Source organism: Ictidomys tridecemlineatus, unplaced genomic scaffold, assembly GCF_052094955.1.
Source record: "Ictidomys tridecemlineatus isolate mIctTri1 unplaced genomic scaffold, mIctTri1.hap1 Scaffold_52, whole genome shotgun sequence".
Taxonomy (NCBI): Eukaryota; Metazoa; Chordata; class Mammalia; order Rodentia; family Sciuridae; genus Ictidomys; species Ictidomys tridecemlineatus.
Window position 1 is genome coordinate 1,770,857 of NW_027523416.1, and position 72,089 is coordinate 1,842,945.

The window sequence follows — 72,089 nt, forward strand, 5'->3', positions numbered from 1 at the left end:
CATTTCTGCCATGTTCACTGGTATAGCCTCAGGATCTTTTGCTCTGGGTGACAGAGTAGTTGCTCAATGACAAGGGAATAATGGATGAACAGACTGACAACTGCAGAAGATAATAATGACTCTGAAAACAGAAAGGGGTTGGGCTCTGTGAGTTATTTGAAGAAGTAGAAGTTTGGTTTTCTCTCTAAGGAGTTTACAGACCAACATCAGGGTGACAGCTGATAATCAGACTACTGATTATAAAGCAGAGGAGGACCCTGTCCCCTCTTGTCTTTTGGAATCAATGACCAGCATTCATTTGCCTGTGGCTATTGTACCTTGTGATAACTGCCTTTTGTGTTGAGACTGCAAGAATGTTTTTATCCACTAAAATGGACTTGGATTTGTGGAAAAAGAGAATTCCTCCTTTAATCTTCTTTTTATAGCTTTTTAAAGATTTATGGATGTAGTTATTGAAGGGAAAAAGAAAAATCGTGTTTCTTTCTCCTGCTTACTAGCTTGTGAAACTAAGAAGGAAATGATTGTTTCATTCAGTTTGAATCATATTTATTGAATGGCCAAAGGATGTAAATGGCCTTTGTAAAAGATGAAGGATAACCCAGATGGAAAGGATGATTATTAAGAAAAGAGGTACTTGTGACATAATGTAAAAGCCTTTCTCACTCCTGTTTTTCCCTGTAACAATTGATTTTATTTTTGTTTTAGACCTAGAGGTTTTGACTCCGTGGTATCCTCTACTGAGAAACTCAGTCACCCAACCACAAGCAGACCAAAAGCTACAGGGAGGCGGCCCCCATCCCAGTCGCTCACATCTGTAAGTGTTTCCTCCTCAGGTCTCCTTGCTTCTCTACAGCTGAAAAGCAGGAAACATTAGAGATTCTTGCCAAGGACTCTTCTGCAAATGGCTGATTGGAGACACCCGAGGAAAGGGAGGCCATGGGATACACTTCCAACTAAATGTGATTTAAAAGTCTTCTTGAATCAAGCAATATTTCTATTTGTTCTTTGTGTTTCTGCCAGCAAAGTGGCACACCCTCTTCTCTCCCACCTTCCCTCTCTTTCCTTCTAGACTGATTCTTGCTTGAACCTGAAATGAAATTGGTAAGAAAAATGTCATGTTTTATGGTGGGAAAAGGGAAATGAGACTGATGTGGTTCATAAACAAGACAAAAGATTTACTAAATAAAGACCTGCGGCTATACAATGCTAGGCAATAGCCTTTGTCTCCCAAAGCTCTGTCATCTTCACCCTTCCATGGAATAGCATGTGGACCTTCAGAAAATTGTTTTTAGACTTATGAGGCAGCTGGTTATGTAGAAGACACCAATCAGAATACACAGAAATTTTTTTGTTTTAGTCATTTGGAATAAACTCTCATTGCAAACCTGTTACTTAGACCAGATTTTTAAGAACATGATTTATAAAGAGAGTAAACTTGTAATCCTTCCCCTAAAACAAAAAACTATTAACCTCTTACTATATATCCTTATTTTTTTAAATTTCTATTTTGTATATATAAAATTATTTCTTCAAAAATGGAGATTATGGGCTGGAGATGTGGCTCAAGCGGTAGCGCGCTCGCCTGGCATGCGTGCGGCCCGGGTTCGATCCTCAGCACCACATACCAACAAAGATGTTGTGTCCGCTGAGAACTAAAAATAAATATTAAAAAAAAATTCTAAAAAAAATGGAGATTATATAGTATATATTGTTTTGGACCTTGCTTTCCCCACCTTAAATTGCACACCTTTCTCCCCAATCATTGCCCCTTCTTCCAGAACAGCACATTTAATGGCTGCCTACTCTTCTAATGTGTGAGTATATGACAGTTAAACCAGTGTACTATTACTGGATGTGTATGTTGTTTCCGGTTCTGTGGAATAATCTTGGTGCTGCTCCCAAATTATTCATTAGGCACAAATTTTGTGAAATTGGGTCAAAAGGAAATGCATAGTTTGCTTTTGCCATAGTTTGTAAATTTCCCCTCCACAAAGATTTAAAATACCTTCCGTAAGCAGTATGTGTGTGTGTGTGTGTGTGTGTGTGTGTGTGTGTGTGTTCGTTCAATCTGTCATCTGTCTATCTATCTGTCTGTCTGTCTAATCTATCTCTAATTATCACATTGCCTTGTTCTTGCAGCTCTAAGGTCTTATAACCTCCACCTAGATACACCAAGGAATTAACCTTTCGTAGGTTTCCCAGGATACTTTCTCTTCTCACCTCATCACTAATCCCTCATAAACTGTCACCATTTAGAAGAAAAAGAATGCCACTTCCTTTGAGCCTCTTCTCTCATATCTATCGAGTCTGTAAGTGTGGTTTAAATCGTCCTATTTGTCCTCTTTGTATGAAACAAACCTAACTTTGCATTGACACCTTTTTGAGAGAAAGACTTGAAAAAGCGGCTTCCTTTTTCACTGTTCTATAGAGTTCTGTGGCAATGCCGCCTTCTCCTTTCTTCCTTTCCTTCTCTCTCTTCACACCCCACCTCAACATGCACATACACACAGTCTATTTCATTGCTTCTTAGCATCTTTCCATTTCAATTTCTCAGTCTTCTCTCTTCCACCTTCTCTATAAATCCTTCATCATTTTTATTTTCTTTCCAATTTCTCTCCAACTTTTCAAGGTCTAGAGAGCCCTGTGGCTTCCAGAATTAAATAACAGATTTTAATTACCATCCTCACCTCAGTTCATGCATTCTCTGCCTGGGAGTTGTGTGTACTTTTGGGACAAAGTTAAGGCATCTCATCCCTCCCACTTTTGAACTATACAGTTGTTCATTCATGCAACAGATGTTTATAGACATCTATCCCATGTGGACCAGATACTGTGCCAGGTACCAAGGATCTAACTGGGAATGAGAACTACACAGCTACTACCTTCAGAAAGCTTATAGCACAGTGACTCAAAGCTTGACATTTTATAGGGAGTGATTCTGCTTATGGACTTATGACAACAGAATACATTTGTGCTTTAATGAATTATAGTGACCATGTTCTCTTCCCTTCATTCCCATCTGCCCCCATTTGGATGTATACATTGAATTCCTATTTACTCTTCTTACAGTTAGCCCTTGTGGGTTTTCCATAGCAAAATGGAATCTGTGGATAGGGACATATTGCTAAAATGCCACTAGGGGAATGATTGAGGAAATGTGCCTGTCATGATTCCCCAGCCTGTGGCCATTCATCCTAATTAAAGCTATTTACATTTATAGGATTCAAAGAGCAAGGTTTGATTGGCAGCTTGTGCAATACAGGTTATATAGGAAGAAACAGGCTTTTTGAATAAAAATCTCAAAATTAAAGGATCCAGGCATTGTGTGGTAGTTAAGCAGTTAAGCCTAGATTAATAAGAAAGCTTGGTTGGGGGTGTTATTTTAGGTAATTGGATTTTCAGATTAAATGAAGATTAACAAGTAAGATCTCTTAAAGCACAAACTTTGCTTAAAAATTCCCTAAAATATATTAAGTTTCTGCCTTAGTAAGTAAACAGAAGAAAACAAACAATATTTACAGGCATAATTTTTCTATAATGACTTTAAATGGTGATTCTGAAAAGGAATTTTTTTACCACAGGGATAGAAGGCAGAGGGATAAGGCTGAATATGAGCTCACCCCAAGATATCTCTGGAAGATTCTTTATTTTAAAAAATTCCTTTCTATGGGAATTTTTATTTTCATTTGCTTTGTTCTAAAATGGACTAATTCTAGCTCAAGAATCATTTCTAACTAAGTGAATTCTGGTGAATTGGCCCCCATTCATCTGCTTTTTGATCTTCACAGTGATCCTCACAATGAGGCAGAAAGGGCAGGGGATGTCGTCTCATATTTTACCCAAAGATGCTCCATTCTGTAAACATACTTTAGTAAATACAGACTTCAAAATGGATAACAACTGGTGACAGTAATGAGGGCAAAGATTTAGCTGCAGCTACCAAAGAAGAAATGGGCTTGTTGTGCTAGCAGGCAGGGCTGTGCTCAAGGCCTGCAGAAACTCTGCTCACCGGATGTGTTAGTCAGTTTTTCATCACTGTGACAAACCCAATAAGAACAACTTAGAGGAGGGAAACTTCATTTTGGCTCATGGTTTTAGAGGTTTAGTCCATGGTGGACCGGCTTCATTGTTCTAGGCCCAAGGTGAAGAAGAGCATCATGGTGGAAAAGCAGCAGAAGAAAGTTCATCTCATGGTAGAAAGGAAGTAGAGGGACTATAGGGAGATGCACCCTTGCAGAGCATGCCCCAGTAACCTGCCTCCTCCAGTCACAGCCCATCTGCCTACAGTTAACCACCCAGTCAGTATCTTCAAACTAGGATAGACTGATTAGGTCATAGCTCTCATGATCTAATCTTTTTTTTAACCTCTGAATCTTCCTGTATTAACAAAGGAGCTTTTGGGAGACACCTTCAAACCATAACTCAGGACCACAGGCCTGGCGGTCCCTTGCCTTTAGAAATGGTCTCCTCTCAGATAAGTCTTTTAGGGCACTTCAGTGTAGTACATTTAGTGAACCTGATAAAGGGTTGAGGAAAAGGATAAGAAAAGATGGAGGAGAGAAGCATGAGAGGCAGCCTTCTGTTGACTGTGGGTTCTTCCCCACCAGGCTGAGATCCTTGTGAGGGCAGGGATTGTGTATGCCATGTCACCATTAAGTCTACAGTATCTAGCTCTGTGCTGGACACACAGTAGCAAATGTTTGGAGAAAGGAGGGAGCAGGAAAAGATGGACAATGGCTGCTTGTGTGGATGAAGTGATTGATTGGCATTGGGGTAGAGATCCTGGCTTAGGAAATCTTGTTTCTTGGTCTCAGACCTGCCAATAATCAGCTCTTATTATCTCTTGTACACAGATATTAGCACTCTCTGCCTCACAGGGTTTTAGTGGGGAGACAGAGAAAATAGAAGTGTCAAATGCTTTGAAAAGCATACAGCATCATATTAACAAAAGCTGTCAGTTAAGGTATGATTCTGACAAAAGCATTTTCTTTTGGCTTTATCCAGTCCTCCCTTTCAAGCCCCGATATCTTTGACTCCCCAAGTCCCGAAGAAGATAAAGAGGAACACATTTCGCTTGTGCACAGAGGAGTAGACGTGTCAAAGAAGACTTCAAAGACTGTTACCATATCCCAAGTGAGTGACCAGCCAGGGTGAGGTGTCCCTGCCCTTTCATGCATGCACTAACGATGGGTTATAAACCAAAGCAGGATAAACAGACAGTTGCAGGTTTTGTCATTCTTTAGTAACAGTGATTACTATAGTCATCAAAGTCTCTGAGGCATGTTGCACAAAGTGTCCCAACTGGGCAGAATCAGTGAGCTCAAATTCAGCGATTTATTTACTACATTTTCTCTTGTAGCAGAACCCCTTTTCAAATTGTCATACACACACAATCACAAATGCCCTTACAACCAAAACAACTTTAAAAGCCTTCATGTTTCTAGAGAGACTACAGTAAATATTAAATGTTGTGTTCTTCTTCTTACAGATCTTATCTTTTACGTTCAGAGCTGGCCAAAAATTATAATTAGAAGTTCATATAGGGTCTCTTTTTTTTTGTACCAGGGATTGAATTTAGGGGCACTTGACTACTGAACCACAACCCCAACCCTATTTTGTATTTTATTTAGAGACAAGGTCTCACTGAGTTGCTTAGTGCCTCACTTAGTTTCTAAGTCTGGTTTTGAACTTGTGATCCTTCTGTCTCGGCCTCTCAAGCCACTGGGATTACAGGCGTGCACCATTGTACCCAGCCATAATATGGCCTCTTAAAGCTGATTTGATTCATGTTCTAGAATACATTTATAATCTAAAATATTTTAATGCATTGCATGCCCAGGGATCCCAGGGATTAGTAAGGACAGTAAATTATTTGTGAGAAATAAAGAAGATGACATAGCTAGGCACAGTGGTATGTGCCTGTAGTATTAGGATCTTGGGAAGCTATGACAGGAAGATCACTTAAGCCTCAGAGTTGGAGGCCAGCATGGGCAACATAGCAAGACCTCGACTCAAAAAAAGAGGGATAGCTGAGGGTGTAACTCAGTGGTAGAGCATCTGCCTAGAATACACAAGGCTCAGGGTTCCATCCCCAGAATCACACACACAAAAAGACATTGTTAGCTACTCCATTCAACTTTTGAAGAGTAAGCACCCTATACAATCTCTGTTCTGCCTATGAATATAAACCAAGATTTAAAAATTCCTTTTTCTGTTACTTTAAAAAAAACAGTCATTTGGGATTATTTTCTCAGAACATTAGCAATCTCTTACTGTCTAAAAGTAGAGAACTAGTCTTTTGAAGCAGGAAATAGCCCAAGAAGTCAAAGATTATGTGAGATTTTTCTTCTCATGGATTTTTTCGGGGGGGGGTGGGGGGGAGTACAGGGATTGAACCTAGAGGCACTTAACCACTTTTCATAGATTTAAGAATTTACATGTATTTTTTTCCTTAAAATCTGTTACAGTAAGCAAAACATGATCCTATAAGACAGATCAATTTTAACTATCCACAAAACCAAAGCATTCTTTCTTTATAAAGAATTCTATGTACTAAAATTGGATTTAGAGCTCACCACCATCACCAACCCCCCTTTTTTTTTTTTTCTGGTTTTCTCTGACATCCCTGGGGTGTCTTTACAGTGACATCTAGTGGTGGATAATGGCTTTTTGTGTTTCTGATTTGCAATTCTATTCCATTAGCCTATTTCACTTCCCTGGAGTTGTCAGGTTGCATTTTTCAATGCTTCTAGAAATTCCACTTGAACTAATTTTATCAGGGAGTGTGGTGATCTATACTCTGTGAGAGCTTTAAAAACACTTGTTAGTTGAAATGGGCCATGAGAGCCAGTCATACAGGAAATGCCAAAAGAAGCATTGATTCAAGAATATCTGAAGTCAATGGGCATTGGTAGGTCGTGAGAAGTACGAAAGGATGCAAGATGGGAAATGGGAGAAGGCATGAGCCCAAGAATAGGTAGTTAACAAAAAAATAATAATAGGACAGCACAAATCTTCAGACTTGAATCCCAGTTCTGCCAGTGATTAGCTGTGAGACTTGGGGAATTACCCATCCAGCTCTCTAAACCTCAGTTTCCTGCTTGGTGAAATGCTTGTGCCAGTTAATCCCTGTTTAAATTGTAGAGCTGACGTCCGGCATGTGATTAGCACTCCATAAATGTCAGTTCCTCTTCCCTCGTACTATTACTCCTACTAACAACAAAGCACGGGCTGGCGGATCACTCTGCCTGGCAGCAGAGAGCGCTTTTCCTCAATGGTAACTTGGCAGAGAAAAGGCGAGCAGGGAGGCTGGGAATGATGGCCCATCTGCTTTGGCTCACTCTTTCCAGTCTCTGCCTCTAGCACAGCCTGAATCCAGACTCTACATCCTCACTGCTATGCCAGCCAAGCCCCTTCTTGGCACATGCCCTGGGGTGGCCGGCTGGGTGCCTGCTGTTGGAGGGAGTCCCATGGCTATGGTGCCAAGCTTCACCAGCAGCCTCAGCTTCCGCTCTATCACTTACCAACATCCTATCCCTTTACTTTGCTTCCTCCCCACCTGCCTACCAACTCACTTCCCTTTGCCAGTGTCTTCACCCTGGACCTTCCAGGTGCCTCTCTCCTCTCCTCACCTTCCCAAGACTGTACCAGGTCCTGTGCCCTCCTGGCTTTCTCAGGACACTTTTCCATCAGGCTTCCCCCACCTCTCTCCTCCATGTTCAGCCTGACCCTCCATTGACTCTTCCCCCCAGATATCACGCGGCTCATAGTCTTAGCCATATCTGAAAACAGGCAAAACCTTTCCTTTAACATGTCTCCTCCTGAGGCTTCTGAACAAGTTTATGCCCTCCTCCCTCCACCCTATCTTCCTTTTTCAAACACATTTCCGAGAAGAATCCTCAATTTGCTGGCCAGAACTTCTTGCCTCCCGTTCAGAAGCTAATCTCCTTCATTGTGCTACTGTCTCCCTTGCACTACCAAATGGGCTCTCCTGTTTTCCTCTCAGCACTCTTTATGCACTGTTCAATCATTTTTTCCCCTTCCAGAAACTTCTCCGGGGGATTTCCATCATCCAGGTCCCTCTACTGATCTTGCTTCATCCCCTCTCTTGCTACTCTTCACAGTTGTCAAGGGTTCTCTCTCCCTTCTCTCCTTGCCTGTTCACCTTGGGCATTCCCTAGGTTTCACCATTGGGCCTCTTCTCTTCTAACTCTGTCTTATCTGTCCCCATGGCTTCTACTCCCTTTACCCCAACTCAGTCTTTTAGTTGCTGGCTGTGTCTACCAGACCCATCCCCTTGTGTCCATCCCTCACTCAGGCTCCTAAAATTCGATGTGTCTAAAAGAGAAATAATTATCTGGGCTTTCTACGGGCTCTTCCTTCTATGAAAGATACAACCTTGATACCTGGTTCTTCCCTCCCCACGTGTGGCCCTTGATCCATACTTCCTCTTTTACCCTCTGGGCTGTATCTCATCTCCCTGGTCAAGGGGCATATCCTCTGTGAGGACTGGGACTCCATCAGCCTCTCCTACTACCCACCCCAACACCAGGTGCTTTGTTAGATGTGCTTGACTTTACCACATCTGTCTATTCTTTTTGGCTACTATCCAGGTCAGACCTTTACTATTCCTGGTTTCCATTGTGTGAGTCTCCCAGCAGTTTTCTCCAGCTCCTGCCATCCCTCGGGCCCTTCTGTGTCCACAGCAATCTTTAGCAGGCTCCAGTCATTTTCTCCCTTTCAGCCAGCACCTTCTCCCTCCCCAGCTTTGTTCTCTCTCCCTAGCTCTCTCCTGCACCCTGTGACCTACTAAGCATGAATGCATTTTGCTTTCTTGTGTGTAGACAAGAAAGGCTTTTTCTAGGACCTTCTCTCCTCCTACATCTTCGTTCTCCAACCATCTCTTCTTTCTTCTGCCCCCTCCAATATGGGGCTGTCAGCTGCTCCTTCCTGCTGCTTTCCTTCTGGGATGGTTGCCCCTTAAATGAATTTATGGACCTCTCTGTGCTTCCTCTTTCTTGTGCAGTCTTCCCCCTCATCTGCAGTGTACTGATTTGTTTGTCTGTCTGCACTCCACTGGTTTCTCAGGCAAATGTCTTCCTCACTTTCAAAGTTTGTGGAACCTGGAAAGCAATTGGGTATCTCTATATTGTATATGAAACCAGTAAGAAATTATCTATCCATAGAGAAGACCATCTTCCCCCACTCAGGTTGGGGACAGGCCTGCACCAAATCAGCCCTTAGTGGCTTCTGGATGAAGGAATAAACAAGTGAAGTATGCAGAAGGAAGTGGGAACAGGGATGTTGAAGGAAGGTCTCACTCACCAGAACAAGGAGATGCAGTTCACAAATCCCTTTCTTTGAAACCTCTTCACCTTCCCTCATCACAGGTGTCTGACAACAAGGCATCCCTGCCGCCCAAGCCAGGGACCATGGCAGCAGGCGGCGGCGGACCAGCCTCTCTGTCCTCGGTGGCATCCTCCCCACTGTCGTCCTCTTTGGGAACAGCTGGACACAGAGCCAACTCCCCATCTCTGTTCAGCACAGAAGGAAAACCAAAGATGGAGCCTGTAGCCAGCAGCCAGGCGGCTGTGGAGGAGCTAAGGACACAGGTCCGCAAGCTAAGGAGCATCATTGAGACCATGAAGGACCAGCAGAAGTGAGTGCCCAGAGACCCTTTGCACATGGCTTCTAGATGGCCCTCCACTAGGCCAGGACCTGGGTCTGAAAGTCTGGGTCCTATCCTGCCCCAAAGAGTGAGCCAGATCTCCCCCTGATGATGGCAGCAGTGGTTGGAGTGTGTGTGAACCCCAAGAGGCTTAATTTATACTTAAGTTATGCTGTGTGTTTTTATGTTCAGTCTACTGTGTGTAGGCAGGGCATAGGCTGGCCATGGGGTATACAGAATGAGTTTGTGGCAAGGACTGATACCCTTAGCAGGTTCCTAAAAAGAAAATTCTTGAAATCCCCTATAAAATACAGTATTTCTGTGTTAGTCAGCTTTCTATCACTGTGACAAAATACCTGAGAAAATCAGCCTTAACACAGGAAAGGCTTGGGGCTGAAGTGTGGCTCAGTGTTAGAGCACTTGCCTAGCATGTGTGAGGCACTAGGTTCGATTCTTAGCCTGCATATAAATAAATGAGTAAAAATAAAGGTCCATCAATATCTAACAAAAATATTTTAAAAAGTAAAATTAAAAGAAAGAGGAAAGAATTATTTTAGCTCATAGTTTCAAAGGTTTCAGTTCATGGTTGTTTGATCCCATTGCCTTCAGGCCTGTGGCAAGGAAGTACATGATGACATTATGTGATGGAAGAAACTGCTCACCTCATGGCATCCAGGAAGCAAAAGAAAAGAGTTGGCCAGGGTCCCAGTATCTCCTTCAAGGGCATACCCCCAATGACCTAACTTCCTTCCATTAGACCCCACCTCCAAAAGATTCCACCCCCTCCCAGTAGTACCACAGGCTGGTAACCAAGCCTTTAACTCATGGGCCTTTGGGAAACATTCAAGATGCAAACTATAGCAGTACATATACCACTTATTAAATAAGCCCAACAGCCAGATTTTCCTCTAGCATCAGAAAAATTGCAACTTCTTCACTTAGCTGCCAGATGAATTAGTTTGCCTGTATGAGGAACCATGACATATGAGGATATAGGGAATATTAAACCTGAGACTTCTCACTTAGCAAGATGTTTTTACTATGAGATGGAGGGGACTTTCTCCGTGTGTGCCTACACAGACTCTCTTGCCACATCTCTCATCCTCAGGGAGAACTTGGATGGGGAGAGAGACCTGTGAGCAAAAAAAGTGTCATATATCAGTATCACCCAGGATGCTGTTTGCAATGACAAAGCTGGTAGAAGGATTAGATATAGGGGCACTTATCTGAGGCAACTGAGGCTCAGAAGAGATCAGTTTGCTCTTTCTTGAGGGAACTGGGGCAGGCATCTCAAGGAAGCATTTCCAAGTAGGATTTTAAAAAATGATCCAGGATTGCCAAGAGCATAGCACTCTAGCAGAGGGAACAGCTGACTCGTGAGTATGCATTGCAGCCTAGTGGGTCAGCCCAATGTGTCCCCTGGTGCCTGGCTACCTTGTGATCAGGAAATGCATGGGCAAATGTGGCCAGACACCTGAAATCACACCCTTCGGAGGGAGTCTGGGGCTGGCAAAAGCCCTCACTTTGAGCAATGTGACTTTAAGTAGGTTCTGTTCCACTTAGGTTGGGTAATGTCAGTTGAAATTGGGGCCTTTTGGACTAACTTCCTGCCCAGTGGAGACTCATCCAATAAATATCAAGAACTGGCAGGTTGGTACTTAAGAGAGTCTCCTAAGACCAGCCAGGCTGTCCCTAACTCCGTAAAGTCCCCAGCTCCTATCTGGCTCTGGAGGTTACAGGTTTGGGTACCCAAAGCCCCATTAATGTCCAGACAATGTGTGTCCCTTGCCTAGAAATGACCCAATGGCCCCAAGACATCCCAGAGCATTGGTTGTCAGACTTTCCTGTATCCGAGGTTTTGGCCCATTGTACCCTCTGAGAGATGCCTGGGAGCTACTATGTACATGGCTGAAATGCTTTGCAGTCTGTGAATAGCCACCTCTCCCCATCCCCAAATGTGCTCTGTGTTCAGAGGCAAGCTCACCTTCCATACTCTTCCCTGGCTTTTCTTCATCAACTCCCCATCTTCCTTTTTCCTTCTAGACCCACTTTTATTAATTTAAGGCTGAGCCATTTTCTTTGGACCAATTTCTCCAGCTAACTTCCCCTACCCAGACTTAGCTTTGCCTGACATGGTCTTCCTAAGATTGGGCCATTCATTTAGGATCTCACCTTCTACTTCTTTCCTAAGCCCTAGGTGGTTCCCACTGAGATATGGATACATAATGTGTACTTGAATAAGTACAGCAGTGAGTCACAACTGGTTAATGTCAGATAATGTGTTACAGCCGTGCTGGGGTACTGTTCCAAGTACAGTGACCATTGTGATATTTACCTGAAATGAGCAGATGCAGTATCACTGTTACTGTGCTGTTTTCAACCCAGCTCATGGAAATGTACATATAAAATTAAGTGTTTGATATCTTAAAAAGGACATAGCTCTCAGACCAGTGTTTGGATGGTTGCAGTATCCCATGTATAGAGCCATGACTTTGCAAGATGATTGGTTTTGTTCTACTTCATTGTTTAAGGTTGGAAAAGGTATAGGCCATGTATCCTACTCAGGTCTGCTTTCTTTCCAACATGCTTGCCACATTGTTTATTCAGTTATTTCACCTCCAAGTTTTTGAATCTTACTATTTGTAGGATTTTGTAAAACTTGGTGAAAACATACTAGTTACTTTTTATTCATTTAAAACTCTGTAGAAAATGAAGGAAGTAGAGATGGAGTGGTATTTTGTAATTATATTTGAAGACCAGTATTCTGTTACAAAGGAATAATTAGAGGGAAGAGGACAGAATATGAGCCTGGATACCTGGAGTCTGTTTTTTGGGCAAGTCAGGCTAGGCACTCTGGGCCTCAGTTTCCCCATCTTCTCCTTTTGGGAGAAGGTTGGACTAAGGAATCTCAAAGATCATTTCTAGACCTACCGTTGGAAGGCTGTATATTTTGGTGGCCCCAAAATAATGTCAAGCCTTTCTGTCTGAAACAAATCTTAAGCAATAATAATGCAAAGAAAATCTGTTTGGTCCACATTTTCTTTGTAAAAGGAACAAATGGATTTAATGATAATAAGATGTTTCTTGTCTCTTATTGGGCTTTTGTTTAATTCCATTGCCGTCTGCTTTTCAAACGAGAGATTAAGCAGTTACTGTCAGAGTTGGATGAAGAGAAGAAAATCCGGCTTCGGTTGCAGGTGGGTCCATCAGGGCCTTATTTTTAAAATAAATGATTGTTACTTTTCTGCAGATTTAGAGGCACTTTTTGTGACAATCTTCTTAGAATTGTATAGTCTTACTACCCAACCTTCCCTGGATTCCATAGGTCTTGGGGAAGGGAAACATCAGTAAACATACCCCCAGTGAGGCTTCTCATGTGGAATTTATCTTAAATGTCTCCTCTCTGAAAAACTCCCTCTGGTTTCCAGAAGACTTCATCATAGTACCTACCAGAGGACATGGAGCTGGGGAGGCCCCGTTGCCATCTGGCTTCCATCATACAGTCACTGGGACTTCAGAGACAGTAGCTGTCCATACTTGGCACTTCCTCTTCATCTCTTTACTTCTCTCTGGTGGTCACATCAGTCCTGCCAGGGTATCTGAGCTCTGTCCCTCTCTAGCCTCTGATTCAACTATGCCATGACCAAATGGTGGAGAGTATGTGGGCATGCCAGTTGACCAAAGGTCAATGCTCAACTTTCATCTAGTTGTTGCCCTTAGTGATGAAGACACATGCTATTCAAAGAAAGGATAGGTAAACTCACCATGACTTTGGAGGTGCTTACACATACCCCCTTGGGCCAATCACAGCTGTCTTCTGACACCGTAAGATGGTCCAGTGTGTCAGGAAACTGGAATCCTTGCTGCTTTTGACAAACTTTGGATCCAAGTAGCCTAAGAATTAAAACATCTACTTTGTTCCTAGTGCATTGTGCCTGTGTACCTGTTATTAAGGCTTATGTCATTTCTAGCACTGTCATTGATTCTTCATTCAGATATCATTTCACCTTTGAAATTTTCAGGTTGATTATTTTCTTTCCACTGAGCAGGTTGATTGTCTTCAACTTTTATGAAAGCAGCCAATTCATTATAATTTTGTTTGATTCTTTTTTCCTTTTATAGATGGAAGTGAATGACATAAAGAAAGCTCTTCAATCAAAATGAATACTTGATAACTGAGATGTCTCATTATTCATCCTGAGTCCAAGACTCAAATTTTCTGCCCCAGCCAAAATAATCTTGTGCCAAAAGATTAAAGGTTTGCCTCAACATGTCCCTGTTTGAAAGATTAGCACAAAAGTCTTGATAGCACAACACAAATTCCATCCAAGAGGAGAATCTTCCCCATGGTGTAGTCCTGGGTCTGGCACTGGTTGTGACTTAGAGCAAATTGTGCTACAGGCTTTTCTACCTTGAGATCTCATGCGAAACAAAAACTCAGGCAGTTTAGTCCATAGTGGTACTATTTTGATGATATTTTCCATTAATAAAATGTAACTTCAGATTATTCGTTTACAAGCTTTATAATTTTATGAGTTTTTAATCATGTTTTGTCACTGATGCCCCTAGTGTTTGTACTACACCTAGTCAGAAGCGAGTGTCTTATTCTTTGGCTTCAGGTGAAAGCTGCCTCGCTTTGTGTTCCCCTTTAGGATTCTATTACATATGCAATTTTAGATCCAACCCATCCCTTCCCCTGCCAGCAGACCCCGCCACCCTAAGAGAAATTTTAGCTTATATATGATGGTATATTTACAAAAAAAAAAAAAAGAGAGAAGAGAGAGAGAGAGAGAGAGAGAGAGAGAGAGAGAGAGAGAGAGAGAGAGAGAGAGAGAGAAAATCTGGTATTTGCTGCAATGATCTGTGCCTTCTTTTTACCACCCTCTTGATTGGAGCTTTTGTGATGCAGCTACCATGATTCAAAAAAAAGAAAAAAAAAGTAAGAAAGAAAGAAAAATCTGCCACTTATCTAAGTCCACTAGAGGCCACTGTCTTCACAGCTTCTCTCACCCTAGCCAAAGGTCCTAAGAGGAGATAGCTGAGAAGTTGGGCTCTGTGGTACCAGCTGTGACTTTTTCAGTTCCTCCTACTTTTAGGTTGTTCATGAAACTAGAAATGTCATCCCTGCTTGATTTTTCATCAGCCAAGTTAAACCCCTGCTTCCTGTCCTTTGCACCTTTTGCGTGAACAGAATATGCATTATTAAAGCAAAAATAAATAAAAGTAAAATGCAAATGAAAACAAGGGGGGGAAAGTTGTATTATTTCCTGCACTGGGTTATCTGTGTGTGTTATTGTTTAAACTGTATTCACATAATGTCATTTGCCTTGCTCACTTGTAACCCCTTCCTCAAGTCCAAGAGAATGGGAGGGAGGGTCTTGTTGAAGTATAGCCATTGGATCTTTCTTGCATTTATGGAATTGCTTTTTCCTTCCTAAGGAAAGTGATGTTTGCTTATCTGCTTTATCTTTGTAGCACATGAACAGTTCAGCCTTAGAATATGTAACTGTTTTACATCCTTAGCTGAAAATAAGGGGCATACTGTATTGCACGATTGTTCAGGGGTAGAGATGGAGGATGTGGTCCCTTAATGGCCCCCAAAGATGTTTGATGTGTTTCTAAGCAGCTGCTTTGCCTAATTCGAGTTTTATAGTGAAACTACGAAACATTAACAGATTTTACATAGCTGTGATAAATGCAAATTGATAACAGTGAAGGAATGATGCAAAAACTCACATTATTCATCATTGGAAGTATAACACATAAATATCTCTTCCTTTCTCTTTCTCTCTCCCTTCCCTTGCCTTGCTCTTGCCTGGATACTCATCCATTCTGATTGAGGCCATTACTTTCCTCTCAGTATTTACAAAGCCCCAATGCCCTGGTCTTCCTGAGCGGGAAGGGACACAGTTAAGGAAAGGGAGTGTGTAAAGAAAGAAACTTCACACCCTTTATTCCCATGTCTGGATATATTGCCTTTTTAGCAGTCTTGGTCTCAGTGTGCTCGCAGCCAGAAGCATCAAGTTTCTCATGGCAGCGTAAAACATTCCTGTACCCCTTGACTGTTCTAAGCTTTTCTGCATTAAACTTGAAGCCTTCAGAGATTCCCCACCACCTAATATAAGAAAGAGGATTGGGTTCTTCAATGTTTGAATTTTTCATTTACTCAAGAAAATCCCTGATGATATAGTTTTATATAATGTGTATACAGAATAGGAATGTTAGTAATTAAATTGAGATGTTGGGGCACCCTCATGGGGCACTAGCAACTTGGAATGTAGAGAGCTGATGTATTCTCCTCACAGAGGCCATTGGCTTCCTTTGGATAAAGAGAGGGAGAAGCGATTGTAGAAAGAGAAGTTGGCATATCCAGCTTCATTACTGCCCCTTGGGCTAACGAGCAAGAGGATTCTGCATCATGGAACTGGATGAGCCACTGCCCACACAGCCACCATCTTTACTCTTGGCAAAATGGACCCATCAAGAATATTGAAAAGCTTGAAAGTATCACTTTTGAAAAAAAAAAAAATTCTTTTGCATTCAGCATGGACTCAACCAAGCATCTATGGAGATTATTTTTTTGCTTAATTTTCTAAAGTTGTATTTAGAAAAGTCTTAAGTATTGTGCTTTGTAAAAGAAGATGATTAAAATGAAATTTCGTGAAAATATTTTTGTTCAAAGCTGTCATGGCCCAAGAGGAATGGTTTCTTGGAACATAAACCCTTTTTCTCCATTTTACACAATTTGATTAATCTTATAGAAATGTCCTTAGAAGACATGAAATAACCCATTAAAATCTGTGCCTATGAATTCCATTTTTTAAATTGTTCAATTTTACATTCCTATCTAAGCAGAAAATGCTAGTTAGGTTTTCATTCTTTTTTAGTGTAAAAAATCATTAAATTATCATTATTCAAATAATTGTGTAAAGCCACTTTTATTCATGTAAGGCCCTCTAGGGAGCACACACAAGTACATGATTCATTTTCTGCCATAAGGACATCCTGTATCTATCATCACATGTGTATCTCTGGTTAGTAATGGCAAGGTTTATTTCTTTTCATAAGCAGCTCCTTGATGGGAAAACTGCAGGGTGTATAATTTATTGTTCAGAGTTGCCATGGTCTGTATAAAAATAATCCTCAGGTGTCACAGAGGCTTTTTATTGTAACCTGGGGTCATTATGGTCCTAACCCCCACACACACACCAAGATTAAGGTTTGTTCCTCTAGTTGTTTCTTTCACAGATTAATATTAAGATGTTTCAGCACCAAGAGGGCTTGGTGAAAAGCATTTCCCTTTGATTTTGTACAAATGAGAAACAGAACAAAGAGACACATGCATGGGTGATGGATGTTCAGCATGGTTGATTTTAGCATCCAACAGAGGGAAAGCTAGGTTCTTAGGACCAGGGCTGGGAACTGAGCTGCTATTCCCAAACTTGGTTTGTTAAGGGCTAAGGCAGAGAAAACCCTCCCATCCATAAATAAATGTCAGTGGCAAAAGGACTGAAAGGGGGATCAAGTCTCTTAAAGGGATGAACCTTGCCTGTTTCCTTGTTCCGTCCTTAGGGTCACTGAGGCTTGGTTCCCAACCCATGCAGCTTAGGTGACTCCTGAAGCCAACAAGAACCCATGCAGAGCATGCAGGTTTCCCAGAGGGGGGTTTATTTCATGCCTTTTCACTCTTTTACAAAGCGAAGTGGTCACAGAGGCAGCCCCTTCATGCAAACAGCAGTATGTATTTATCATGTTCATGAATTTGGAATTCAAAGTAAAATGTGCTGTTCCTTTTTTCTTGTTAGAGCAATAGGTGATGACTTATTTCAACCAAATAATAGAACAAGGTGATCTAGTAGGTCATAGATAAGAGTTTTCTGAGGAGGAAAAAAAGAAAAGCTAAATTCCTGATGAACTAGTTTCATGGTGCCATTTCTTTAAAGGGTAATATAATAAGTTTAATTAACTTATAGAATAACCTTCATCTATGTCCCTAGTTCTCCAGAAAATTAAATTTTATTAGCAAGCTTTGAGCTCTGTGATAGAATGGTGCCTTGAAAGTGCAAATTTTGTTTATATTTTCATAAGTTTTAAGGGGTTTGCAAACCAATTCTTTTGGTACTGAGGATGAACTCAGGGGTGCTTTACCCATTGAGCTACATCCCCAGCCTTAATACTTTTTATTTTGAAACAGGGTCTCATTAAGCTGCTCAGGGCATCACTAAGTTGCTGAGGATGGTTTTGAACTTGTGATCCTCCTGCCTCATCCTCTTGAGCCACTGGGATTACAAACAAAAACCATGAAGAAATAATAACATTTCTAGGATTATTTCCCCCAAAGAAAAACAGTTGTCTTAAGAAATGGGAATAATTCTTTTTAAGCTTCATGATTATTTCTTAGACTCAATTGGAGAACCAATAATTTAGCTGGGGCTGAAGCTCTGCCATTGAATACTGAAAGGAGACAGATGAATAGGTATTTTAGATACTTGTATGAAAGGGCCACCCATCCCCCTGCCTGAGTCCTGGGAGGGGGACTTGGAAAATGTTATTGTTTTTTCTCAATCAGGGTGATCTCCTTGGAGGAAGTGAATCTGAAATGAGAAGGACCTGGATTGAAAGAGGGAGCCATATCAAAGGGAGCTTCAGGCCTGGAGGGAGATTTTATCTACTCTCATAGCAATATATCTAGTGTTGAGAATATGGGATAGGATGATAAGACAAAACAGAGTGACAACTTTCATGTCAATAGCAGACACCTCACATTGCTGAGGATGGGCCTATTAACAAGAGCCTTACCAATGAATCTCTCATCTTTTAAAAACATCTAGTTGACCAGAGTGATGTATACAGAAAGTTCAAATGTAGAACACAGTCACTTGTTCAATTTTTTTCTGATTGTGAAGCTACTATTATATTGTGCCCAAAGTACAAAACAGAAAATATAAAGAGAAGGCAGGAATGATCCCAATCTCAGTCAGAAACTGCCTTTAACTGTTTGGGTCTCTAATAATCAAGGTCATTCGGTATATATAGTTTTATTTTTATTCGTGATATTAGCTTCTCATTGTCCTTTTTCAGTAATAAGATTTCTGATGGCTATATAGTATTCCACCTATAGATATGTCAGATGATATTAAGCCAATCTTTGATCAAGCATGTATAGAGTTCTTTTTTTTAGGTATAGAGTTCTTATGATGTGCCAAATGCATGATAGGTACTAAATGCTTCATAGCAAGGTAGGCTTGCTCTCCGAGCTCAGAGCCAAGAAGGGAGAAGTAGTTGAGTAGTTGAGTAAACAGGCAAGTCTTTGTAAATGAAAACATGATCACAGAGAATTTTTTTAAGGCTTTGGAATCAGAGGGGGGAGGTGCCCAGTGGAGCCATGAGGGTGGAAAGGTTCAGGAAGGAAGAAAGGGCATTTTTCAATAATTTTGATTTTTATTTTCTTTTATAAGTAAATCTGCCATTAACATCTTTGGGCATGAATCTTTTTGCTCACATTTCTGGTTTGTCCTTAAGATAATTCCTAGAAGTGGGTCATAAGTATGCCCAATTATAAACATGGTTTAATGCACATCAGTATACAAAAGTGAGTAACCACCCATCTTTCTTTAAAGTTTGCCTTAAGCCTCAGGGAGTGTCAGGTGTGGATCTCTTCCTTCTGGCTGGTTACTGGTGAAATGTCACCTCCTTAGAAAGGATTTTCCTAACACCTTAAATAAAAGCAACTTGAGCAGCAATCCAGCACAATTCTCCCCATATCAATACTTTGTTTCATACTGAAACCAGAGTTTTGAGATGAGACTAGATTCATAGCTTTGCCAATTTTCTTCTGGGGTCTTGTCTCCCAAATTTGAAGAATAAAATCCATGGACAATAACAGAAGGGAAGAGTAAAGTGAGTAGGATTTACTTAAAGAAGAGCAGGAGGGGACTGGTAGCAGAAAAACCCTTTTTGGTGTGCTGGTTTAGGGGCTATATTGTTTTGGGAAGAGCTTGGAGCAAAATCTATGTTAAACAGTCATTGAAAAAGTTTCAAGATTCAATTGTGTCCTTTAGCCTGAGGTTTACTCCTTCCTGTAATTCCCTTCTGGGTTCTTCCCCCTCCCATCTGGGACAAAGGAGTTGGCAGGAGTTTTCCCACAGGTGAGCCTCAAGATCTTTTACATTTGAAATAGGCCTTGAAGATGCTCATTAACATTTCTACTGCTTAGGCTCACAGTGTAGTTTCTGCATTTGAAGAAAACCTCAATCTGGACCCAGCACTTCTTATTGCTGACCATTCACTATTCTTTTTTAATTTATTTTAGTTTTTTAAAGAGAATTTTAATATTTATTTTTTAGTTCTCAGCGAACACAACATCTTTGTTTGTATGTGGTGCTGAGGATCGAACCCCAGCCACACGCATGCCAGGCGAGCGTGCTACCGCCTGAGCCACATCCCCAGCCCCCATTCACTATTCTTATTCAATACTTAATATACATTCAATCTGTTTTCTGTCTCTCCTCTTTGAATGAAACACAATGAGGATAGTGACTTCACTGCTGTATCCCCAACACCTAAGACATTGACAGACAATAACCACTAGATAGATATTTGACTGAATAGATGAATTGATAATTATGACTGATGCCAAATGGAATTCATTCTATAAATTTGAGCAGCCCAGTTTTATTTTTACTAAAACTAGCACACAACTAGAACATTAGGGAAGATCTATGACAAAAGGAACAGACTTGAAGAGAAGCTTCAGAGGCACTGCACTTGTACTGGAGTCTCAGCCAATACCTGGACCCTAAGGAGAATGCTTTTGGCATCAACATAGTTCTAGAAAACAAGCTCCCAAGGTCTGTATATCATTGTCTTGAAGATGGTCATCTAGTATTGGGAAACTGTGGCTACCTCTGTGTTAAAACAAAGCTTTATTTTCTTTTAGATTTATTCTGGAATAAATTTCTTTGTTGACACTTGACCCTTCTCTTGATGTCAGATGAAAACCTAATTACTACTTCTCAGGGCTGACCATCTGTCCTCAAAGTGATGAATAAATGAAACATATCCCTGAGTCCTGTGCCTCCAAGACAAGCCACTGGGAAGTAGTTCTTGCCAGTGTGATTCCTGGAAGAACAGCATTAGTATTGAATGAGGATAGAATAGATAGTAGAATGATCAGGCTGTCAGGATAATGGGCGTCATTCAACCACTACAGGAAGCTAACTGATAAAGGGATTAATGGGCATCATTAAGGCCTTCTTCAAATATAAAAAAAAATGATGCTCACCTGTGGAAACAACTCCTTTGTTCCAGAGCCTTGGTGCTATTTTCAATGTCTGTTCTGAATAGATTTTGACCAATGGTTTTTGTACTTTTTCAATGCCTATTTTACATCATTTTGTTGTTGTTGTTGTTTGTACCAGGGATTGAACTCAGGGGCACTCAACCACTGAGCCACATCTCCAGCCCTAGTTTGTATTTTATTTAGAGGTGGGGTCTTACTGAGTTGCTTAGTGCCTTGCAGTTCCTGAGGTTGGCTTTGAACTCACAATTCCCCGGTCTCAGCCTCCCAAGCCATTCAGATTACAGGTGTGCACTACTGCACCTGGCTCTGGCTCTATTTTTTATTTTGAGACAGGGTCTTGCTAAGTTGCTTAGGGGCTTGCTAAATTGCTGAGGCTGTCTTAGAACTCACGATCCTTCTGCCTCAGCCTCCCGACCCACTGGGATTACAGGCATGCACCACCATGCCCAGCTATTTTAGGTAGATTTTTACCAATGATTTTGGTATTTTTTTCAATGCCTGTTTTACATAGATTTAGATTGATGTTCATATCCAAAACCTATATAAACCCCTAAGCACACCAAAACAGTATCCTGCTTCCAGGTCCCCTCCCACATTGCCAGGGTTCTATCTTTTCTCATTAAATAAATCCTACTCTATTTGCTTTTCTGTTCTGTGATTGCCCATGGATTTCATTCTTCAAGATTGCAAGACAGGAACACAGAAGGAAATTGACACAGAGTCACTGTGTTTGCTGTGACACTAAGAGCTGTGTATCAGGAAAAATCCAACTTTACAGGCTGCAACCCTCAGGCTGCTGACCCTGGTAGGTATCTCCTGCTGTGTGTAGCTCCTAACACTAGAGCAGGCTATTTCAGCTGCAGAGATCTGAAGTTAGAACAAACTCTATCCACTAACAGAAGCAGAGAATCTGGCCTCATCTTAAAACTCTGATTTCAGTATCACCATGGAGAACTTGGTAGAAGTGAAATTTCTTGGGCCTTCCCCTAGAATTACTAAATTAGAAACTCTGAAAAGGAATCCAGCCACCTGTATTTTAACAAGTCCTCTTGGTGATTCTGATGCCCACTCAAATTTGAAGATCATTACCATGCAGGTATCAATTCCCAGTGAGTTTTGTGTAGAGTAATGCACAGCTACTTTTCCGATGTTTGGCAAGGTACGCTATCCAGGACTAGGCCAGCATCTATTAGGTTGAAATTTTGGAAACTGACATTATTTTTGTAGGTTCAATGTGGTTGAATAGGTTTCAGCTCCAAGATGTGAAGAGCTGCAAGAAATACCTTCCCTAAAACACTTCCCACTTTTTTCTTGCCTAAAACAAGAAAAAGTCTAGACAGATTGGAAATGAACAGAGAACTGAGGGGTTTTTAAAATTTTTTATTTGTTCTTTTTAGTTATACATGACAGTAAAATGTATTTTGACATACATACATGGAGTATATCATGTATTCATATATGAACATAGGAAAGTTGTATCTGATTTATTTTACTGTCTTTCCTATTCCCATCCCCCCTCTCTTCCCTTCATCCCCCTTTGTCTAATCAAATGAACCTCTATTCTTCCCCTCCTCGCTTATTGTATGTTAGTATCCTCATATCAGAACATTTGGCCTTTGCTTTTTGGGGACTGACTTATTTCACTTGGCATGATTGTCTCCAGTTCCATGCATTTACCAGCAAATGCCACAATTTCATTCTTCTTTATGGCTGAGTAATATTCCATTGTGTATATATACCACTTTTTTTTTCCCTTCATCTGTTGAAGGGCATTTAGGTTGGGTCCATAATTTACCTATTGTGAATTAAGTTGCTCTAAAAATTGATGTGGCTGTGTCGCTGTAGTATGCTGATTTTAAGACCTTTGGGTATATGCTAAGGAGTAGGATAACTGTGTCAAATGTGTTTCCATTTCAAGTTTTGTGAGGAATCTCCATACTGCTTTGCAGAGTGGTTGTACCAATTTGCATTCTCACCAGAAATGTATCAGTGTACCTTTTCCCCACCTCCTCACCAACATTTATTGTTACTTGTATTTTTGATAATTGATAATTGCCATTCTGACTGGAATGAGATGAAATCTCAGTGTAGTTTTGATTTGCATTTCTCTAATTGCTAGAGATGTTGAATGTTTTTCCATATATTTGTTGCTCAATCATATCTCTTCTTCTGTGAAGTGTCTGTTCAGTCCCTTTGCCCATTTATTGATTGAGGTGTTTTTGGTTTTTGGTTTTTTGAGTTCTTTAGATATCCTGGAGATTAATGCTATATCTGAGGTAGAGATCTGAGTTTGCAGAGCAAGTGGTCATTCCAAAATCTGGAGAGAGAAAGTCACTTCCTGGGAGACATAGGACCTGAGCATTTGCTTACAGAGGCCCAAGCCACCAGATGTCATAGAAATGGGTAGGAAGACTAAGCTAGAAAATGGGACAAATTGCTAGAGGCAAAACATGGGCTGATCTGAGAGTATGATGCTCCTAGGGACAGCAATTGGGAGGGAGGAAGTTCTGTTCCTTTGCAGACTTTTTTCCTCCTGGAGCCCCAGCTGGTTCTCATAGGAAGAATTTGGGGGAAATCCTGAGAAATCCCATGGCACTGGCTCAGGAGTCACTGAGAAATCTCAGACCCTTCCCCCTTAACAAGCAAAAGGCTTATTCTGCAAGGGAAAGACAGAGTCTGAGGCACTAGTGAAATACCATTGTAGTTAGGCCCAGGGAATTCACCCTCCTTACCTTCCCCTGCGGCCCTCTTGCACAGAGAGAAAGAGAGAGAGAGAGAGAGAGAGAGAGAGAGAGAGAGAGAGAGAGAGAGAGAGAGAAATTGAAAGTTCAGGGAGAATAGCTTTAAGCCTAGGGGCTTGGGCTGGGGCTCAGTGGCAGAGCGCTTGACTAGCATGTGTGAGGCACTGGGTTCCATCCTCAGCACCATGTATACATAAATAAATAATAAAGGTACATCAACAACTAAAAAATATTTTTTTAAAAGAAGAGCTTTAAGCCTACAGACTGAAAACACTGGTAGATATTCACTGCACTAGAGGAAGGGGATTGGGGCATCTATCCATGGAAGACAGACAGAAACATTTGTGATGGTTATACCCCTGAGATACAAACCCACTGTGTACTCTAAAAACTGAAGCTTAGAATACCAGAGAACCTGTCCCTACCACCCATGTCCCACCAGCATGCTAACAACCCTCTAGGAACAACAGGAGGGAGAACTACAAGGTACTCCATGGGGAGCAGCACAAAGGGAAGCCCCAAAACTGAGAGGGGGCACAAAAAAGGAAAATCATTGGAAATTTATGAGGATGTCCACAGGAAAACAAGCATAAGCACAGCCCAACTGTTGGCTAGATGAACATCAAGTCCCACACTAAGGGCTTATTTATCTCAATATCTGCTGCACTATATAAAATGTCCCATTTGGGAGGCATGCCAAAATGTAAGAAAACATAAGAAAAAAGCAGTTTGAAGAGACAAAGCAATTATCAGAATAAAACTTAGAAATGGCGTAACTATTAGAAGTATCAGAGGGAATTTAAAATAATTGTGATTACTATGTTAAAGGATCTGGGGGAGGAGACATCATGCAAGATCACATAGGCAATTTAGTAGAGCTGGAAATGGAAAGAATCAAATGGCTAGAAATCAAAAGCAGTAACAGACATGAAAAATATCTTTGGTGGGCTCATCAGTAGACCTGAATATTTATATTGAATAAATAGCAAAACTGATAAAGACAAAAAGAAAGCAGGCACAAATCACCAAATCAAGAATAAAATGGTATATCACTATAGATCCTACAGCCATTAAAAAGATAATAGTTTTACAAAACTATTAACAAATTACAAAAGATTAGCAGAGTGAGAGGAGTAGGGCGAGGAAGAGAGGAAGGAAGTACTGAGACTGAATTAGAGCAAATTATATTCCATGCTTTTATGGTTATGTCAAAATCTATTCTGATGTAATATATAACTAAAAAGAATCGATAAAAATTTTAAAAACAATAAATATGAACTTTATGATAATAAATTGAATATCTTCTAAGAAATGGTTCAATTTCTTTAAAACTCCAAACTACTAAAATTGAACTGATAATCTGTGTAGTTTTCAATGTTTTTTAGAAAAAAAAAATGAGTTTGTAATTAAAAGACCTTGAAAAAGAAATCTCCAGGTCCAAATGGTCACACTGAAGAATTCCACCAAATATTTGAAGAAGTAACACCATTTTACACAATCCCGTCTAGAAAGTTGAAGAGGACAAACTATTTCCCAAGCCATTTTATGAAGTTAATACTACTTGATACCCAAACAAGGCAAAGACAATACAAAAAAAAAAATGAAAACTTTAGATCAATATTTCTCATGAACTTAGATGCAAAAAGCCTTAATGAAATATTAGCAAATCAAACTCAGCAATATATATAAAGAATTATACAATACAACCAAGTGGGATTTATTCCAAGTATGCAAAATTGGTTCAATATTTGAAAATCAAAATAATCTACCAAGTCAATAGGCTAAAGAGGAAAAGTCATATGATCCTATCAATTAATACATAAAATATTTGAAAAAAAAATCCTGTGAGAAATGAAATCCCAGTGGTCCCTTTTCAGAATATAGTATTTAGCTTTAAATGTAAAGTGACTTGGGATGTAATAAAGGCAACTCGAGGGGAGAGCAGGATGAAAAGCTGCAAACAGCTAACACCAGAGTGTAAAAATCAAAGCTCTTTGACAAACAGGAAGTGAGAAGAAACCCCCACCCCACCTGACCAACAGAGATAAACTGTGTACCTTCCAAAAGGCATTCAATCCAAGGGCACTTCCTGCCACAAGAGACCAAAGGTATATTACTTTAAATAATCCAACTAATAACTACTTCAAATAATCCAGTAATCCAATTACTTTAATAATAAAACCTAGATGAAGTTCAGGAACATTGTGCACCCCATGTACTCAATGAGGAACCAAGGGAGGGATCTTGTACTCTAGTTGAATAAAACACTGGTTTGACTCAATCTGTTTGACCCTGACCACCAAGCACCTGATCTTGCAAGACTATCATTAAAGTAAAGCCTTGCTTTTTGCTATCTTTGTGTCTCTTAGTCCATTCTTTCGGCTTGGACAGGTGAGTACGATTCTTACATCTGATTTTCAGGCACAATAAGAACTCCCAGAAAACTAGGAGTAGAGGGAAACTTCCTAGCCTTGACAAATAACATAGACAAAAACTTATGGCTAACATATTCAGGATGAAGGACCTGAATTTTTTCCCTCCTAAGACTGGGAACAAGACAAGGATCTTCTACTCTCACTACTCTTTTTCAACATAGTACTGCAAATTCTAGCTACAGTAAAAAGGCAAGAAAAAGAAATAAAAGGCATATAAATTGAAAAGAGGAAAATAAAACTGTCCCTATTTGCAGATTGCATGATTGTCTACATACAAAATTCCAATAAAAATAATCCTCCTGAGCTAAAAGTAAGCTAAGCAAGATTGTGTAATATAAATTCAATACACAAAAAGTTGCAGTTCTACATATTAACAATGAACAAGTGGAGCCTGAAATTAAACACTATACCATTTAAAAATCACTCTAAAGAAAATTAAATACTTGGATATAAACTGGGCACGGTGGTGCATACCTGTAATCCCAGGTATGGGAAAGCTGAGGCAAGAGGATCACAGGTTCAAAGCCAACTTCAGCACCTTAGAGAGGCCCTAAAGTCTTAGTGAGACCCTGTCTCAAAATAAAATATAAAAAAAATAAAGGGCTGGGGATGTATCTCCGTGGTTAAGCACCCCGGTGTTCAATCCCTGGTACCATAAAAAAAAAAGAAGGAAAAAAAGAAATACTTGGATATAAATATAACAAAACACCTACCAGATCTGTATGCTGAAAATTAGAAAATTGTAATGGTAGAAATCAACTAAGACTAAATACATTAAGATGCATACTATGTTTATAGTTTGGGAGATTCAACCTAATTAAGATGTTAATTCTCTCCAAATTGAAAATATTCATGCCCTAGGGCAAGGCAATGAGTTCTTTAGTTTGGAACTCAAAGGACAATCCATGAATAGAAAAACTGATAATGGGACCACATCAAGATTAAAAACTTGCTCTGTGAAAAACACCTTTTTCACATCAGAGGATGAAAAGACAAGCTACAGTCTTAAGGAAAATATATGAAAACCACATGTTCATCAAAGTGTTACCATTTAGGGGTGTTGGGTTTGTTGTCTCTTCTCAGCAAAGAATTAAGAACAAGACACAGAGATAGCAAGCAAGCAGGTTTATTGCAAAAGCAACAACAGTAACTTCTCCCAAAAGAAGGAGCCCCAGAGCTGGGAGTCTGGTGGAGGAGTTTTGGCTTGTTCTTTTTTATGATCTCTGGAATTTCCTCCTTTCCTTATCTCCTCCCCTGTCCATACTCTCCTCACTATTATTTACTGGTGCCCCCTGTGTCCACGGATCTATTTTAGTTTTTCTATTGGATTCCCACACACACTTAGGGGCATGAGTTTGCAAGTGTCTGTCTAATAGGGTCCCTTTCTTGTGTCCATGAACACTTTGATCAACCAGGAAGTTGACCTCATTAGAAGACCTTTTCCATGCTACTTTGGTGTGGCTCTGCACCCAACCTCCTCACTTGCCATCTTGCCCTGGATGTCTCCACCCTTCTACATCTCCCTCAAAAGGGCTAGTAGTATCTAGAAGAGATTAAAAAAAAAATCCAAGCTTTCCCACAATCTGTACATATTTGAATATCACATACTCTGGAAAGACATACCAAGTAGATTGATAGCAGTGGTTCCACTTTTGCTATAAAACACAGGTTTTATGTGTGTGTGTGTGTGCACGCACACACCTTTGTTTTGGTACCAGGGATTGAACCCAGGTGTGCTTTACCACTGTACCACATCCCCAGCCTATTTTTTTATTTGTATTGATTTGTTATACATGATAGCAGAATGCAATTCATTTCATATTATACATATAGAGCACAATTTTTCATGACACTGATTGTACACAGAATATTTTCACACCATTCATGTCTTATACATGTGTTTTTTTTTTAAAGAAAGAGAGAGAGAATTTTTTTAATATTTATTTTTTAGTTTTCGGCAGACACAACATCTTTGTTTGTATGTGGTGCTGAGGATCGAACCTGGGCCACAAGCATGCCAGGCGAGCGCGCTACCGCTTGAGCCACATCCCCAGCCCTTATACATGTGTTTAGGGTAATGATGTCTAACTCATTCTACCATCATTCCTACCCCCTTGTCCCCTCCCTTCCCCCTCCTCCATTTGCCCTATCTAAAGTTCCTCCATTCCTCCCATGTTCCCCTCCCACAATCGCCATTATGTGTCTGCATCCTCATATCAAAGAAAATATTCGGCTTTTGTTTTTTTGGAATTGGCTTGCTTCACTTAGCATTATATTCCCCAACTTCATCCATTTACCTGCAAATGCCATGATTTTATTCTCTTTTTATGCTCAGTAATATCCCATTGTGTATATATGACACATTTTTTAATCCATTCATCCACTGAAGGACATCTAGGTTGGCTCCACAGTTTAGCTATTGTGAATTGTGCTGCTATAAACATTGATGTGGCTGTATCCCAATAGTATGCTGTTTTTAGGTCCTTTGGGTATAAACCCAGGAGTGGGATAGCTGGGTCAAATGGTGGTTCCATTCCAAGTTTTTCAAGGAATCTCCATACTGCTTTCCAGATTGGGTGCACCAATGTGAAGTCCCACCAGGAATGTATGAGTGTGCCTTTCCCCCCACATCCTCACCAACACTTAATAAATTATTGTTTGTATTCTTAATTAGTGCCATTCTAACTGGAGTGAGATGAAATCTTAGTTTTGATTTGCACTTCTCTAATTATTAGAGATGTTGAATACTTTTTCATATATTTGTTGATTGATTATATATCCTCTTCTGAGAAGTGTCTGTTCAGTTCCTTGACTCATTTATTGATTGGGTCTTTTTTTTTTGGTGTTAAGGTTTTTGAGTACTTTATAGATATCCTAGAGATTAGTCTTTATCTGATGTGTGTGTGGTAAAGATTTGCTCTCATTCTGTAGGCTCTCTATTCATCTTACTAAGTTTTTCTTTTGCTAAGAAGAAGCTTTTTAGTTTGAATCCATCCCATTTATTGATTCTTGGTTTTAATTCTTACGCTACAGGAGTTTCATTAAGAAACTTGGGGCCTAAACCGACATGATAGAGATTTTCCCAGCCCAGGCAATGGCTTTTTTTTTTTTTAGAGAGAGAGAGAGAGAGAGAGAGAGGAGAGAGAGAGAGAATTTTAATAATTATTATTTACTTATTGGCGGACACAACATCTTTGTTGGTATGTGGTGCTGAGGATCGAACCCGGGCTGCACGCATGCCAGGCAAGCACACTATCGCTTGAGCCACATCCCCAGCCCTTCCTAGTGTATTTTTATTTTTTATTTTGAGACAGGGTCTTGCTGAGAAAATTGCTTAGGGCCTCACTAAGTTGCTGAGGCTGGTTTTGCATTTGGGATCCTCCTGTCTCAGCCTCCCCAGCTGCTGGGATTACAGGCATGTGTATGGCAGGCTGATTATATTCTTATGACAACTCCAAAAGTTGGCTTCACAACTTCATCACCTTAGAGACTTTTTTGCCTATAGTGATTAAATATCCATTTGCATTCCTTCTCTTCTCTTCTCTCTCTCTCTCTCTCTCTCTCTCTCTCTCTCTCTGGTACCAAGGATTGAACATAGGAGTGCTTAACCACTGAGCTACATCCCCATCCCTTTTTAATATTTTAGAGACAGGATCTTGCTGAGTTGCTTGGGGCCTTGCTAAGTTGCTGAGGCTGACTTTAAAATCAGGATCCTCCTGCCTCAACCTCCTGAGCTGCTGGGATTACAGGTGTACACCATTGCATCCAGCTCCATTTGCATTTCCAAGAAATGCCCTCCCACTATTTCACAGCTCTCCTAATAGAGCTATATCAATTCTTTTGTGTACAAATCAATGGTATTTCCATAGAATAGTTTCCATATGGATTATCCCCCATGTTAACTTATTAAAACAGATATAAGAGAGGCATTTAAAAAAACATGATGAGGGCTGGGGTTGTAGTTCAGTGGTAGAGCGCTTGCCTAGCATGGGTAAGGCACTGTGTTCAATCCTCAGCACAATATAAAAATAAACAAAATAAAGGTATTGTGTCTGTGTCCATCTACAACCAAAAAAAAAATCTATTTAAAAAAAAGTGACTTATCACTACACACTTATCAGAATGGCTTTTTTTTAAAAAGGTGACAACACCAGATGCTACTGAAGATGCAGAAAAACTAGATCATGCATATATGGGTGGGAATGTAAAATAGAATAGGCTGTCTAAAAAATAACTTGGCAATTTCATAAAAATGGAACAAATATCTTATCATCCAGAATTTGCACTTCTGGATATTTATCTCAGAGAAATGAAAACTCGTTATTACACAAGAAGGTGTTCATGAATGTTGATAGCAACTTATTTCATAATAACACCAAACTGGAAACAGCCCAGATATGGATAAAGAAACGGTGGTTTATCCATTCAGTGGAATGAACTGCTGACACATGCAACAATTTGGGTAAAACCCAAGAGAATCATGCTGAGTTGAAACAGAATCCCCAAAATGTTGCATACTGTGTGATTCTATTTACATAACATTTTTAAAATGACAACATTATAGAAACAGAGAGCAAATTAGTGGTTTCCAGCAGTTAGGGATAGGAGGTAAGGAGAAAATTGGTCCTGGGTCTCAAAAGTCAACAGGAGGGATCCTGTAGTGATAGAGCTGTTTTTATCTCTTGGTCATATCAATGTCAATATCCTGGTTGTGATAATGTACTGTATTTGGGGGTGGGGAAGGTATGGGATTGAACTGAGGGGCACTGGACCACTAAGCCACATCTACAGGCCTATTTTGTATTTTATTTACAGACAGGGTCTCACTGAGTTGCTTAGCACCTCGCTTTTGCTGAGGCTGGCTTTGAATTGGCCATCCTCCTGCTTCAGCCTCCCAAGCCATAGAGATTATAGGCATGTGCCACGGCACCCAGACTAATGCATTGTATTTTAATAAGATGTTACCATTGGGGTTTTGAAACTGGGCCAAGGGTACTCTAGATCTCTCTATATGATTTATTTCAACCACATATGAATCTACAATCATCTGAAAAAAAAGTTTAATTTAAAAAACAGCAATAGTGACAAACAGTGAATCTTCTTTAAGAGAATTATCAGAGTGGAGAGTGGCCTGAAAGTTATCCCAGAGTGATGATTGAAGGGTCTGGGAGGTGGGGTATTACCTGGAGAAGAGAACTCCTAAGGATAGTATGTATACAGCTGCTATGCAGAAGAGGATTAAATAAGAATCCATGGTAAGAAGGTACAAAGAGAAGATTTTATCCACATATCTGGAAGAACATTCTATGACACCTCTCAGCATTAGGGTAAAGAGGTTTCCAGGACATGTCCTTAGAAGGGGCAAGGTAAGAGTTAGAAAGGAATAATTGTTGGACTAAACAGAAAAGGATAATTCAGCATTTTGCAATTTTCTCCTCAGAGGAACTAGGGGAATTGGAAGGACATTCGGGAAGGTGCTAGGACCTGCTTCAGGTGTGCAAATTACTGCAGACAATGAGAAGGTGGACTGTGTGTGCCCACTTAGGGGAAGGCGCTTGTTAGCTGGGTAAATGCTGGGTTCTTTACCCAGCAGGGTTTGTATTTAGAGGAAAATATTATTCAAGCCAGAATTCATAACTCCTGCATGTCTCACTCAATCAGCAGGACCCCAGAGAGAGCTGAGAGGAATTCAGGAAGATTGCCTTGAGGATAACAGCAAGACACTGGCAAGTGATTTTCAAATGGGCAACTTTGCCCTTTGAAAGGCTGTGCCAGTCACTGGAGTAATTTCAGATGAACAGGCACATTAGGAAAATTACTACTATTATGCATTACAAGGTTACAAAGAACGCATGTGTCCTTTTATAACATCACATGAAAAAAGTCTTAGAGGTGTTGTGAGTTTTCCCAACTTTGGTGGATGTGTTCTCACAGATTTCCTTCAAGCCTATTTCCCATAATGATGCTGCTGAAGTTCCTGATTTCTACTAGGGCTGGTTGTAAGGCAGGATTTCTTCAAGGATTTGTACAGGAACTTTCTGCTTTCTTTTAGGGGTGGCTAGTGGGCTATATTATTACTGAAATGTGAAGATAATCTGAAGTGTTGCAAGTTAAATCCCATCCTGCCTGTGTCAAAATTGCATGTGATGTGATGCAAAGAACATCAGCAACAAAGTGCAAAGACAATCTACAGAATGGGAGAAACTTTGCCAATCACATATCAGATAAGGGACTCATGTCCAAAATATGTAGGGAACTCTGACCACTCCGTAATCATAAAACAAATACATAGTTAAAAAGTGGCCAAAGGTGTTGGGGTTGTGGCTCAGCGGTAGAGTGGTCACCTCGCACGTATGCAGCCTTGGGTTCGATCCTCAGCACCACATAAAAATAGATAAATAAAATGAAGGTATTATGTCCAACTACAACTAAAAAATAAATATTAAAAATAAATCTTTTGGCCAAAGGATTGCTCCCAAGAAGTTATACAAATGGCAAATAAACATATGACAATAGGCTCCCCATGGTTAGCCATCAGGGAAATGCAGATTCAAAGCACAATGCTATACCTCTTCACACCCACTAGGATGGTTGTAATAAAAAGGATAGACAATAAGTAGCAGTGAGGATGCAGAAAGAATCCTCCTATACTGCTGGTGGGAACATCAAATGGTACAGTCACTTTGAAAAACAGTGACAGTTTCTCCAAAGGTTAAACATAGATTTATCATGTGACCCAGAAATCCCACTCTTAGGTATATACCTGAGAAAAACCTATATCCACACCCTGTACAAGTTTATTTACATGAAATGTCCAGAAGAGGCGAATCTATAGAGACAAAGTAAATTGTGGTTGCCTAGGGCTGCGTTTGTTTGGGTTGGGAGGTAGAGACTAATTTCTAATGAGTACTTTTTTTTTGATGGGGATTAAAATGTTCTAATATTGTGGTGATGGCTGAACAGTTCTATGAATATACTAAAAAAACATTAAATCACACACTCTTCATGAATGAATTGTATGGTATGTGAATTGTATGTCAATAAATCTGTTACTAGAGAAGAAAACACTCAAAAAACCCTGTGACAATGTCTAGTGCATTCTATGATTTAAATACAATTTAACCATTGCGACTAAAATGGTGGGTTGGATGTAGTGAAGACCCTTTGGGGTTTACAGCATTCCATAGAATCTATTTTCAACAAACAAGGTTTGTTGCTGGTGCCTCCTAGTGCTTTGTCAAGGTCACAGTGAAAGTCAGGACAAACTAGACTCTAGGACCGGGCTCAGGAAGGCCATGCGTTTGGCAACTGAGGATAAAAGGAAGCATCTGCTCTCACCAATGCTGAGTTCAAACTACATCTGTATTTAGTTTGGAATTGAATATTAACGTCAAATCTGTGCTTTGAAAGAGTCTTTACCCTACTTGAAAGCTTCAACTTGTTTAAGAAAAAAGTAATCGGGGCTCCTAATAGTGGTCAGACTAGAGGGATGGAAAAAAAGAAAAGAAAAGAAAAAAAGGCTTGAAATTCCTGGCTCCGCAACTCCAGGAGCTGCCCAGGGGAGGCGGCAGGGGGCGCCCTCCTTGTTCCTGCCCCGTCGCCCGTCCCAGCCGCCCCCTCCGCTTGCCCTGACGTCCCCAGCCCCCGCCTCTTTCTCGCGGGCCTTCAAAGGGCGCTCAGGGCAGCTGGGCTGGAGCTTCAGTCCGCCTCTGAGGGGCCTTTGGCGTCACCTGGCCGCCGCTAGGCCACCTGTTGCTCTCTGGGTCCGCGTCCCAGGAGCAGGTGCCGGGACTGCACGGACGCTGCAACTTGTGGCCCCCAGCGGACTCCCAGCCGCCAGCCACTGGCTCTGAGGAGGTATCCGGGAAGGGCACGCCGGCAGTCACATGGAGAGCGGCAACGGGACGCCCCTGGCTGGGGCACTCGGGGCGGCGGCCGAATCCCCCCAGTGCCAGTTGCCGCCTGGAGGGGAGGACGCGACGGGGCTGGCTGAGCCCGACCGAGCCGCGGAGGACGCTGCAGCTGGCAGCTGCGGCGGGAGCGGGGGCGGGCCACCGCGGGCTCTGCGGGCAATATACATGCGCAGCGAGAGCTCCCAAGGCGGCGCCGTCGGCGGCCCTGAGGCCGGGGCGCTGCAGTGCCTACTTCCGGCCTGCGAGGCTGAGGGCGCCCACCTCACCTCCGTGCCCTTCGGGGAGCTAGACTTCGGGGAGACGGCGGTGCTCGATGCCTTCTACGATGCAGGTGAGGGCGGGTGCCCCCTTTGTCCCCAACCCACTCCAGCTTTCCTTATCCTCCCAGAAGCCATGGCACTCCCTCCCTGGGTCGCTACGCTTAGTTCTCCTCCCCGCTCCCCATACTCCCTGAATTTTGGACCACTAAGGTAGTGTCGTGCCCTTTTAAACATAAGAAAATAGAGGCCACTGGCATTTAGACCCTTTTTCCTTCAGTCTTTTAAAATATCCCATAACCCAAGAAGCAGCCAGTAACCCAGATGATGCTGAACATACACACACACACACACACACACACACACACACACACACACAGCAGCCACAACCCCAGTTCTCCAACTTTTCTCACTCCTGGCATGCCCCATACTGGCATGGGTCCCAGTTGCAGGATTCACATTAGAACCACCTGGGGAGCTGTTAAAACTCTCCATGCCCACCCCAGGCCAGTGACAACAGGGCACGGAAGCCTCAGGGGTGCTTAATGCTTGCTTCCCAGTGATTTCACCTCGCAGCCAAGAGCTGGAATCGGTGTCTTACAAGTGGTGTGGTTTTGCCTCTTAGAAATACTCCAGTATTCTTTTGCACATTTTAATTCCTGGCGCCAACACACACTGATGGTGGGGTGTATTCTACCACAGTGCACAAGCATTCAGGGCTTCAAGGTCTCCATTGCTGGAGTGGCATACTAGGTCTCTAGGTAAGTGTGCCTTGTCAATTCAGCCTTCAAATCAGTACGTCAAGTTGGAAGAAATTTCTCCAGGTGTGCAATGAATTGTTTTTTTCTTTTAATTTTTTTAAGTTGTAAATGAACACAATATTTTTATTTTGTTTATTTTTTTATTTTTTTAATTTATTTTTTAGTTTTCCGTGGACACAGTGTCTTTATTTTATTTTTATGTGGTGCTGAGAATCGAAACCAGCGCCCCGCACATGCCATGCGAGCAGCTTGAGCCACATCCCTACCCCTATTTTGTTTATTTTTATGCGGTGCTGAGGATGGAACCCAGTGCCTCACATGTGCTAGGCAAGCATTCTACCACTGAGCTACAGCCCCGGACCCTGAATTGTTTTTTTTATGGTGCAACTTTGGTGACAAGCTTTTGGCATTTGAGTGACATTTATAAGCATTAGATGTGAGATAGTAATTACCTGGGAATCCTTGTCTTCCCCTGATCAAAACAGAGTAACAGTGTCTACCTTAAACCTAAAATCATATGAGAAGATCAGTGGGGGATTGCCCTTAAATCCTGGGCTTGCAGTCCTGTCATAGTATTTAATTGTATGTGTTTCTGTGTGGTGTTGGGGATGGAACCCAGGGCTTCATGCATGGTAGGCAAGCACTCCACCACTGAGCTACACCCTCAGCCCAGATAATTCTCTTTTTACTGGTGGCAGCATGGATGTGGTTCTTCTGCAGAGCAAATCCTCCCCAACTGTAAGGGGTTGGGGTGTCAGGCTTGTTTAAACAAGTGGCAGCTGGACCCATTGAGAAAACACTCGTGACATTTTTGACTGTACTGAGTATACCTTTCAGCACCTCATCTTTTTGAGAAGTTGTTCAGGAGGCCATTCACTAGAACCACTTGGTTTTCTCCACTTCTGTTCATTCTGCTCCAAGGTTAAAGCTTGAACAGACCCTTCTCTGAATGTCCCTTTTGCCATTAGGCACAACTCTGTCCTCCTGCCTGCTGGTGTCAACTCTGAAAAATTTACTTTTGTGGGACTCTGTGTGTGTGGACACATGCATGTGTACCAGGTCTTCACCTGCTAATAGTGTCCCTTCTAACAGGTTCGGTGTGAAGGCTCAGATATCAAATCTCAGGCTTTCAATTCCAGAGCTACTGAACAAGCACATCAGCTTTGCTTGCTTGTGGTCTAGAGTGCCTTGAATTTTTGATTACATCATGTATCTCTTTTTGGTTAACCTTGTCCTGGTCTTGAATAAATTACTTCTCAATACCTTGTTATAATCAAAATTATTTTTAAAAATATTTTTTTGTAGTTGTAGATGGACAGAATGCCTTTATTTATTTATTTTTATGTGGTGCTAAGGATCAAACCCAGTGCCTCACACATGCTAGGCAAGTGCTTTGCCACTGAGCTACAGCCCCAACCCCAAATTATTTTCATAGTTTTGAAAAAGGATACGTAGTAACTGTGATGAGTGCGTTTATGAATTAAATAGATGATCTCCCCACACCCATACCCACTCCTGGCTTTTTTTTTTTAAAGCATTCTCCTTTTTTTAACCTTTATTTTATTTATTTATTTTTTAAGAGAGAGAATTTTTTTTTAAGAGAGGAGAGAGAGAATTTTTTTTAATATTTATTTTTTAGTTTTCGGTGGACACAACATCTTTATTTTATTTTTATGTGGTGCTGAGGATCGAACCCAGCACCCTGCGCATGCCAGGTGAGCACTCTACTGCTTGAGCCACATCCCCAGCCCCTATTTATTTTTATGTGGTGCTGAGGATTGAGCCCAGTGTCTCGCATGTGCTAGGCAAGCGCTCTACCACTAAGCCACAACCCCAGCCCCATTCCTGGCTTCTTGATCTCTATCCTCACAGCTTTTTTTTTTTTTTAAATATTTGTTTTTTAGTTGTAGTTGGGCACAATACCTTTATTTTATTTATTTATTTTTATGTGATGCAGCACATAAAATGGAGTGACAGTGTCTACCTTAAACCTAAAAGCATATGAGAAGATAAGTGGGGGCTTGCCCTCAAATTCCGGGCATGCAGTCCTGTCATAGTAGTTTAATTGTGTGTGTTTCTACATGGGGTTGGGGATGGAACAGTCGAACCCAGGACCTTGCACGTGCTAGGCAAGCACTCCACCACTGAGCCACAACCCTAGCTCCATCCTCACAGCTTTTTGATATTTCCACCAAAAAGATATAAATCTGCCACTTTGGCTGTTGTATAAAATCCTTAAACTGGGGTTTTAGCATTTGGGTTGCTTCTACCTAGAGGTTCCAGTTTGGTAACCTCTAGCCATATGTGGCTCTTTACATTTAAATTAGTTGAAATGCAATAAAATAGAATAGTTCTTTATTAGACTAGTCCCATTTTAAGTGTTTCATAGGCATAGGTGGTTACTGTGTGGAACAGCAAAGAGGTAATGTATTCCTCGTTGCCAAGGTACCCTTAGAAAATGTTTTTCTAGAAAAAGGAGGGGAGGGCAACTATTGAGCCATCCCAGGTGTGTTTTGAAGGGTCATAGAAGTGACACTTAAGCACTTCTTATCTCCTGTTCTCATAGCAAGTCAAGGCTGAGTTTGATTGTATCTTTCCATCTCTTTGTTCTGTCATATGTGGTTCAGTCTGGGATTGATTGAATGAGCTAAAGAACGTCACAGGCACCTAAGCAAGAACAAGTGGACACTGTTGGGGAAGAAAACTACCCAGCACCTTTTAAAAATTGTGGCAGTATGTGTGTGTGTGTGTGTGTGTGTGTGTGTGTGTGTGTGTATAAATATATAACAAAATTTACCAATTTAACTGTTTTTAAAGTGTGTGTTTCAGTGGCACACTTAAAATGTTATGCAATCTTACTATTTTAAGACTTTATTTTTCAGCCAGGCTTGGTGGTGCACGCCTGTAATCCCAGCAGCTCAGAATGCTGAGGCAGGAGGATTGTGAGTTCAAAACCAGCCTTAGCAATTCAGTGAGGCCCTAAGCAACTTAGCAAGACCCTGTCTCAAATATTTGATAATATTTAGATAAATAAATAAAATAAATAAATAAATAAATAAATTAGATGAATAAATAAAAGGGCTGGGATGTGGCTCAGTGGTTAAACATCCCTGGGTTCAATCCCTGGTACCAAAAAAAAAAAAAAAAAGAAAGAAAAAAGAAAAGAAAAAAGAAACAAAACAAAACAAAGAAGGAACACTCTGAGGCTCACAGTAAAATTGAGAGGAAAGTACAGAAATTTCCCATGGCCTCCTGCATTGCTCTGCTACCCACAATGAGCTCCTCCACTCTCAGCATCCTCCAACACAGTAGTACACGTACACTGACAGGTCATTATCACTCCAAGTCTTTAGATTATACTCTTGGTGTTGTATGTTCTGTATGTTTGGACAAATGTGTAAACATATGTATATGCCATTATCATATCATGGAGAGTATGAGAAAATCCTCTTATGCATATTGAACAATTTGGGTTTTATCATCTCAGATTGAAACTCTGTACCCATTAAATAATAACTCCCTATTATTCAGTTTCCCCCAACCCCTAGTAACCACTATTTTACTTTGTTTTTATGAATTTTTGCCTGCTTTAGATACTGCATATAAGTGGAATCATAGAATATTTGTTATTTTGTGACTGACTTATCTCACTTAACATAATGTCTTCAGGGTTCCCCCATATTTCAGTTTATAGAAATTTTTTTTTAAAGAGAGGGGGAGATAGAGAGAGAGAGAAATTTTTTTTTAATATTTATTTTTTAGTTTTCGGCGGACACAACATCTTTGTATGTGGTGCTGAGGATCGAACCCAGGCCGCACGCATGCCAGGCGAGCGTGCTACTGCTTGAGCCACATCTCCAGCCCCAGTTTGTAGAATTGTTCTTAGAATTTAGTTCTTTTTTTGAGCTGGGGTTGTAGCTCAGTGGTAGAGCGCTCGCCTAGCATGCGTGGGGCCCTGGGTTAGATCCTCAGCACCACATAAAAATAAAATAAAGGTATTGTGTCCAACTACAACTAAAACAAAATATTTTAAAAAAGAATTTAGTTCCTTTTTAAGGCTAAATAATAATGTCACTGTATATATACACATTGTTTATCCATCAATGAGCATTTGGGTTGCTTCTACCTTTGATTATTGTGGATAATGCTGCTTTGAATATGGGTTGTACATTTATCTGTTTGAATCCCTAGTTTGGTTTCTTTTGGTTATATACTCACAAGTGGAGTTGCTAGGGCATATGATAATTCTGTTTAATTTTTTTGAGGAGCATCCCATTTACTTTTAGCAGAGCTGGTGGCCATCTCTTTGTGTCCTTAGCTCCTAGAAAGATCATATTTGATTGGATTAATCTAGCATCTATCATCCATTGCAAAAAGGAGTCCTGAAAACTGTAAAACCTGTCGATTCAAGTGTCAATTGCCTGGTTATTTCCAGTATTACAGAACAAAGGATGTCCCTCTTTTCCTAAGACAAACTGCTTCAGGATATGCCTTTGGTTTGCCTATCTTGTCATTTTACTAGAATCCCTAGTTATGACCTCAGCTCGTGCAGTGTGTTTGGTCTGTATTTTCCAGAGCAGCCTTCAATGCTTGTGAACATAAGACTGAGACATCCTGCAGTGAGGAACCCTATGTGATTTGGTTTCATACTTTCCAGCCATTTTGACCATGGAGACTAGTTCCCCTGGATGCTATAATTGAATATATTTATTATAGTAGCACATGTTGAAATGAGCTCTGAACTGGTAGAATTCAATTTATTATCTCCTGGGAGTCCACCAAGTTATTGATGTAGCTTTACTCTCCAGTTAGTTTGGTGGTTAATGTCCAATCTAAGTGAGGGCCTCCACACTAATTGGAAGCCTCCTTAAGTTAGCTATTAACTGCTCAAATGACAAGAACAGCCTTGTCCATAACTGCCTGAGGCACAAGTAATCTTCCATACCTATTGGGTCTGACTTTGCCTCACTCCTTTCCTCTTGGAACCTCATTTATTTAAAAATTATTATTATTATTTTTAGTACTGGAGATGTAACCCAGGGGTGCTTTACTGCTGAGCTACATCCCCAGTCCTTTGTTTTATTTTATTATTTAAAAAAAAATTTTGAGACACGGTCTCACTAAGTTGCTTAGGGCCTTGCTGAATTTCTGAGGTTGGCCTCAAACTTGCAGTCCTCCTGCTTCATCCTCCGAGTCATTGGGATTATAGGCATGTACCACTGTGCCCAGCAGAACCTCATTATAAATGCCACTTTCTTGACCCCAGGGACTTGCTTCTGATTTTTTTCTTCAATTATGCTTACAGTGATTTTTGTTGTTATTTGTTGGTACAGGAGATTGAACCCAGGGGCACTTAACCACTGAACCACATCCTCAGCCCTTTTTATTCTTCATTTTGAGACAGGGTCTCACTAACTTGCTTAGGACCTTGCTAAGTTGCTGAGGCTGGCTTTGAACTTGTGATCCTCCTGCCTCAGCCTCCCAGGCCACTAGGATTACAGGTGTGTACCACAGTGCCTGACTTTACAGTGATTTTTTAAAAAGTTGTGAAGTATTACTGTTTATAATGTAATGCTTGCATTTTTTAAACATAGATAAAAACCAAGACTAGGACTTTAATCTGCACATTAATCATTTGACTTTCCTCTATGCTGATACCCCCCCCCCCTTTTTTTGATTCTGGCTGGCTTGTATAGAATCAGGGGATAAAAATTGTGGTGGACACATTCTATGGTCATGTATATCTATCTAAAAAGAATAAATTAAAAAAAGAAATTGTGGAGAGAGCTGGGTGGCTGCCACTTATTTGTGCTGCTAAAGTGACCATTACATTCCTTACCTAGGGAGATGTACCACTACTTCTGACCAATGGAATGTAAGTAGAAGTGGTGTTTGTCACTTTTTGGCCAAAGTGTTGCTGCATGTAGTAGGCCTCCCCAAATTCTCCCATCCTTTTTCATGGTCTGCATGGTGACCTTGGAAGCTTCATGTAGAAGACAGTGGTGGCACAAGATGGAAGGTGCTTAAATCCTTGGGTCACCTTTTGAAGGACAGCAGTTGCAACAGGAACATCCATTTTGGATTTTACATAAACAAGAGAGAAACTTTTTGTCTGTCAGTGTACTAAAACATAGATTATTTGTTATAGTGATAAGGTTGTGAAAATCCAGCCTAACTGCTAGAAAATTGTCTGCCAAGACATACTTTGTCAAGAGAGAGCCATGGATCATCTCATGTCACGGATCCTTACTGTTGTAGTAGTGCCTCCATATGGGCTAAGAAAATACAAATGATATGCTTGAGGCATTAGGTTAATAACAGCCATGTGAGGGGAGGCATTTTATTTCCTTTCACAGTTTCATCAGTTTTGGAGGCTGGGTAAAAATTTCTTTTTTTATATTAAATGATTCTGTAGTGACTGTTGGTTTTTAATCCAATAATGATATTGGCTTTCTATAAAAATAGACATGTTGCCAGGCACGGTGGTGCACACCAGCTCAGGAAGCTGAGGCAGGAGGATGATAAGCTCAAAGCCAACTTCAGCAATTTAGTAAGGTCCTAAGCAACTTAGTGAGACCCTGTCTCAAAATAAGAAGAACAAAAAGGTCTGGGGATGTGGCTCAGTGGTTGAGTGTCCCTGGGTTCAATGCTTAGGACCAAAAAGAAAAAAAAAAGAAAGAAAAAGAAAACCCAGGAGTTAGTCTTGACTCTATCATTGCTCATTGCTAAATCTGGTTTATTATTTCCAAACTGATTCTCAAATCTGCCCATTTCCCTTTGTGCCCTACTACCATCATCTGTCATCTAGGTTACTACCAACAGCTTTTTAACTGGTCTCTCAAAGCTGGGCTAGTCTTTTTGGGGATGGGAGGTGGGATACCAGGGATTGAACTCAGGGGGACTTAACCACTGAGCAACATCCCCAGCCCTTTTTATACTTGGAGACAGGGTCTCACTGAGTTGCTTAGGGCCTCGCTAAATTGTTGAAGCTGGCTTTGAACTCACGATCTTCCTGCCTCAGCCTCTGAGCAGCTGGGATTACAGGTGTGCACCACCACACCTGGATCCTAGCCCTTTTAAAAAAATTTGAGATAGGGTCTCGCTAAGTTCCTTAGGCTGGTTTTGAACTTGCAAACCTCCTGCCTCAGTTTCCTAAGTGGCTGGGATTACAGGCATGTGCCACAGCACCCAGCCCTGGGCCAGTCTTGGTATATTCAAATCCATGTTGTCTGCCTAGAAGCCACTGTAGCTAAGCCCCCCTCCTTTACCCTGCAGTCTTCCTCTGGCCAGTAGCTATTCAGCATTCACAGTTGAGTTCTTCAGGAAACCTTCTCAGACTCCTCTACTCCTCCCTGCTAGCTTTTGCATGCTGAGGGGTTCTTTCCTAGCAGATAAGACAATTGCAATTAAATGATTACTGATTTAATGATTGATCTTCTGCCAGAGAGCAAACTCTTCAATGTAACAGATGCAGTTTTCTTGATCCTGGGACTTTCTATCCTTTTTTTTTTTTAAAAGAGAGTGAGAGAGAGAGAGAGAGAGAGAGGAGAGAATTTTAATATTTATTTATTTTCTTAGTTCTCGGCGGACACAACATCTCTTTTTGTTGGTATGTGGTTCTGCTGAGGATCGAACCCGGGCCGCACACATGCTAGGTGAGCGCGCTACGGCTTGAGCCACATCCCCAGCCCCCCCCTTTTTTTTTTTTGTACCAGGGATTGAACCCTGAGGTGCTTAACCACTGAACCACATTCCCAGCCCTTTTTATATTTTATTTTTGAAACAGGGTCTTGCTTAGTTGCTTAGGGCCTTACTAAGTTGCTGAGGCTGGTGTTGAACTTGGGATCCTCCACTCTTAACCTCCAGGGTGGCTAGGATTATAGGCATGTCACCATACTTTGCTTATCCTTCGGCTTTTAGTGGATTCAGATGACACTTGATTTCTCCTTTTGAGATGAAGCCAAACTTATTGGATGCCCTTAAAAGAAATTCAGAATAGAGTTTCTGTTGGTAACCTTGTTGAAAATGGTGGCCAGGACATAGGCATTCTGCACTTATGCCTTTATTAAGAAATAAAGTATGTCGTAATGCTGTTTCTGAGTCTGAACCTTCCTCAGTAGTACATGTCTGATAGAAGAGACTAACAGAACTTACTGGACACACCGGAATGAAACACTGGCTTCATGTGTATGCTGCACATGCTGGTTCTTTATCTTTTTGTCCACATTTTTTATACTGTGTTATTTTCTATGATATGATTATGGTTTTACTTTAAACAAATATAATGGGAATTATAACTCAGAAGCTTTCTTGCTCTCTTCCTCCCTGCTTCAAAAAGTGACCTGGTACACAGCAATAATTTCACTCCCAGGGACCAGGCTGCAAGATCCCCTATCCAGACCTCAGAGCTATGTTCTGCCAGACCTGAGTACTGGCTGGACCACAGGGGTCGGGAGGGGTGGGGGGTGCTTCCTTTCCATGCCACTGCTACTCCCACATTAAGCTGGGAACTTTCCTCAACTTTTAGTCACATGGGCCAACTTTGATGAAAGAAGCATTTTACTTGCAGCATTTAGTTGATTCATTGCCGATCACCTTGAGCACATTTTAGAACTGACATTTGTGGGCTGGCCCGCTACTTTATTAGCTATTATTTGTTACTAGGGCAAAAAATGTTTTCTTTTCAGTGGTCAGCTGGCATAGTTTTGGAATATAAGCCATAAGCTTTTTAAATTATTATTTAAAAGCCTTCTACATATCAGGTTTGGAGATGGGTGGTATTCAACTCTTAGTCAAATAATAGCTGGCATAGGACTGAACTTCTACAGAGTAGCCTGGAAAAATTCATGTTTCTCAATACTTTGTGCAGATTTTGAGCTATTGGGTGTGGCAGAACTTGGCAGGAATGCCTGATTGTTGTTGGGGTTTGGTTGTTGATGGTTGTGAGTTGGGGGGTGGTTGCACAGCAGAATGGAGTGGTGGGCCTTGGAAGGAAGCAGCGCTCATTTGGAAATCAGGGTCTGCAGGAGGGCAGCCCAGGGGCCAGGCAGAATTGAAGGGGAGGGAAAGAGAAGGTGGTGAGAAGTAGGAGCATTTGATGTAGATAAGTTTTTCCCTCTTAAATGTTTTATTTATTATGGAAAATTTCAAGCATGTATATTACCCAGCTTCAGCAATTATTAACATTCTGTTATTCTTTTCTCTTCCTCTACCCATTCACCACCCCTACTTGACTATTATACTTAAGTGTTTTAATGCAAAATGTATATACATTGAAATACACATCTCATCTGACTTTGAAAAATGATTAACCATTTGTAACCCAAACCCCATAACAATACAGAACATTTCTATCTTCCCAGAAAGTTCCCTCATGTCCCCTCTGATGCATTCCTTCCTTTACCCCCATTGTTGTTGACCTCAAGAAATGATTCATCTATCACTATAGATTAGATCAGCCTTTTCTAGAGTTTATATAACTAGATTCACACAGTGTGTATTCACAAAGTGTGCCTGGCTTTATTTGCTCAGTATAATGTTTTTGAGATTCATCCATATTACCGCAGGTATCATAGTTTGAGTTTTTTAAAATGTGAAGTACTATTCCATTGTAATAATATACCACAATGGTTTCAGCATTCTCCTATTTGATGGACATTGGGGTTGCTTCTAGTTTGGAGCTAATACAAATAAAACTGCTAGGAACATTTATGTGTAGGTCTTTTTGTGGACTAATATTTTTTATTTCTCTTGAGTAAATACCTAGGAGTAGAATGGCTAGATCAAAGTATAGGTATATATAGGAAACTCTGTCCCTTTGTCTAAAGTGGTTGTACCATTTTATATTCCTAGCACACATGTGTGACAGTTCCAGTGGCTTTACATCCTCACCAACATTTTGTATTATTGATCTGTTCAATTTTGGCCTTTCCAGTAAAGGAGGTAGAGATTTCTCATTATGGTTTTAATTGCCTTTCCCTGATGATTAATGATGTTGAGCACCTTTCCATGCACTTTTTTGACATGCAGATGTCTTCCTTTGTGAGGTGTCCGCTTGAGTCACCTACCCATCTAATTGGGTTTTCATCTTATAATTGAATTATGAATTCTTTATATTTCTAGATTTAAATGCTTTGTCAAAAGTATATTTTGTGAGCATTTGCTCCCAGACTGTGGCTTGCTTATTTATATACTCAGTGGTGACTTTTGATGAGCAGAAGTTTTTATTTTTGATGTAGTCTAATTTAGCATATTAATCTTTCATGATTGCATACTCTATCTGTCTTATGAAACCTCCCAGGTGATGGCTGTGCAAATAGTCTTCTGTGTACTTCTGAAAGCTTTATAGTTTTATCTTTTACATTTACATCTGTGATTCCTCTCAAATGAAGTTTGACACTGGAGACTTTGATAAACCAAGCCTGAAACCTTGCTTCAAACATATTGGGAGACAAGGCTTGGCCAGGATGAGCTTTCAAGGCACTTGGATTCCAAATCGTAGAACCACAGCTACCTCCTTTTCATCTCATCATCCCCAAAAGTTCTGGAGGCTCAGGTTGCCCTTTAGGCCAATGGCCCATCTGCCTTTTGGAGAAAAAACTTCCAAAACAAAACAACACATGTACTATCATTGTGTCCCACTGGCTCTGATAATACAAGTGGTACACGTCAAAGGACATTGGTATTAGGCACCAGAGTTTGAATTTCTACCCTATCCTTTATCATTTATTGACTGGATGACCTGGATAACTTAATCTTAGTCTCATTTTTAAAATCTCCTATGTAGTGAATTAAGCTCAGTGTCTTGAACTTGGTAAGTGCTCCATAAATGCTTGTTATCCTTACACCCTTACCTTCTGCCCCCATCAATAAGTGTACCAGAGCTTCAGTTTATAGAATGAAAGATGCTTTGGGCAATAAAGATTGAAGGCTCAGCGGGCATGGTTGCACATACCTGTAATCTCAGCTCCAGAGGCTAAAGCAGGAGGATTCAAGTTCAAAGCAGCCTCAACAACATAGTGAAACCCTGTCTCAAAAAAAAAAAAAAGATTCAGGGCTTGAATCCCTTGGACAGATGGCCCATCATCAGGAAGTTGTGTCATATTATATTCCTGCAGTTTGTAAGAAAAGTTTAGAGGTTGGAGATTACATCCTAACTCCATTCTTTGTCCTGTGCTAAAGAATGGAGGTGAGGAAAAAGCATAAAACCCTACTTTGAATACGCCTCTTAATTTATCTTTCTATCGAGGTATATATATATGTGTGTGTGTGTATGTGTATATATGTATATATATATATACACATACACACACACACACACATATATGTATATAGTCTTGAGTGTACTTCTGAGTTTTCACTTACTGAACACATTGTATACCTAGCACCCAGATCAAGAAAGTGGATGCCAACAGCATCCCAGCATGTGATTGTTGCCCTTTTCTAGCCTTACCCCTGGCTAAGAGCAACCACTATACTGATTTTACAGCAGCATGGGTTAGTTTTACCTGTTTCTATACTTTCTATTAATGAAATAATAGAGTTTGTACCATTTTAGTGTTTGGATCCTTTCATTCACTTATGTTTGTGGGATATCTCTATAATATCAATATAACAATAATTTGTTCAGTGTCATTCTGTATAGCATTGTGTAAGAGGATGCCACAATTTGTTTCTTTTGTAAATGAACATTAGAGTTGGTCCCAGTTTGAGACTTATAAATGGTGCTTCTATGAATATTCTAGTACTTGGTTCTTATTGGTTTTGACAGCTTTATTGAGATGTAGTCCAGTCATCTAAAGTATATAGTTCCATGGGTTTTAATATATTCAGAGTTCTGTAATCATTACCACTATCTAACTTATTATTATCCCCAAACAATAACCCATTCATGCAGGAACTACCTGGAGTCTCACAGAACTGTATTAATCCCTTTCAAGGGCAGCAGCTACAATGACCTAACCACCTTATACTAAGGTGCCCCCCTTAAAGGTTTCACTACCTCATGACCACTGCACTGGAGAGCAGTCCTCCAGCATATGAACCTTTTGGGGGCCACATGCCAACTGTATCTAAACCATAGCAGATGCTTAATTGGCCTCCAATGTATCCCATCAAATATTTTGTTATGAGCTTGCAGCAAAGACAAATTTTGATGTTTAGAATGATTCTTAGATTGGCATTGGATTTCACACGGCTAAAGCTTCAAAACTTGTTGGATGAGTTTGTTAAAATGTGTTTTATGTCTTAAGAATGAGACTCCTGTATCCAAAAGTGCTTCTGCTTTCTCAGAAGTAAATAATTACTGCAAAGTCTCTGGTTATTGAGGCATGCTTGATGCAAATCATAAATTTTGCACATTCACTGTCAAATGACCACCTAAGAAAAAGGAAATTGGTATGTGAAAAAAAATTAAGAAAACTTGAAGGGGTAAGGACAACAACTGATGACCCCATATCCCATATTCCTGAGTCACCACCACTACCTGAACTCAGTTCCCCCCACAGTTGGTGGGGACAGACATCAATGAGGAAACACAGGACACAGAATAGGTGAAATCAGCATTCATGCAAATGTCTTGATTGGTTTATGATGATCTTTAAGGAGCAGTTGGTTTTATTAAGAATAAAAGGGTATTGTTGGAGAAGTAAATGTAAAAGCAAGCCATGAGTCTTCTGGTGTTGACTGATGTTCGTTTTAATGAGTCAGAGAACAACTTAAAGCAAAGTCCCTTTTCTTTTTTTTTTTTTTTCAAGGACTCTTTTCTACAATTTTGTCACTATGAAAGAAAAACTCAGTGGTACATTTTTCATGGTTTGCAGTGTGTGGTAGCACTACATCAAACTCTGCTGGGCTCTAAAATTGCATGTAGCTCAAAGGTGAGATAAAGAAGAGGTGGAAAGAAGAGCTTGTTATCTGCTGGTCAGAAAAGGTTTATAAGAAACTTGTCTCAAAAATTTGCCAAAGACATTTTTTGCTTTTGCACAGAAAATAAAACAATTAAAAGCATGAGGAGAGATCCTACTGAATGGGATCTACAGATCTTTGCCATCTACTCCTCAGATAGGGGATTAATAACTAGAATATTTAAAGAACTCAAAAAACTTAACACCCCCCCCAAATAATTTGATTAATAAATGGGCAATATAACTACAGAGAGACTTTCTCTCCTCAAAAGAAGAAATAAATATGCATGGCCAATAAATATATTAAAAATGTTCAACATCTCTAGCAATCAGGGAAATGCAAATCAAAACTATACTGAGATTTCATCTCACTCCAATCAGAATGGCAGTGATCAAGATAGTGTTGGTGAGAATGTGGAGAAAAAGGTACATTTAATATGTTGTTGATGAGACTGCAAATCAGTACAACCACTCTGGAAAGCAGTAAGGAGATTCCTCAAAAATCTAAGAATGGAACTACCATATGACCCCGCTATCCCACTTTTCAGTATATATTCAAAAGATCTAATATTGGCATACTGCCACATCAATGTTTATAGCAGTGCAGTTCACAATAACCAAGCTATGTAACCAGCCAGGTGCCCATCAACAAGCAAATGGATAAAGAAATTGTGGTATATATACACAATGGAGTTTTTATTATTTATCATTTTTATGAATTATGCATAACCAATATTTTGTATAACCATAATTCATTAAAAATTTGCCTAAGAAATGCATGGCAAAGTGATCCTGTTATAAAATGGTTGAAGAAACCTGAGAACAAGTCTTTGGGTGATGAAGATGAAAATTTGAGGTGGTGTGTTCAAAGGCTGCTGGGGAACCAAAGTTGGATCTGGGAGGTGTGAAAACATGGATAATATTGGTGTCATTTAAAGCAATGAACGCAACCTAGCCTGCAGTATAATGCAGCTCATTTTTTTCTGCATTGTTGGGTGAAAGACAAACGTGTTTGTGTGAAAGATAAAGCACCTGAAATCATACAATACTGTGTTTTACAATTATTTCACTGGGAGTGGTTTGAAATTAAGAGCCCACTAAGTCCATTTACCTCAATGAGTAAATATAGTTTGCTTATATATGCCATGTCTCTTTTGGAAAACCTAGTGGTGGATACATGTTGATCACACCTATATAGCTACAAAAATGATTTATATTGGTCATTCTTATAAGAAAAAATAGATACTTGGAAGCAAAAGATGGACCAGATATAGTTTTCTGGTGTCCCCACTCTTCCCCTCCCTCCTCCTAGTTAAACATCAATAGTCAAAGCAACTATTACCCATCTATTGTGGCACTAGGTAAGGATTTGCTGACCTCTTAACACTGAATTGGTAGGTTGACACATTTTCACAAGATTAGAAGATGAGATTTAAATGATAAAAAAATTCCAGACCACTGTTAAATTAGTGTCTTAGAAATTTTAAACCATGATAGAGCATTCTTTCAATTGGCCTAACTTGAAAGAGTGTTAGCAATGAACAGTAATGGATAATGTCAGATCTTTTTTGGTACTGGGGATTGAACCCAGGGGTGCTTAACCCACTGAGCCATATCCCCAACTCTTTTTCTATTTTATTTTATTTCATTGTTATTATAATTTTGGTTTGTTTCTGGGGATTAAACTCAGGGCCACTTGACCACTGAGCCACATCCTCAGTCCTATTTTGTATTTTATTTAGAGATGGGGTCTCACTGAGTAGCTTAGCACCTCACTTTTTGCTGAGGCTGGCGTTGAATTTGTGATCATCCTGCTTCAGCCACCCAAGCCACTGGGATTATAGGCATTTGCCACCATGCCTGAATCTATTTTATTTTGACATGGGGTCTTGTTGAGTTGTTGAGGGCCTTGCTGAGTTGCTGAGACAGGCCTCAAACTTGTGGTCCTCCTCCCAAGTCATGATAAAGTCAGATCTAAATTATGGTAGGAGTTAGTCAATATATCTTCTGTCCAGTAAATTTGAGCTTTTTTAAAAGGGAGTTTTCAGATGTCCAATGTTGCAATTAAATCCAATCAGATTTTTTAGAAGTGTCTTTGGTAGGAAACTTATTCTAAACCCCAGATATTTACATTTAGACAAAACCAGTCTTATTTATATTCTTTATTTATTTTAGTCTGCTGGGAGGAAGATCGTCTTATGGGTAAGCTGGAGTATATTTAAAGATTGGCATGAACCAGTATGATTACAGAACTTCTCTGGTAAATCATTCACTAGTGACTATTGTATCATTTTGTTGACTAATGCTTTACTACAGAAATCCAATACTTATAAACCACACTAAAAATTAGTCTTATAAAATATGTAACAAAAATTATGTTCGAGATGGTGTTCAAAATATTTTTTGTTGATTTTTTTGTTTTTTTGTTTTTGCATGGTGCTGGGGTTTGAATCCAGAGACTCATGCATGCTAGGCAAGTGAGTTGAGCTAACCCCAAGGCCTCCAAATTTGAATGAACTAAAAGCCCATATATATTTGATCTTATTTTATATTAGCATGTTTTGACATGATTATAATTGATAAATTGAGGGGTGCTTCAATGTAAAATTTAAATGCTTTCCAGCTAAAGTGTACTTTTTACTGGACTTGGCTTTTTGTAGTCCCCCATGGTATATCACTTTTTAAAGTGTGTTAAACCTTGGTAGATAGGGATGTGTTCATGCCTGCCTCATGATCAAGGAAGCTGGGTTATACTATGCAGGCTTCTTTGCCAAGGCTGGCCTATATCACTGGGAACTAACTGGAAAGTAATGACTACTAGGAACATAGGGTATATTTGGGAATGAATATCTGAATTTTATCTCTTCCTTTTAATCTATGATCTTTTGCCTAGTATTTAGCCTGATATATCCATTGTCTTCCTCCTCAGTGGCTTGATTTTAGAAAGTGAGTCAGGACAGCAGTAAGTCTTATCCATGCACTGGGGAGAATAGGACTTGGGGTCAGGAAAGTGAATTTGAGTCCTGTCCTAGCTGAGTGAACTTGAGCAAGTCTGTTAACCAGTTTGCATTTAATTTGCCCACCTGCAAAATGAAGCCAGTATTTGCCCTGCCTGCCTCTCAGTGAGGTGCTTTTGAAATTCACCTGAGGTGTTTGGAAGGATTTAGTAAATGACAGACCATGTGACCATTGTGATCATTAAAGCTTTGAATGAATTGGTAGTCTCTTTAGGAAAACAAACCTGGAGGCTTTATATATGATTAAAAAAATTCAGACCACTGTTAAATTAGTGTCTTAGAAATTCTAAAAGCAAGCCAGTTGAATATTGTCTGGATATAAATTGCTTAAAATAGGGCTTGGTTTATGGCTCAGCGGTAGAGCGCTTGCCTAGCACAGGTGAGGCCCTGGGTTCGATCCCCAACACCACATAAAAATAAATACATTGTGTCCAACTACAACTAAAAAAATTAAATAAAAATAAGTAAGTAAGTAAATAAATAAATAAATTGCTTAAAATCAATTCATGCTAGTAGCCTGTGTGACAAATGTCAAGCAAAAAAATTGTGTTAAATTTGAGACAGTTTTCCTACTGAACATGAATTGTTCTGACTTTTTATTTTAAGTAGCAGCATTGACCTATTTTAATTGGCACTGGTAAGTCACTACCTCTGGAGTGGAGACATAGAAGAACTTCTGGAGGTAGTAAGGTCCTAGAAGTACAGGTCTGGAGGTACTACAGGTCCCAGTATAGAATGTTGAGAAGGCATAAAGAGGAAGGTTTTTTGTGTTGCCAGATAAAAACTTAATTTACTTGGCAAAAAGCTACTCCACCAAGCTCCAGACTGCCTATAAGTCTATGGGAGTTGGAGGCTGCTGTCCTGCGACCCTGCACTCTGCCCTTCCCTACCACTTTCCTTTGTTTCCTCTCCTTTATTAACTAAAGATAGCAATCATTGTGGCCTTGGAATTGGTATCTTATGTTGCCACTTTTAAAATAGCATCAGTATGAAATTCTTCATTTTTAATTTTGAGTAGGTAATGGAGTCCAGGGAACAATCATATAGGCAGAATGTCTAATTTACTCAGCTGCAGTGTTATTTTTGACTCTGAGCAAACCTCTGTGGGGAGCAGAATTATCCATTTGAGATAAATTAGCCGAGCTGTCTTGTCAAGTGTTTCCTCAGCATATGCATTTGTCCTATCATTAGCAACAACCTCTAAAGGGTGAATTTGAATGTGATTGTCTCCTGTTTAAAACTTCTCTTGATTATTTAAAAAATAGTTTTGTGTGAGGCATGGATACTATGACTATTTTATTCTCTGAGTTCTCATATTGTAGCAATGCATCCTAAAATATTTGGGAATAAAAGGATATGGTAACTGGTATTTGCTTCAAAATAATATGGAAGGGGGTGATATGGATAGCACTGGAGTTATAACAGAGCTTATCATGAGATAATAATTGTTGAGGGTGAGGGACTCTTATGTGGGTTTCCTACTCTTCTCTCAACTTTTATATATATTTGTAGTTCTCCATTAAAAAAAAAAAAAAAACAACCTACCATTGTTTTCCACTGCCTCAAGGTAGAGTCCTGCCCTCTTAACATGCTTGGAAGGCCCCTTTGCCAGTTGGTACTTGCTAGTCCAGATTCATCTCCTAAGGTGTTCTGGCCAGGAAATTAACATTCACAACCTAACTTGTCTCTGACCTTTTGCACTTGCTGGTCTTCCTACAGCATTCTTTCCTTCCCTTTCCATTCCTCCATTGTGCCCTCATTTACCTTCCTAACTCTTATAGATCCTCTGGCCACAGACAGCATCACTTCCTCCAGACTTTCTCTGACTGCTCTCCGTGCTTGAGTGGTTAGGCACCCTCCTGGGAGTTCCTCTCTCCCAGTTTCCTTCACTTTAGCCCCCTTCACAGTAGCTCTGTGTGCACTTCCTTCTAGTTCCCTGCATAGTACTGTACTTTTTTTTTTTTAAGAAAAGGATTATGCCCCATTCACACTTCTATCCTTGATACCCAGCACAATGCCTGGTATATAGTAGGCAATCCATATATAATAAAGAATAAAAGTGTCAATTGGTGACACTTGGCCTCAAGTCTCCCAGTGTCTCTGCAGAACCTGTGGAGCCTGGTGCTGATGTGGTTTCTACCTACCTTCTTTTTTTTAATATTTTTTTCAGTTGTAGTTGGACACAATACCTTTATTTTATTTATTCATTTCTTTTCTTTTAAAGAGAGAAAGAGAGAGAGAGAATTTTTTTAATATTTATTTTTTTTTAGTTTTCGGCGGACACAACATCTTTGTTTGTATGTGGTGCTGAGGATTGAACCTGGGCTGCACGCATGCCAGGCAAGCGTGCTACCGCTTGAGCCACATCTCCAGCCCTTATTTATTCATTTCTATGTGGTGCTGAGGATCAAACCCTGGGCCTTGCATGTGCTAGGCGAGCGCTCCACCACTGAGCCACAACCCCAGCCCTCTCCTTATCTTCTTGTTTCCTCACACTCATACACTTGACACCCACAACTCATCTCTATTCCATTTCATCAGAATTTTCATTGACTTGCTGTAAGTCACAGTAATGTGAGCAGAAGTTTGGACATTATATTTCTGTATCTCTAGTGCACATAGTGGGGAACCTCCCATGAAATTTGGAGCTCTTGCATCATCTCAAAAAATTACAAATTTTGAAATGGTGTCTAATACTACTAAGCAAATTTAAATGTTTGTGATTGATACAATAATTTGCTCCTTTTTGAATAAGTTTTCATGACAGGACACAACTTTAGGAGACATTTTATATTTTCAAGTTGATGATGGATATGTGAATGAGGAGCTACGGCACAGAAATGTTTATTGTAGCATCTGGACATAGAAAAATAAAAATGAATAAAATCTCCAGATAGGATGGATAAAAAATTGTGATCTAATTGTGATTCAATGGAAAGCTGTATAGAAGTGAAACTGAAGGAACTGGAGCTAGATGAACAAGTTGGTTGAATCGCATCAAAAAGTAGCAAGTCAGGGCTGGGAGTGTAGCTCAGTGGATACAGTACTCACCTACCACACATGAGGCCCTGGGTTCAATCCTCAGCACCCCACACACACAGAAAATACACCTATCCTGAAACACATTAAACCTTTAAAAAGATTGCTTTAAAAAAATAGCAAGTCAAGAGGTTGAGGTTGTGGCTCAGAGGTAAAGCACTCACCTCACATGTGCAAGGCCCTGGGTTTGATCCTCAGCACCACAAAAAGTAAATTTAAAAAAAAAAGTATTGTGTCCAACTACAAATAAAAAATAAATAAATAAATAGCAAGTGAAAGAAAATACAAAAGGTACTATTTATATAAAATTCAAAGACATATAAAGATGAACAACATATTATTTAGGAGTTCATAAATAGAATATGCCTATACATGTCTTTACATACTGTCTTAGCCTGTTCAGACTGCTATAACTGAATACCATAGCCTGAATGGCCTATAAACAACAGAATTTTACTTCTCATAATTCTGGAGGCTGGGAAGTCTAAGATCAAGGTACCATCAAATCCACTGTCTGATGAGAGCCCACTTGCTGGTTCATAGCCTGGATCTTCTCACTGTGTTCTCACATGGCAGAAGGGACAAGTCAACTCTCTGGGGCCTCTTATAAGAACATTAAACCTATTCATGAGAGTTCTTCCCAAAGGCACCATCTCCAAATATTATCACATTGGGGATTAGATTACCACACACAAATTTAGAGGGGGACACAAACACATGTGCAGGGAAATGATAAATCCAGAAATGAGGATAGAGATCTCCTCTGGGCAAGAGGGAGGAGATGTGATCAGGGGAGTGTATATGTAATGACTTGGGCTTACCTGGGTTTTCATTTCATTATACAATATGCTTCATAAATAGGCAAACTATATTTGATATATATTTCATAAGAATGACATTAAAGATAAATTCATTAGCTGATTTTGAGACTATATTCCTATCACTTTAAAAAAGGAAGAGGGTTTTTGTTGTTTTTTTAAAAATTCTTACTTCTTTTCTTCCACAGTTCATGGGTTAAGTGAAATCAAATCATTCCCCAACTCTACCTAAAAGGTTAATGGTAGAAATACAAATTGCCATGGCTCCCTGTTAGTTATCAGTAACAAGTAGATTAAGTAGACAGATCATCTGTCCTCTCACTCCCATCCCTCTCTTGTTCATTTCAGATGTTGCTTTTGTAGACATGAGTGACTTCTCCAGACAGCCTTCCCTCTTCTACCATCTTGGAGTCCGTGAAAGCTTTGACATGGCCAATAATGTGATCCTGTACCATGATACCGATGCAGACACAGCACTGTCACTGAAGGTAAAGAACATCGTTCACCTTCCTCTGAGTGCATCATTTTGGAAAAGCAGAATTTTATGTCAAGCTGAAATGTAACATAGCACAGGAATTATATGTGAGAAAAGTAATAAAAATTGCTTTTGCAATACCTTTTTTCCTACCACTGGTTCTACCTCACACTTATAAATTTCTGGCTGCTCTGTGAGCATCGTTGCTACATTATGCTTTTGCAGGCAACCTGAGCACTTCCAGACTCATTAGAGAAAAAGCAAAAAATATTCACTTCCATTGACACAAACATACTACTCTGAATCCCTTTGTGGACAATTTGATCCAAACTTACATGTTATAAAAATTAGTTCTTGACTTGGATAATGACAGGGATATATTTAACAGTTACCAAAATAAGCAGAAAATTTTACCATAGATATAATCGACATTTAATTTGTTATTATACTCTAATCTGAAAACATAGCAAAACTGAAAACAAGTGTATTCCTATACATTTCAGTAATATTGAGAATTTCTGAAATGTATTTTGGCAAGATTGAAACAAACATTTTTTGATAATATAGAACATTTAAAAAATATCTTTATTTATTATTTACGTGGTGCTGAGGATCGAACCCAGTGCCTCACACATGCAAGGCAGGTGCTTTACCACTGAGCTACAGTCCCAGCCCATATAGAACATTTTTAAATGCTTATATTTTCAAAATATAAATGTCTGATGTGCGTTATTCTAAAATTCTGCTAATATTGTTGAATATCTTAGAAAATCCTGCTTTATGTTAAATCATTTAAAAATTAATAGTTTTACAGCACTGTTTCTCAACCTTGATTGCACTTTAGAATTACCCAGAGAGCTTGTAAATATCCCAGGAGCCAGGCCACACCCCAAACAATCACGTCACAATCTCTGGGGTGTGCTGCACAGGCATGGGACTTTTTTAAACCTCCCAAATGTGCAATCAGGTATGAGAACTAGTGGGTTTAGAGATTGGTCTTTACAGACATCCTTTTTAAGTGTCCAACTCCCTCAGTACTGTAACAAGACAATTTTATGCCATACTTGGGCTGTGTGTGTGTGTGTGTGTGTGTGTGTGTGTGTGTGTGTGTATGTATGTGTATGTGTTTCTTGTTATTTAATATTAACCAAATTTTTCTGGGTTCTATATTGGTTTGAGATTATTTCCTGATAGAAACACCACCTGCTTCTGTTGTATAATCTGTATTATGTGTTAAACCTCACATGCATTTTATGTAGATAGGTGCTCTGTAGTTATAGCACATAGTGTATTTGAAGAAGTCATTTGTATGACAGTGAAAAAAAAGAAACTTATCAGTGTGCTTTATGTTGTAGAATAGTTTCTACAGTTTAGAAACATATTTAAAGTCTATAAGCCAACCTAAATAACTTTAGAGATTTAGATATTAACTGCTGCTTTTACTGATTTTTCACTGTGCTTAGAAGTATTTAGAATACTTAGAATTTAGAAAATATGAAAGTATATAGATTATTAATCTATACTTTGATGGGAAACATGAAATTTTAACATTTTTTCCTAATTCAATACATTTTTCCTCAGCTGTGCTTTAGAAAAGCCCTCTGGAAAGTTCTATGATCTAGATAATTTTAAAATTATTTTACAGGGCTAGAGATTGAAAATTTTTGATTTTTAACGAATCAGACAAATATTTCCTACAATGGAAATGGGTAGTTAGTCATTCCAGAGGAAGCAATCTGAACTTCTTATCAAAAATAGAAATCTTGGGCTAGGAATGTGGCTCAGTGGCACAGTGCTTGCCTAGCATGTGTGAGGCCCTGGGTTTGACCCCCATCGATGAAAAGAAAGATTCTCTGATTATATAAAACTTGTTTTACAGGGCAGATATTTAATTATGTTTTCTCTTGCAGAAATGTTGGTTTCTAGCATATAAATAAATGATATATACTCAAGGTCTGCATAACCATCCTGTTGTTAAGTGGCTAAAATGGACATGAATTTGAACCTGCCTAGACAGTTCTAATAGGGTGTCAGGAATACTTCCAGTAGTACTCTTTCTGTAGGAAGGGTGACCATGGTGTTTCTGCAGCCTTTGCATTGATCTATTCAAACCCCAGGATGGCACAGTGTTTCCCAAGTGCTTTCTTACTGTCACTGTCATTCTTCTCTGGGAAGGTGGGATGCAGAGCACTCGGTGCCACAAATATGAGTCTCAAAATATCTTTTGGGGGGTTAGAGCTTTAGCTCAGTGGCAGAGCATTTGCCTAGCACATGTGAGGCACTGGGTTGGATCCTTAGCACTACACAAAAATAAACAAATAAAATAAAGACATGTTGTTCACCTACAACTACAAAAAGTAAAATAAATCTTTTGGACAAAAGTATTGTCACTGATATGGGAAAACCATCATAAGCAGAAATGCCCTCCAGTACTTCCAAAGCTAAACAATTATGGTTAGTTTTCCATAGAATGTGAATTTTTTGATTATCAGAGGTTCATTTCTATTTGAAGCTTTCAGATGGTGGGGGTTCAAATGATTAATTCTTGTTTTAAGGTGGGCACTATATGATGTGGGGAATATTGACTAATGCTTATGAAAATTAACTGTTTAGAAAAACTATGTTCATCTTTTGTTTTTCTTTTCAGGATATGGTAACTCAAAAAAACACAGTAAGTATTACATTTTCAAATTTTCAGCCTCAAAAGTGTAAATTTTTTTAAAAATATAATTTTTTAGTTGTAGATATACACAATACCTTTATTTTATTTGTTCATTTTTATGTGGTGCTGAGGATCAAACCCATTGCCTCACACATGCCAGGTGAGTGCTCTGCCACTGAGCTACAACCTCAGCCCATAAGTATAAATTTATAAAATATTTGCCTGAAAATATCACAGGTAGCAAGGTGATTTCTAATCACATGTTTGTTGTTTCTAAGGAGGACAGTTGGAAACCCTCTATCCCTCAATCCACCAGTTAGCTTAGGCCCCACTTGGCCCTTTGAAAGTGTGGGACAGAAGGCAAGGTCAGACAAGTGTATATTCTTTATTACTTCATAGGGCTTTGAGCTTGGAACCACCTAGGTATATCCTGAGCTGGACCTGCACTCCCATGGACCACCAAGAGTCTTTTTACTGGAGTCAATACCTCCCATACTTCCTTACCAAAGTCGCCCTGATGATGAAGGAACATGAACTTATACCCCAGTTAACAAGGGGATCAAGCCTGAATTTCCCTGCTACAAGCTGAAAAGAAGTGGGATGAAATTCTACTTCATTCTGCTCCTTTCTATTCCTTTATTATGTACTGAAGTTTCCTGATTCAGCTTATAAGTTCTTGTGATTACCTAGTCTTATTGCCATGTTGGTTTAGATAGTATAATGAAACTAGAAACTACCATCCTAAAAAAATATTTGAATAAGATTATGTCCTCAGAAATTGTGCCAGGGTTATCCTATACCATTGTATGTACCCCAAGCTTCCTATTCCCCTAGATCTGTGGTGGTGTAATTTGAGAATCCATGACCTAGACTCTAGACAGGGCCTTGGTCCCTTTCCTTTGGATCTCAACATCCCTCTTACTAGCACTTCTACAAGGGAAGGGTCTCTCAGTACTTTTCCTATTCTAGTTGGAGTTCCTAGAGTGACCCAAGAAAAGGACACAGGAGGTGAAGCTCTCCCCAGGTTGCCCTCTGCAGGGGAGTAGGAGCTTTGCATGACTTTACCCCTCACAAAAGGCCCCTAGCAGGGGAGGGGGGGCTCCCCAGTACTCCACCTAACAAAAATACCCACCTAAGGGGGAAACTTGGACCCTCCTTCCCCACCAGAGGATGAAATTCTAGAAACAAAGCAAGTGAGTTAGTTCAATTAGCATTGGAATGTGGACATGTGCCTAGGTTGAGCTGTCTTGTTTTCTCCAGAAAACCTATAGTCAGAAGCATAATTTGGGCTTTTAGGGTCCCAGTATTTGTGTCCTAAAATACAGCTAAATTAGGTTAATACTTTTTTTTCTCCCCTCTTGACTTGAAGTATAGATTCAGAGCCTCTGGGAAACTTCCTGGCTTCTTATGTTAAAGATCCAACAAGAATACAGCCTTCCTTTCCAGAAGGATTTCAGTTGAACACACTGGGGACAGACAAGCAGAGAGGTGGGACTGATGGGGTCTCTCAGGTCAAGTTGAGACCAACAGCGGGTTGATGATGCTCTGTAATGCCACAGAGTCCCACTGTAAAGATGGATGCCAAGTTAATTTAGTATAGCTGGAGAAGGACTAGAGGCACTTTCAGGGTCTATTGTGTGTGAGCCAACCACCTCATCTCTCCAGCTGGTTTTTTTTTTTTTTGTCTCCTAAAGGAGACCAAGCTGCAGAAGAAAATGGAGCCAGAAGTCAATTTCCACCAACAGTAACAATGGGTGCAATTGTGTTTCTCACACAGCAGCAACTGCTCTTAAGGAGCATTCAATAAAATTATGCACACGCTCTTACTACCATGATAACCTCACCATGGGAACTTCCGCATGTGTTCTTTTGGAATCTGAGGGTTCTGGGAAGACCGTTTCAGAAAAAGAGAGATTTTTATGGAAATGTCAGAGAGTGTCAGCGGACCTCTCCAAGCAAGAGAAGTGTGCTGGAGCCATACTCTGATGAGTCTTCAAAGGGAGGATTTCTCAGAGGGAAGGTGCAGGTGGAACTACAGAGTGACAAGGTATGTTTATGAGGGCTGAGTCCTGCCTCAGAGGCCTACTGCTGTCCACCTCCAGAAACTTCCTTAGGATCTCTGAGCAGTTGTTTCAACCTCTTTACAAGGGAGATAACACCTATCTCATGGGGGGAGGGTTGTTTTGTTTTTGTCAAATTTTAATGGAAGGATGTGTGTGAATAAGGTTTGAACCCTGAAAAATAACCTCTCGATTACATTGTATAATGCCTGATCTGCTACTTTAATAACCCAAACATCCAAGATCAGCTGAAGGGGACTTGCCAATGAGTCTCATACCTTGGGAAACCCAGGGTGGCTGCCTGCTGTTCCTGCTCCATCAGAGAAGCCCAAAGCTCAGGTGGGCAGACAAACTTGTCCCACACAGTGAAGCAATGCTACCGGGAGCTCTTTGTTTTATTCCTTCCTCTTCTTTTCATTCATCAGTGCTGCCTGCTGGTCCTCTCTCTGGCCTTCTCTCCTCAAATGTAGTTTCTGTATTCCATTTGTCACAACCTATTTGTGTTTTAAAACAAACCAAAAGACAGTTTTCATAAACTCACTGACCAAACCCCTGGCCCCCTGCTGATGACTCTCAAATCTCCTTCCCTGTCCCTGCACCCAGTTCCAAGGACCTTTAGGAAATCACTAGCTGCAGCACCTTAGATTCAATTTGTGGAGAAGTAAATCTTTCTCTCAAAATGATTCCAACTCCCAATGATGACAAGCTATTAAATAAGGAACATTTGTTATGCTTTATCTTTCATTTCTTATTCCAATTTGCTATGGACTAAATTGTATCCTCTGCCCTAGAATTCTTATGTTGAAACCCTGATGCCCCCTTTGACAGTTGTATTTGGAGACAGGGCCTTAAATAAGTAATTAGGCTAAGTGAGGTCATGTAGGTGGAGCCCTAATATGTAATACTGGTAACCTTATAAAAAGAGGAAGCAACATCAGAGAACTGACTCTGATGAGACACAGAGAAGGTGACCATATACAAGCCAGAAGAGAAGACTCAAAAGAAACCAGCTCTGCTGGTACCTTGATTTTGGACTTTTAGTCTCTAGAACTGTCAGGAAATAAGTGTCATGTTTAAGGGACTCAGTCTATAGTATTCTGTTGAAACAGTCTAAAAAAATATTCACAACCTGTTACCAAAATCTGGTATAGCTTTCTTCAAAATGACTCTTGAAGTCTCATTCTTTCCATATCTTGTCTTGCTGCCCTGCTTCCAGTCCTTTCTCCTTGACATCTATATTCATTACTATTTGTTCATTACTTCTTAACTTCCATCCTTGTCTCCAATTTATCTGATATTCTAAAAAAATATAACTTGATCTTTTTATCAGTTAGGATAAGGTAAGTTATGCAACAGTAACAAATGACCCCTAAACCTTAGTGGCTTAATGCACAGAGAAAGTTTACTTATTTTCATGACATATCCTTCATGGACAGGCTCTGGTTCTGCTCCAGGTTGTTTTCATTCTGGGACCCAAGCTGATGAAATGGTCCCTATTTGGGACATTGATGTTCTCATGGCAGAGAGAAATGAGTACTTGTTGAACTATGCAAAAGTTATCAAAGTGTTTGCCTAAAATTGATATATGATCCTCTTACATTTCATTGACAAAAGCTTCATCCTCTGATGTCGTCTGGGCATCGATGTCTAGAATCTGTCCACAAGAAAGGGAAGAAAATCATTGTGAACACTAAAATAATTTACCATCATACTGATTCCAGGATTTCAGCTTCCTCTTCTCTGCTGTGACTTAAACACCATATGATAAAACCCCAATCATCTTATGATTATGAAGTCCACTTTCTCCAGTTCACAGGGATTTCTTTTTTTTTTTTTTTTGTGGCCGTTGGTTGACTATAATTAAATAACCTTACACAGGAATTGTAAAGGGGTCTACTGGCTTGTAGTCCTTTACGTGACTTGTGATCAACTACTCCTGGCCATACCCGACTAGACTACTGGGATGGGCAAATTACCTAAGGTCAGCCAATATAGGTTCACAGAGGCATAGGAGCTGGGTCAATCAGAAGCTCTCCTGGAAGTAACAACTACCAAATACAGAAAGAACTTACATTGTGGGGTGGTAGTTGAGGCTGAAAGGATGCCTAAATGTGGAGTCAAAATCTTAGCAGGTGGAAGTCACATGCAAGTTGGGGTTAGGAAAGAACAGAAGTTGAGTGAGCAGAGGAAGCATCATTAGTAAGAAGAGCAGGAAACAGGTGCACAAAGAGAAAGAGGGCAGAGACACCATGAGGGAGGAGCTAGGCCTTCCAGAAGAGAGATGGAGAGGACTCATCAGGCTCCAGAGCAGTCTCAATTCTAGGACCAGCCATGTGGACTCTTAGAATAAATCCATACTATCCTAGATAATTTGAGAGATCTCTCTGTATATATAATCAGCAAATCCTGAATAAAACCACTCTGTTTAGAGGCAAATCAGTTGCCTACCTGCTTCATGAGTTTAGTTTGACCTTTCCATTTAGACTTTAGTCTCCTAGAAAGCAAAGCTCCTGTTTGTCTTCTCCATGAACCTAGCATGGTGGGAGCCACAATAAACAACCTGCAGATGGCTTACTGCCAAATTCACATAGGTTTGTTTCATTATCATCTTCCTCCTCCTCTTTGTAGTCAAGTCTAGAAAATCAACCTGAAGCATTATTATTGGACAAATGAGAGAGAAAATAGCAATATCCTTACTCAGGAAATAGTCCCTATGCCCACTTGGCACAAACTTCTAGGACCTTCTTAATTGCTATGGTGTCAATCATGGGCACCGAGTGAACTTTCAGAATTGCTATAGCCTGGGCTCCAAGTCTCTTATTCGGGTTCCCCAGAGTAAATTGCTGGGCTTTGGATTCAACCTCTTAAAACAAGTTAACATCTGGTTATGGTGAGGAGAAAATAGTAAAAATGAAAAACTATTTGCAGAACAGAAAGTGTTCTGAAGCATGATGCTTGCAGCAACTGTGACCTCACTTCTGCTTAACAAATTCCTATGTGCCCAAGGCAGCCTCCAAATTCTGTTCTTGAACTTTTGTTTTACGTAAATGTCAGGTATTTTCTATACCTGAGATGGCATAGAAAATGCAGAGCTCTAATCTCCTTGGGCCTCTAAGTAAGCCTTGCATTTGGGGATAGGTTTGGGGCAGTGGGTTTGGGTAAGATCCCTGTAACCCTGACACATTTTGCAGACACCTATATATAACACCTTTGTTTTAGTGGGGTTGGGGGATAAGTGAGAAAGGAAGAGAGAGGAAACAATAGGCAGAGAAAGGTGCAGAAACTCAGGCTAGGTTGGGAGACAGTTGAAAGGTGTGGCTGTTCTGAAAGCAATCAGGAATTAGAGCCTGACTTTCCAGTAAGATTAACTACAGACAGAAGCAGATGCTGTGTCCACTTGAAGTAATAATGTTATGTGCAAATCTGTGGAAAGCATGCGCGTGCGCGCGCGCACACACACACACACACACACACACACACACACTCATCCTCTTAACTATTGAGAATGTAGGGAAATTGGAGTTCTCATACCCTGCTGGTAGGAATGTAAATTGGAAACACTTTGCTGGTTGGGACTTGCTTATGTTTGAAGCAGACAATGGACAATGCTGGCTCTGTGTTCACCAAACCCTTCTTGTGCATACACAAAAAAGACTACATTTCCCAGCCTCCCTTAAGGTTAGCAGTGGTCATGTTACTGAGTTCCAGACAGTTGGAAAATGGGCAGAGAAGTGATGTGAGTCACTTCCAGGCCTGGCTTTAAAACCAGCTTAGAATCTTCACACTCTTTCTCCCTTTACATAACAGCTGAAATCAGACGATCCAGTGGAGCATTCCAGGGCTTTGGCAAATGGGAAGCCATTCTATGACCAATCCCTGGTTCCAGAGAGATGTGCAGAGCACTCTCCCCTCCCAACCAGGTGACCTTCATTTGAGCTATAATAGAGAAATAAGTCTTTATTATGTTAAACCACTGAGGTCTGGAGGTTTTTATTATAACATTTAGACTATCCTGAATGGTGTAGTATCACAATTCTTACAAATGTCATAAGTTTTGCCCTAGCAATAAACATTCTTTGAAACATACTCTAAGAAAATAATTAAGGGTACTCATTACTGTATTGATTATAACAGCAAAAGTAAATAAATAAATAAATAAAAATCCAACAACATGAATTTCCAATCATAGAAGATTAATTAAATAAATAATACAGCCCTGTACAGGAATATTATTCAGACACTTAATATCACACTTAATATAATGTATTTATTGACATGTCATGCTATAGTATTACTTGAAAAAGGGCAAGTATCAAAACAGCTTAGAGAGTATGAATCTGTATTTATTTATGTATGTCAATGTATGAATAGAAAAAGTCTCCATCTATACCAGAAACAGGGATTATTTCTATTAATAGGATTACAGGTGGCTTTGTAAAAAAGTATTTCTATTCTGCAGTTTTATGCTTTTTCTTTCTTTCTTTTCTTTTTGCATTGATGGGGATTGAACCCAGGAACCTTGCACATGCTAGGCAAGTGCTCTCCAACTGAGCTACATTCTGATGAGTCTGTCCTTCCTTCCTCTTCCTTCCTTCCCTCCATCCTTCCCTCCCTTTCTTCCTTTCTTGACAATGTCTCAAACTTGTGATCCTCCTGCCTCAGCCTCCTGAGTAGCTGGGATTAAAGGCATGTAGCCCTGTGTCTTGCAGTTTTACATGTTTTCTATAATGAGCATGTATATCTTCAGTTAAAAATGGTTTTATAAGTAGCCTGCTGCAAAGGGATGGGTCTTCTTTGAACTTGAAGGCTGGACTTTCTCTTCCTGAGTGTTAAGTGGAATCCCAGGTCCCTTGCTGGTCTTCTGGGCTCCAATTCCACCACCCATACGGTTAAATTCTCACCATTAAGAGTAGCTCTCCAGCCCTTCACACAGCTGAAAGCTCGGCACCAGGGACAAGCGCTCTGGCTTTAAGAAAGGAAGTGCTTTTCACTATAGTGTTTTTCAGAATTTTCTCAGAGAGTTGCTGGGCTTAACAAGTCTCTTCTCTTGGGGTCTTAATTTGGATAATTTTGGAAAACTGTGCCACAAGACCCCTCCCACTCTGCAAGAGCTGAGTGACGCAGACCACGGCTGTACCACAGAGTCAGGGCAGGAAATTACATTCTAACTGTAGCTTTTTATTCAGAAATCCAGCAACCTCACCACAAACTCGAGAGCCCTGGAACCTCAGTGCTCTGACCCACAAGATCAAAGCTTCGCGTGGCATCTCTCCAAGTGAACTTTTAACAAATGTAGCGTTGCCAGTTATTTTGACCTTCCAAATACATGGTCATGCCAAAATTAAATTGAAACTCCATTTTTTCCCTGCCAAATCCACTCCCTGCTCTCCTCAGCACACCCTGATGTGTGTTGGGGGGAAACAAGCCACTGAGGTTACATTTTGAGGAAAGTTATTTTGTGTTCTGTGAGAAGACCATATATTAACACCAACTATGTATAAGTTTGTGTGTGTGTGTGTGTGTGTGTGTGTGTGTGTGTGTTGTTGTTGTTGTTGTTTTTGGACTGGGATTGGACCCAGGAGTGCTCTACTACTGAATACATCCCCAGCTCTTTTTATTTTGAGACAGTCTAGCTAAATTGTTGAGGCTGGCTTCAAAACTGTTATCCTCCTGCCTCAGCCTCCAGAGGGATGAAAGGCATGTGCCACTGTGCCCGGTCACATATAAATTTTGTGTATAGTGTGATGGTGCCATTTTAATTTAACTTGCTGTCTTTTCAGCAAATAAAAATGAAGAAATGCAGGGAAGGAAGAACTTGTTTTTAACACAAGGTCCTGCATGTGGTCGACCTCTTTTGCTAAGAGGCTTCTCTGGAACAAATGAAAAACCAAGCCTGGCCTTGCCCCAGGACTCTGGAGAGAGCCTACAAGAAAAACTTTGTTATTCTTTCTCCATTCCTCTCCATGACTCAGGTCCTACCTGCCCTTCAGACCCAGCCAAAAAAAAAATACATATAAAGTTTTCTGGGACCAGTCTACCCACACCTTGTGTAGAGACTATCCGTGCTGACTCTTCCTCCCCAGCTTTGCACAGTGAATTGTGCCCTTCCCATTCAGACATGCTTGTAGTATCCGAGTCCAACTGTAGATTGAATTCAAGCTTTCACTCCAGAGGAGATTTCCTATCTCCCATGAAAATCAGTGCATGCAAAGAATCATGTGGGAGGAAGAGAGTGCTACCTGTCACCCACGGCTACAGGGATCAGAATAGCCTGTTACACGTTCTGCATCGCTCTGCTCACTGTGTTTCTCATATATGTTAGATCTTGTTTATCCAAAAAGAATTGAAGTTTCCTGAGGGCAGTGACCTATCTTAGCTTTTTTGAGTATCAAAAAGAAAGCAGAGAGTTGGGGTTGGGGCTCAGTGGTAGAGCGCTCACCTGGCACAAGTGAGGCCCTGGGTTCCATCAGTACCCAGGTAAAGTACCACATAAAAATAAATAAATAATTGTACTGTGTCCATGTACAAGTAAAAAAGAAAGCAGTGATTATAGTTAATTGCAACCATTTGAGTTTATGAAAAACTAAGCCCATGATGAAACTATGAAGAAAAAAATAATTGCAATTACACTAGGGGAAAAAACCACACCGCTGGGTGTGAGTTAATTGTTGCCCAAACTCCCATTATAAACAAACAAAGTGTGTGGGGACAAATGATTCTACTGTGAAAACAACATGAAAATGGTTCATATAAATAAAAAGTCCAGGGATCAGAAGTAAATTTCTCCCAATTGATTTGATGCTACTTCCCCTTTCTTATTTTATTTTTTTTGGTTACAAGGATTGAACCCAGGAGTTAACCACTGTGCCACATCCTTGGCCTCTTTTTTTTTTAATAATTTTTTTTTATTCATAGAATCCCACTGGTTATACAGTTATATAGAGAGTAATAATGTTTACTGATTCATTCTATTATCTTTCCTACCCCTATACCCCTTCCCCTCCCTTCATTCCCCTCTACCTAATCTAAAGTAATTCTATTCTTCCCTAGCTCCCTGCCCCATTGTGAATCAGCATCCGTATATCAGAGAAAACATTCAGCCTTTGGTTTTTTGGGATTGGCTTATTTCACTGAGCATGATATTCTCCAGCTCCATTCATTTACCAGAAAATACCAGAATTTCATTCTTCTTTAAGGCTGAGTAATATTCCATTGTATATACCACATTTTTTTTATCCATTCATCTGTTGAAGGGCACCTAGGTTGGTTCCATAGTTTAGCTATTGTGAGTTGAACTGCGATAAACATTGATGTGGCTGCATCACTGTAATATGATGATTTTAAGTCCTTTGAGTATAAACTGAGAGGTGAGATAGCTGGGTCAAATGGTGATTCCATTCCAAGTTTTTTGAGGAATCTCCATACTGCTTTCTGTTTTGATTTTCATTTCTCTAATTGCTAAAGAGGTTGAACATTTTTCCATGTATTTGTTGATCAATTGTATTTCTTCTTCTGTGAAGTGTCTGTTCAGTTCTTAGCCCATTTATTGATTGGGTTATTTGTATTATTATTATTATTATTATTATTATTATTATTATTATTAAGTTTTTTGAGTTCTTTACATATCCTGGAGATTAATGCTCTATCTCAGGTACATGTAGTAAAGATTTTCTCCCATTCTGTAGACTCTCTCTTCATGTTACTTTTTTATATTCTATTTAGAGACAGGGTCTTACTAAGATGATTAGGGCCTCGCTAAGTTGCTGAGACTGGTTTTGAACTTGTGATCCTTCTGCCTCAGCCTCCTGAGCCACTAGGATACTTCTCCTTTCTTGACACTTAAATAGGGCACTGTATTGCAGGTATATTCATGTCCAAGGTTATCTAGTGGTTAAGTTTGTGGCTAGGGCTGACACCCTGAGAAGTTTCATTCAGTCCATATCATGGCTCAGACACAAGCTTCTGCCTGAAGTACCTGGCATGATTTTTTCTGCACTGTGAAACTATCTCTACTGGTGGAAAAGCTTACCAGGCTTTGCAACTATTGGCTTCTATTGACCAATCAATCACATTCCTGACTCTTAGGACAACAGCATATACCCACCTCCAGGCTGGATCCCATCTCCAGGCTGGACTGCTCACAGTATCTGCCCTGCACTCCACAGCTATGGGTGTTTCTTTACATCCCAACCCTTACTCTGCTATGCTTGTGATCCTTCCCCCACTCCAGCAGAGCAGGGGCTTCCTTAGGACTGTGACAGTCATTTTTTTCCTCTATACCCTGGCAATAGTAGTTGCCCAGCCCCTTAATAAAGTTTTAAATGAATAAACGAAAGAAATAATGAATGAATGAGTACATTTTCCTTCCTTACAGGCCTAAGTCAGCACAAATCACTTGTTCTTTTCCCCAAAAGTGTCCTTTGTTTCTTCTCCCTGAGGGGACTGTTTCATGGGTTTCTTGAATCCTTCCCAGGCACACAGTAGTGTAACCACAAGATCAGCTACCTAATTTGTAGGGCCCACTGAAAAATGAAAACGCAAGGCTCCTACTTCTAATTATTATTCTAATAATTTTGAAGCTTAAAAATTCTTTAAAATTCACAAACTTAAATTATTGGGACTGGGGTTGTGGCTCAGTGGTACAGCACACACCTACTGTGCTTGAGGCACTGGATTTGAACCTCAGCACCACATATAAAAATAAAAAATAAAAGTATTGTATCCACCTACAACTAAAAAAAGTTTTAAAAAATATTAAATTATTAAGAAGTATTAAGAATTTCAAAACAGAGCTGCATTAATCCTTTCTAAGAGCCAGGCCATGAGTCTGGCCCATGGTCCATGGTTGCAGGTCCATGAAGTCTGCTGTGTCTAGCCACCTATTTGAAATTACCCTGCATGCCATGCCCTTCCATCTGGTAACTGCAACTTTTATTTGAGGACCCAACTATGTATGTAGCTTGAATGGGACTAACATCACCTCACTATTCCAGGTGTGGATGTGTGATCTGGCCTGGTCAATGAGAGAACTGCATCCTCCTGGCCATGATTGGTTCAAGGATGGGCATGTGACTCAAGCATAACCAATGAGAATATGCCTCAGAATTTTGCTTCAAAAAGGAGGTACTTTTTTCTTGTGCTGTTAACTTGGTCATCAGTTGGGAAACCCTGCCTGGGAAAAAACTGATACTGAAAAAGCAGGGCTGAAATGATGAGATGAGATTCCTGCCAACATCTGATTGAGCTGATCTTCTATTTGTTTCTGTTCTTTCTTTCATTCCTCTTCTTGTTCTTTTAAAATATGAACCAATAAATTTCCTACTTGGCCTAAGCCAGCTTATGTTGGTTTCACTCACTTGAAACTGAGAGAGACCTGACTAATGGGTTGGAGCTTAATAAATGCCTTTCAGTTTGAATGATATACTGCAAGGACTTGAAGGAGTCCATTGTTTAGTTCTAGTTCTGTCACCGTTCTCTGCTTGGTTTCTTCGGACTGGAATATCAAGGCAGGAAATAGAATAGCCTAAAAGCTGTGACTGGGTTATTAAAATGAGAATTTAATAGTATGTTAAGGATTATTTCTTATCCATGCTCATTTTTTATGTGTGTAGAGGGAGACAGAAGGGGAAGGCCTTTCTGCTTTGGGGATTTGAAAACAGTTTTTAACATTAAATGTGTCTACTTTTTATAATATGAAAGGATCATTATTAAGTTTATTTTTTCATAGGATTTGAAGAGAATCAACTCAGACCATCTTGCCTTTCCAGACCGAGCACTGGTTCCAGATAGCTAACTCTGACCAGCCATGCCAACCCTTCCTGTGAGGACAAGTTTAGGGGTACACAGCAGTCCAGGTGAGCCCCATTCTTTCTCACCCCAGGACTCAGCCTGCTGCTCCTCCCTCTCTGCTCAGCGTCTACCATCTGCAGGCCAGTTGGGGGCTTACTGACTTGGGCCTACCCACAGCCCTGCCTGCATCCTTTCACCATAGTTTCATTTGGACTCTTGAGCCAAGGTCTCAGTTTGCTGATTCCACTGCCAACAGCAAACATTATCTATCTTCTGGATATGCTGACAAGAAAACCATTTTTTTGTTTTGTTTTGTTTTACCCTTCGGGGCCAGCCAAAATCAGAGGCCAGTTAATCTTCCTGGTGATCTCATCTGAGTATGCTTCTCATCTGCCCAGAATGGAGCCTAATCTGTGCTTGGCTGCAATGCTGTGAAAGCCCCACCTCATTCATCTGCCCCTGAAGGTGACCTGATAGTCATTGCTGAGGATGGTGCTGGGTTGTCCTCTTTCCCCCTGAGTTTCCTGTTCTATCTGCTCCCACAGATCCTTCACTGAATCCTTTTTGCCTTTTTGAAGCTTGATAATTCCATGGATTCCACCTGTCCTATGCCCTCTCATGGCTCTCAGGTAGAACCTTCCAGTACCTCTCCCCAGCACCAGTCCTGCCATCTTCCTGGATAAGCTGAATATTTTTTTTGTCTCAGCCAGTATCCTAACCTCAAATGTGTTTACCTCCTCAACTTCAGTGACCTCCGTCTCTCCACCACTTCAGCTATGACTATGTCTTATGCGTTCTCAAAACTCAGAACTGAAATGTTAAGCTCCAAACCACACCCTCTCCTTTTCTTTTCTTTCTTCTTTTGGTATAGGGGATTCAACCCAGGGCATTTATACCACTGAGTTATATCCCTAGCTCCTTTTATTTATTTATTTTTTCTAGGCAGGGTTTTGCTAAATTTCTGAGACTACCCTTGAACTTGTGATCATCCTGCCTCAGTCTCCTGAGTCTCTGGGATTGTAGGTGTGGGCCATTGTGCCTGGCCTCAAATCCCATTTCCTAACTTCAATTCCCTTCAGTTCCTTGGTTTCCGGCATTAATACTGTAAGACATTTAGCATTTTTGTTTATAAAGACCCATGGACAATGGACAAATCCATTTTCCCTGAATTCACACATTCAGAGCCAGGAGTGTAGCTTAGTGATAGAGGACTTGCCTAGCAAGTGTGAGGCCCTGGATTTCATTCCCAAGACAAACCAAAAAAACAAAACCAACAACAACAAAATCATATTCAACAAATATCTATTGACTCCACACGTGTGCCCAGCAGTGCCTGGCACCGCACATAAACCTTCACTGTATTGGGAGGAGGTTGCAGTGACCTATTGCTGTGTAATGAAGCTCTCCAAAACATAGTGTCTTTAAATAATAAGAATTTATTAAGCTTCAAAAATCTCTTCCAGAATTGGGTCAGGACCAGGTTAGGCAACTCTTCTGCTGAACTGTGTCATTGGCATCATCTGGGGTCATTCACTCATCTACAGGCAGTGGATAGCTGGTGTGGGCTGATGGGTCCATCACTCATGTCTCTTTTATATGCTCTTAAACATGTCCTCTCTGACTCCATGGAAAGCCTGCAATTTCTTACAACATGGCGGTCTTAAAGTAGTCAGACTCATTACATGGTAGCTAGTTTCCAAGAGTAAAATCGAAAGTGAACAGGCCAGGTAAAAGTTAGACCCAGCATCCTTTCTGCCTCATTCTGTCATTCAGAGCAAGTAATAAGAAATAGTAAGTCCAGTCCAGATTCAGCGGAAGAAGAAATAAGCCTCGCTTCTTGACAAGTAGAGTAACGTAAATGTACAGTGAGAGGAGAAGGTAAGGGTGGCCATTTTGAAGATTATCTCCTTAAGAGGAGAGAGACATTAAATATACAAAAACGGGAAAATACTAGGTAATAAGAGCTGCTCAGAGAATTGAAACAGGATGACTTGACAGAAAATGACCTATAGATTGAGGGAGTTGTCAGGGAAAATCTCTCTGAGAAAATGATATTTAAATATCCTAAAAGGCAAGAAATGTCCAGCTGTGTAAGGTCTAGGCAGGAGGAAGATCTAGTAAAAGCTCTAAAAGGGGGATGAGCTGAGCATGTTTAAGAACTAGAAATGAGTGTATGTTAGGGGTTTAGACAAAGACAGAGCAGGAGGGTTAGGAAGAGGGTAGATAGGCAGGAGGGGCCATATCAAGT

General features: G+C 40.2%; 2 protein-coding genes and 2 long non-coding RNA genes across 4 annotated transcripts in view; all 4 read left to right on the top strand.

Annotated features, from left to right (window-relative positions):
• Nucleotides 1-9,662, top strand: part of LOC144373900 (SH3 domain-containing kinase-binding protein 1-like) — a 13,919-nt gene extending 4,257 nt beyond the window's left edge. Inside the window, exons 2-4 of the mRNA XM_078036880.1 lie at nucleotides 706-814; nucleotides 5,005-5,133; nucleotides 9,390-9,662. Of these exons, the coding sequence (XP_077893006.1) occupies nucleotides 706-814; nucleotides 5,005-5,133; nucleotides 9,390-9,662 (511 nt within the window). The remainder of the gene's footprint in view (nucleotides 1-705; nucleotides 815-5,004; nucleotides 5,134-9,389) is intronic.
• Nucleotides 9,663-12,797: 3,135 nt separating this feature from the next.
• On the top strand, nucleotides 12,798-13,936 carry LOC144373892 (uncharacterized). Its single transcript, XR_013433461.1, has 2 exons — nucleotides 12,798-12,864; nucleotides 13,790-13,936. It is a non-coding gene; the product is annotated as an uncharacterized LOC144373892 (long non-coding RNA).
• Nucleotides 13,937-33,805: 19,869 nt separating this feature from the next.
• Nucleotides 33,806-58,052, top strand: LOC120890582 (mitogen-activated protein kinase kinase kinase 15-like). The gene is made up of 3 exons (XM_078036881.1): nucleotides 33,806-34,389; nucleotides 55,204-55,343; nucleotides 57,978-58,052. Exons 1-3 carry the CDS (start codon nucleotides 34,032-34,034, stop codon nucleotides 58,050-58,052), a joined length of 573 nt encoding a protein of 190 aa, XP_077893007.1. The 5' UTR covers nucleotides 33,806-34,031.
• A 10,721-nt stretch (nucleotides 58,053-68,773) lies between these two features.
• LOC144373888 (uncharacterized) overlaps nucleotides 68,774-72,089 on the top strand; it is a 12,082-nt gene continuing 8,766 nt past the window's right edge. The window contains exons 1-2 of the long non-coding RNA XR_013433458.1: nucleotides 68,774-69,175; nucleotides 69,780-72,089. The exon at nucleotides 69,780-72,089 is cut by the window's right edge and continues 8,766 nt beyond it. This is a non-coding gene — a long non-coding RNA (uncharacterized LOC144373888). The remainder of the gene's footprint in view (nucleotides 69,176-69,779) is intronic.

Coding starts and splice junctions, on each gene's coding strand:
- LOC120890582 (XM_078036881.1), top strand. CDS start 34,032: ATGGAGAGCGGCAACGGGACGCCCCTGGCTGGGGCACTCGGGGCGGCG. Junction 34,390..55,203: donor CGATGCCTTCTACGATGCAG/GTGAGGGCGGGT, acceptor TGTTCATTTCAG/ATGTTGCTTTTGTAGACATG. Junction 55,344..57,977: donor ACACAGCACTGTCACTGAAG/GTAAAGAACATC, acceptor TTTTCTTTTCAG/GATATGGTAACTCAAAAAAA.